General features: G+C 40.5%; 2 protein-coding genes and 1 pseudogene across 4 annotated transcripts; all 3 read left to right on the top strand.

The window, feature by feature from the left end:
• Positions 1-10012: 10012 nt before the first annotated feature.
• On the top strand, positions 10013-18591 carry LOC113953845 (ovalbumin-like). Its single transcript, XM_027657473.1, has 9 exons — positions 10013-10074; positions 11451-11576; positions 13242-13426; positions 14002-14052; positions 14635-14763; positions 15456-15573; positions 16225-16367; positions 16546-16701; positions 17779-18591. Exons 3-9 carry the CDS (start codon positions 13259-13261, stop codon positions 18172-18174), a joined length of 1161 nt encoding a protein of 386 aa, XP_027513274.1. The 5' UTR covers positions 10013-10074; positions 11451-11576; positions 13242-13258; the 3' UTR covers positions 18175-18591.
• A 9457-nt stretch (positions 18592-28048) lies between these two features.
• Positions 28049-46782, top strand: LOC113953851 (heterochromatin-associated protein MENT-like). Of its 3 annotated transcripts, XM_027657485.1 has the most exons (14): positions 28049-28157; positions 29256-29433; positions 30722-30835; positions 32467-32601; positions 32978-33095; positions 33460-33602; positions 34149-34304; positions 39807-39983; positions 40907-40993; positions 41346-41483; positions 42006-42123; positions 42826-42968; positions 44080-44247; positions 45304-46782. In XM_027657485.1, exons 2-14 carry the CDS (start codon positions 29266-29268, stop codon positions 45715-45717), a joined length of 2079 nt encoding a protein of 692 aa, XP_027513286.1. In that variant the 5' UTR covers positions 28049-28157; positions 29256-29265; the 3' UTR covers positions 45718-46782. The 3 variants fall into 3 exon arrangements, with proteins under 3 accessions (XP_027513286.1, XP_027513287.1, XP_027513288.1); XM_027657486.1 differs by lacking the exons at positions 39807-39983; positions 40907-40993; positions 41346-41483; ... (2 more) ...; positions 44080-44247; positions 45304-46782 and adding an exon at positions 35123-36548; XM_027657487.1 differs by lacking the exons at positions 28049-28157; positions 29256-29433; positions 30722-30835; ... (2 more) ...; positions 33460-33602; positions 34149-34304 and adding an exon at positions 38466-38520.
• A 4413-nt stretch (positions 46783-51195) lies between these two features.
• On the top strand, positions 51196-63749 carry LOC113953859 (annotated as a pseudogene).
• The last annotated feature ends 2577 nt before the right edge of the window (positions 63750-66326 follow it).

Below are 66326 nucleotides of genomic sequence, written 5' to 3' on the forward strand. Positions count from 1 at the left end.
TCTCAATATGACATGTCAAATAACTCAATTTTTTGAACCTGCTCTTGTATTTCCAGGGAGTTTTAAAATATTTCCTCTTATTCCCATCAGTAAATATATTGGGGTAATGCTTAAGAGATATATCTTCAAAACATGAGAAGAGTCTTTTTCTTAGAAGGTAGACAGCTTCAGCTGTCCAATACCCACGGGAACCACACAAGGAAAACTTTGTTACTGCCTTTTGATAAAATAGTCCCCTAAAGATATTACTTCCTATTTCACAGTCTTTAGAGGAAGATTCCTTAGGTTGCAGTTTATCCAATTGAAAGAATTATTAGTGGTAATTGCTGACTTAAGCAATCTTCCTTCTGCTGGGATACACATGCAAATCACAGTATCACTTCCTAAAAAGCACTTAAAGAAAGGAGACACGTGGAGCTGCCTCAGACATTTTCAAAGTCAGTATTAAATATAACTTAAAATGATGATGTTGACTGCAGGGAAACACATTTTCTTACCTGTTATGAAGTCTATGGGAAAACTGCAAATACTAGTCTTCCCAAGACAGTTATAAGAGATTAGATACCGTTAACACAAGTATTTAAGAGAAAAATTATTTTAATATATATGACATTTCAAGGTTTACTGTGCATATTATATTTTGCTTCCCTTATGGCCTAAGGTGTTAACAGAGTTTTGCTACAACTGAAAAAAAAGAAGAGGAAAAGGCAATATTTATAAAATACTGTTCTAAGGAGTAGAGTGCAAAATGTTATTAAACAATTATAAATCTGTTATCAAGCTGAAACAAGTATGTCTGTCACTCTACACTTTCTAGGTACAAAGGCAATAAAATGAATATTTATTATAGAAGTATTTATTACATAACATGAATATAAAACACCCACTATTCTGTTTAATTTTTTCTTTGCTTGATGATTATTTTAAAGAAAAGAAATTGAGAAAATCAAGGTTGAAATGGTAAATGGATTCCTAAAACTACATACGAGAGAGGTTTACAAGCCACAGGGTCCACCTAATGTCCTCACTGTGAAACAGAGCTATTCGACTAATTTTGAACAGGCCATTAGGTGTCACTAGGCATACAAAATGATGTCTCAGTCTTCAAAAACTGGGTTTGGTAGCTTAGTGTAGGTTCCAGTTTTGTTCTTAATTTTTATGCAAGTAGATGGTTATGATCAATATACTGAAAATGTAGACCTGTGGCACTGTGCTTGGAACCCAGTCATTTTTGAAGAAAAACCCAGAAATGTTGTTTGATGAAAGATCAGAGGCATTTTAAGAGGTCTGTGTCCTGGATGAAAAAATATCACAGTCAAACACTGTAGAAGGAGTAGAGCTGTTTGGTTTATGAAAGAGAAAACATCCTTCATAGAGGCTAAAATGAGAGGTAAAAGTGCAGATTCAGCAAAGTTGAATAATATCCATACCCCTGTATCAATGTCTGGGCCCAGTACTGCACCAGTGCATTGTTGGTCTGGGTCAGCAGGACCTGCTGTAAGGGCACTGCTGTGATCAGTGTGGCTGCTGCAGCCCCCATGGGAAGCAATTCTGAAAAGAGCAGCATGGATGGTGTTACAAAGGGATGAGGGAAGAGCAGCCATGAGGAGAGCAAACACTTCCTGCTGCTTCTGAACTCTCCTCTGAAGTCCAGCAAGGGTTTAAAAACATGGATCCCAGCTCCCACGAAGTCTAGGTATTGTCCTAAAGTCCTTTTCATTCCCTGACAGCATCACTGAAAAAGGTATGTCAATAAATTGCCATCTCTCCATTCACTACACTCTGTTTTCACTATGTGCAGTGTTGTTCTGGATACACAGTGCTGGCAGGGGTCTGTGGAATAAAAACAGACATACACATAAAGACAGCATTCAATATGCTCTGTGAACCAAGTGTGCCTTTCCTTCTCATGTCGTTTGGGGAAGGGTTAGAGATGGCATATCTTCTCTGCCCGTTGGGGAATATAATTGCCTGGGACCATTCTACATCCCTCTGCATATTTGACTTGCAAGATAGGCCTACCTTCTCCTAAGCAAACCAAATCCAAGGCTGAAAGCACAAGATTTGGCAGGCAGTATGCTGTAACAAAGTCCTCAGAGGAGATGCACTCAGAGAACCTCTTGGACTCCAGGGCAAAGCTGTCCTGGGACCCCAAATGGTATTTGACAAAACATAGCATGCTGAACAAAAACGGAAGCTACATGTATGTTGGGAAGGCTTTGACACAGAGCAGTGTTTCAGTTTTCTTCTGGCTGGTGAGATAAGATTTTTCAATCTGGAAAAGAGACAGCAGAGAGGGGATTGTCAAGGAGCAGCAGGGGTGAGGCTGCTTGGCAAAGGAAGCAGACCCAGGGCAGCAGATGACAGCAAGGTCAGTAGGGCAGTGGCATCCCCCATAAGGTATTCAGTGCTCAAGTTCCCTATACTTTTGCTACAGTCCACTAATTCTCGAACAAGTCTATAGTGATGAGGTAGGTCAAATACCAAGTCTAGAGGTTAAGTCCACATATCATGGTCTGTAACAGCCCTAACCAGAACCCTGTTATACATCAGGAATTAGTGACCCACATAAAAATGGACCTGATCAGGCTGACCAATGTGTGCTGTTTCATGCTAAGTTATGCTGTACATACTGCTTGGTGTCCTGGACTATACTGTGCTGAACACATCATGTGGCTGCGGGCTAAACTTTAGCTGCTAATGGTAATGGAGAGGTTTGTAGATGGTCCCAAACTGGCACCTGGTGATGATGCTGCCAGCACATCCTTGACCTCGTTGTAGTCTACAATGCAGGAAGAGAAGGGGCAGACACTGATCTCTTCTCTGTGGTGACCAGTGACAGGACCTGAGGGAATGACCCGAAGTTGTGTCAGGGGAGGTTTAGATTGGGTATTAGAAAAAGTGTCTTCACCCAGAGGGGTGGTTGGGTACTGACCAGGCTCCCCAGGGAAGTGGGGACCAAGCCTGGCAGAGTTCAAGAAGCATTTAGATGATAGTCTCAGGCACACAGTGTGTCTCTTGGGAATGGTCCTGTGAAGGGTTATGGGTTGGACTTGATGATCCCTGTGGGTCCCCTCAAACTCAGTATATTGTGTGATTCTGTGATTTTGTCATACTGTTATTCATCAGTAGAAATGATAAATGATAGAGAGTTATTTACTACTAAGAACATACCTATAAAAGTGTAAAGATCACACAACCAGAGAACCTCTGCATGCACAGGATATACAGTGTTCTATGCCCTGAATAAAGATTCAACCAGTGCTGCACTGCTTGGGGTTCCTAGCATTGGAAGGGAAATTATCTATGCTATCTCCTTTTTCCCTCCCATGTTATTTCCAATAAAATGGCCTTTAATAATTTTCTTCCTTGTGTCCAAAATAAATACTTGCAGTAGTACATCATGGGGTACATTTTGGTGAGGTTCATGGCCAGGCACAGGCATGAAAGCTAGCAAGGACCACAATCAAGAGACTCAGTTTAAATTCTTCTCTCAAGTGAGGGGGATGTAGGTAACCCCATGGAGGCATTTCACAGCTCTATCACAAACGGTGCTCTGATCCAAAGCTTGGTAGTTGTTTTAGATGTGCCTAAGCCCAGGCAGTCAAACTCCTAGGAGAGGAATGACGTTTTCAACAGCAGGTTTCTGAAGTCCTGAATTATATGAAGACAATGACAGAGACTGGCTATTCAGTATATCTTCTGACACATAATGGTATTAAAAAAAGTTAGTAGAAAGCAGTTAAAAAAACCGCAGAAGATAGAGGTAGATGAAAACAAACAGGTATTGGAATGATGGAACTCATGGTCAAAGAATGCTGGAGATGATAAAATTTTACATGACTTTAGAGAGAGACTGGACAAAACCATGGAAGAGAAATCCACTGAGAGATAATAAATATATAGAAAATACTACCACCTATTTAAGTTCCAGGACTGAATGGCCAATGTCAGAGCCCTGACAGTGTGACCAGCCCCAGCAGGAGATTTCCCCAATACCCTCTTCATGTGGGTATGGAGCCTATATTGGGCACTGGCACCATTTTGGTACTAGGTATGGTCTTTGTGAGAGGAGGACACAAACTGTCCTATGATGAATGAAAAGAACTCATTGTGTGCTGAATTTTCAGTAGAGGAGCATATGGCACCTCTGCTCAAGTCTATTTAAGAAAGGGTGGCAAGAGAAATGTGAGAAACATATTTAGAGAAACAAAACAAAAGACACATGGAAGGAGATGTTATTAAGAGCTCAAATAAAGACACACTCTTGGGAGGCACCTCTGAAGGACTGCAGCCACAGGTAACCTATGTCAGGGTAATGACACCCCTGAAAGGCTGAAACAAGGACATTCCTGTGGAACTGCAGCCTGTGGAGCAGACTATTTTACTCTTTTTTTTCACAGGATAAAAGTGAGCAGCAACAACTGGCAGATAGAAACAGTTATATACCAACCCAAATATCTTCCATTACCTGCTGCTACACCAGAGTGGGAAGCACTGAGAAGCTGAAACTAATTACCACAGATTTTTTTGTAGTGAAGTTGAGTGAGGGGAAGCAGGTTGAAAGGTTTGTTTGTTTCATAGGTTGTTTCACTGGTTTTGGTCAATACCCACATCAAGAACAAAAAAATTTGTGTTCATCAGCAAGAAATTATGTGAAACTTCTCAAGTCAAGGCTGTTGCCCACAAGAGAAGCCTATTTCAGCCTAGCCTTAGCACTTCAGTCCCTGCCTGAAATGCGCTGCAGATGACCATCTCTAGGCCTGCCTCCTTACAGACCTCAGACTTATAGCCTTGTCTCCAGCTCCATCTCTTTTGCTTATAAGTGGATGACAGAGCTCTGAATGCACTAAAGAGCTTTAATAGCCCTGATCAGCCATATCTGGAGGTTCTCTATAGGCCTAGGAGCTCTAAGCTATGCTCTGGACTTTCAGTTCCTCTCTGTGTTACATCAGCAGTATATCAGTCTCCAGTTCAAACACAGCTGTGCCCATTCCTGGCCAAGGACTCCTAGTGTGACCTTGGCGCTGCCTTGTGATCGCTGGACCTGGACCTATCTCTGATGTGTGAATCGACTTTGTGGTGTGTCTTAGGATCTCCTCATAGCCATGACATTGCCTTATGATCTGGACTGCCTGTGATCTCTGGGCCTGCTCTGCTCAGCTGTTGAGCCCTGGATGGTGAGGCTCCTGCACTGCCAGCTGGTTTGTCCCTGGTTTGTCCCTTTGCCTCCTGGTTTGTCCCTCCCTGGGGAGAAGCTAGTTCTTGCTGCTCCACTACAGTAAGCCTCAGGCTTACTGAGCACTCTGCCAAGCACTGAGGAGCCCGAGTCTCTGGTCACACAGGGCCTTCTCCTTACAAATCTTCTTGATCTTCCCATCGTGCTCACCTGTTACTCAGACCCAGGCTTCTAAGTGAACCCCCTTCCACCCAGTCAGACACTCCTTCACCTGGCTTGTTGCCAATCAGCTTCTGGAGCCATACCTCACTCAGCTCCCAACCTCTCATGCCATGTCTCTTTCCACTGTCCCCGCCTTGGCTCTATGTCCACTGAAACAACTGACCAATATCCCACAGCCATGGAGTCACTCTAAAGCAAGTCAAAGAATCACAGAATCACAGAATCACAAAATCATTTAGGTTGGAAAAGACCTCCAAGATCATAGAGTCCAACCTTTGACCAATAATCACCTTGTCAACTAGACCAGAGCACTAAGTGCCACATCTAATCCTTTCTTGAACACCTTCAGGGACAGTGACTCCACCACCTCTTGGCTGTTATAAACCAAAAACTATCTTTTAGAACCTTGAGCACCAGTCTATGATTTAAGTATATAAAGGGCAGGGACATATCAATTCACTCTAAAGCATGTCTCTCCTTAGCCCAGGAGCGAGGACACACCATCCTTGGAGGGGAGGCTGCAGGTCCGAGCCCTGAGGACACTAACAGCCCTCTGTGGTCCTAACCTCCCATGGGACATCCCCCACCTGCCCACAGCTCAGGATCTCATGTTACCTTCCTGGAGCCATCAGCTCCTGCACTACCAACACTACATCAGGGCTGTTCTCTTGCTCCCCACAGCCCTGCCCTGCCTGGCCATGGGCCCTCTTCGTCCCAACTTGTGGACTGATTTCCTCGTTCGCCTTTGAGCCTGCTCTGTCACTGTGGACCTGCCTGGTGGTAGTCACTAGATCTGATCCCAGCACTCACTTGTGGAAATGACTTCCCAGCTTGGTTTTGCACCTGCCCTCTTGCTATATTGCCTTATGATCTGCAGGCTTTGTTGGACCTGTCGCCATTTCAGAGTCTGTCCTATTTCCCTTCCTCAGATGCTCTGGGGCTGGGCCCTGGTCAGTGAGTCTCCCATCCCACAGGCAGCTCTCATTGCTCCCTAGCCCCAGCCTCTGTAAATGGGCCCTGTTCCTGATTCTTCTCTTGCTGTGCCCATGGCTGTTGATGGGTCCTGTTACTTGCACTTGGTTCTGCTTTCCTGCGGTCAGATATTGTGCTGTGGCACTGGCTGGTGAGGGCTCTGCCCACGCTGGTGGTGACCTTTGGCCTGGCTCACTGTCCTCATGGAACAACCCTGCTCTTGCTGCTCCTGGCAGTTAACTTTCCACCAAAAACATTGCCTGCATGCTCAGCCTATAGGTCTCCAATCTGATGACAAGGATATTATGGGAGATAATTTTGAAGGCCTTACTGAAGTCAGAGTATAGAACATCCTCTGATTTTCTCTTGTAGATAGAACAAGCCATCCCATCCTAGAAGTCAATGAGGCTGGTCAGGAGAAATTTGCCCTTGGAAAATCTGTGCCCTTTTTTCCCATCATCTTTTATTCCTTGTCTCATAATTCTCCCAGGAGGCTTTGCTTTGAAGCCTTCTGTAGGGATTTGAGCTTGAATACAATTGCCCATCAAGGTGCATCAAGGACCCACGTAACAGCTGACAGAAGAAAGCACAGGCCTATGCTTGCCAAGCATATAGGTTGTTCTCCGTTCTGTGCTGTGCTGCATGTGGCCCTGGGCTGAAGGATGAACTTTGCACGCAAGCCAGAAGGAAGGAACATGCAGGTTCCTCCCACTTGTCATGAGTGACTGCACTCCCTGTGTCCTTGTATTGATTGTAAAGTGAAGTGGCAAGTTTTCATGAACATCCTTTTGTTTCACAGTAGAAATTAATGGTTTTCTTCTTTAAAAATTCCTGGAAGAGCTCTAAAGACCAAAGTGTCAGTGAACACCTATCTCCATGGATGGTTCCTGCACTGCATTCCATTCCTTGACTGGTGGTCTGTCAAATATTGCACAACTTGGGGTTGAGGGAATGTAACCTATGTTATCCTTTATCCTTCTAATATTAGCTGCAATAAATGGTATTTTAAGCAATATCTTACAGAGTCTGAGTATCTTTCTTGATGCAAATAATAATGAATACTAACCCTTAATGCCTTGCAGTAGCATACTACACCTTTTCAGGTACTGCAGAGACCTGTAGTCTCCTCAATTCTCTTCTTTTATCTTTCTGAAAATTAGTCACTTTTTCAAATCATCAGGAACCTTCTCCAATCGTTCTGACTTTGCCTTAGTCTTTTTGCTGTTCTATCTAAAGAAGCTTTTCTTACTGCCCTTCACATCCCTTGTCAGTTTTCCCTCCAGTACAATTTTTGCTTTTCAAATTTCACTCCTTCATGCATGGGAAAAGCTCCCATACTCTTGCCTGGTGGATTCTCCTTGCTTTCAACTCTTGTACACTTTCTTTTAGCCTTTGAGCTCAGGTAGAATGAAGGCATCTTCATCATCAGAGACACTGTATATTGCTTCCACAGCATGATATGTGGCAAGTGAAAGTCTTTGCATGTATGTGGGGCTAAAACTCATTCAGCCATAGCAAGGATGACTTTCAGGATCTGAGACAAATACTGCCATCCAAACCATTGCTAGCCTGTGGGATGTGATCATTAAAAGTTACACCATGAAGGTCAAACTAATATATGTCAGATCAAATATCCATGGAGAGCATTAGGAAATCATCAGCTACACAGCGAAGTCTGAGCCCATGTCAGGTTAAAAGCAGTGTAAGATGTCATATGGGATATTGCAATGACAATTAAAATAAATGCCCCATCACAGCCACCTGTGAGAGACCAAGGCAGCACTGCAGGCAGCAATGTACATCTCCAGAATGGCAAAGAGCTGCTGCAGAAAGGTGCCATGTGGGCTATGAGCACCTGTCTGAAGGAGCTTGACCACACACCTCATATGCTTTGTACTGGGGAAAAAACAGTCCCACAGAACAACTGAGAAAGAAGTCATCATTGATAGCTACAGCACCTAGGTCTGCAATGATAAGCAGTTAGACAGGCAGCTACAATTGCTAGATGATTTATCCCTCTGTGAATGGTTGCCTCTGCCCCTGATTGAAACACAGCTTCCAGAGTGACAATGTGAAATGAAGACAAACACAAAACAATCAACATGCTCCTTCCTACTGGCAAAAGAGTAGGAACAAGGAGGAGAACAAAATCTTGAGTTCTGCATAGGTTTTTGTGATTGGATGAGAGGCTTTGGTCTGTGAGCTGACCTGGACTTCATATCCTTTTGAGTATGAATTGCCTTTTACACTCTCGGTTGTTCATGGCTCAGGTACTCAAGAGTCTGTTGGTTTAGGGACAGCTCCACAATTAAATGCCTGGTAGAGGAAAGGGCAAGAGAGCCTTAGCTGACCTCTTTCTTGGGACAAGCATTGTCAAATAAGGATGTGGGACTGAACTGTTTGTACTGCTTTGCACAGCTGTGTTGGACAGGGTAATCCATTGCCAGTTGTCCCAGGTAAACTTCAACTGCAGGAAGTTTTGCTTACTCTCTCTAGATCCCATGTCAAGCAAACTGTACAAGACCCCCGTGTGTTGATGCTACACTGATGGTCTGCTCTGATCCAGTTCTAAATTTGCTCCTGAGTATATTCAGTTGCTTAAAAACGGCTTGCAATTAATTATCAGTTTGAGCACAGAAAAACACGAGAGACCTCTTAGAAAGAGCACAGCATCCCTTTATCATATGCTATAAAAATGGAGCTTATTATCCTCCACGTATTTGCTTATTGTGGATGTGTTCTGAACCTGAAACTCCAATTCTTGGAGAGAAAATATGAATTTTGTATAACTCATGAAACAGAGCACTGTATCTAACACAAGCAAAGCTGTTCTGCAGGTCTGGAACCAAGATACTATACAGAAGTCAAGTTCACCAGGTATAAAAAAATCACCACTGGGTGATGATGATGTGAAAAAAATTATCATCAACAAAACTGCAGCTGCTTCCTGGACATGTTTGTAGGTACTAAAATACAAGCCATATGTTATGAGCTGGGATTGTGACACAGGTCTGGACACTTCTGTAATTCAGGCCAGATTAAGGGAAGGGTTGTTCAGCAGGGAGGCTTGAAGGACATTAGAAAGACAGATTTCACTGAGTTAAATATGCTAGCCAACTCTTACATGCAGCAATGGAAGACCAGAGTGGTAGAAGTAGAACTAAACCCCTGTGAACACAAAGTGGCCCTAAATAAAAAAGGGATAAAGACTGAAAAGAGTGGCACAAATCCAAGGCTCACTCCAAATAGTGTGAGAAAACAGCTTATTAGATTCAAAGAATCATAGAATATCTGAAGTTGAAACGGATCATCAAGTCCACCTCTGCAGGACTACCTGTATATAAACCATATGACTGCAGGCATTATCCAGACCCTGTAAAGTATCTGAAAGCAGCCTTTTAAGGCTAGATGTCTTCTCCAGCATCTAACTGTTTGGTAAACAGTTCCTTGCCTTGGTGAGAGGCAAAACCATCCTCCTTTTCCTTGTTATGCCACTAGGATATCACAGTGTGTCAGGATCATCTGGTCTACATTGATCTGTAAATTAACAAACAGATATGAAGAGCCAAGTAGAATGAATGTACACAACTCGTTACTGGTGTTTGATAGAACAGATGGTGAAGATTTTTGATTGACAACGCACCTGAAAGATTCATTCTCCATTCCTTTTATCCATTCACATACCAATATATATTTTATAGGTAAGGACAATGTTTTTTTGAGGAGCACTTCTATCATCACAAAAAGCAGACAAGCTTTTTAAGCCTTCTTAAAGGCTGAAACAGAAGCAGTAGGCCTGACTTAAAAAAAAGTAATAATTATTCTGCTTTTAAGTATAGATATGTGTCTGCCAGCCTACCTCTGGGAAAAAAAACAAACCCCAAACTAAACCAAAACACTTAGCAAAAGTGGTTTTGATCCCTATGGAGTAGAGATCTAATGAAAAATAACACTTCCACTACAATCTTGTCTTGTTTAAGCCCTCAGACTGCCTTGGTGATAACAACTCTGCTATCAAGTAGAATGTAGATTTCTACACCATGTTTATTTTTACTAAATAAATTAGAGACAAAGAACACTGCACTGCTTAAACTTTTGACAGCAGTACAGGAGCCTACCTCTTCTTAACAGGGATCACAGTCATGTCCCATATGTTGAAAAGACTTATGTCATACAGACTTCGGGATTTCCCCTCCTCCTTTTTTAAAAAATCACATAGTACTTTACAGAGGTCAAAATGGTTTCTTTACTGTTTGTCCCTTCTATTATTTCAATACACAACAATAGCTTTTATAACTTAAATGTTTTTATAATTGAAATATATTTTCTATTGTATATTATGATTGTCCCACAGAGCATGAACACTCCTCCAGCTGAATTTCACAGTTCCTCTGTCCTCTGTCAGGCCATTAAGTTACTCTTTGAAGATCTGAGAGAGACACTGTAAGTGTATACTGCAAATACATTTGGATATTTTTACTTTGTCAAAAGCTATATTTTGCTATTAAAGCCCTGAGAATAAACTAGTTTGCTATAAAACCACAATCACTAAAAGATTTTTTTTAAACATCCCAGCTTTTCAAAGAAAATGGGCCTGTTTTTAACTTTCATCTTAACTGGTTTTCTCACATGCACCCTTCTTTAGTTTCCCAGTTTTGTTAGCAGACTAATAGGCCAAGACCTGTTCTCCTTTTCTTCTGTTTGGCATGGCTTGGGTGCATTTTGTGCATTCAGAAAGGATTAACAGATAGAGAGTTCTCGTCTGTTACTACAATCAGAATAACAATTTGACTAATTATTGACAGGTTGACTAATAACTGCTAATTATGTGCTCCACCACTAAGCTGTTCACATTTTTTGTTTTTACTGCCATCCCAGTACCTGGTTGCAAATGAGGCTTTAAGGAACATGAGCATTATTTCCCAGTTTTTTCTTCAGCCTAATGGTACTGATGTACTGATGGAAAGCACTGTTGTATAGAATAAAAAACTAATATTTGCTCTCCCTTCAATCAAAAACAAACCCATTGAAACAAAAAACTGACCCAATACCATTAAATTATTTTTATGGTGTCAAGGATCAAACTTCTGAAAGGCAGAAGTGGGTGGCTCACAATTCAGACTGTATAAATTTCCAAGGGCTCAGCCAGTATGTCTACATACAGCTGGAAAGCTGTATTACTATTGGTGCTGAAACTCAAAAGGTAAGCATTTCTCTAGGAAAATTTACTTTCTTACTATATCATTTCAGGATTATGACTAAACCTAAAAAAGAGTAAATATCGTTCTGTGTTTCATATCTTTGCTCTAGAAAGCATTTTTCAGGACAAAATATTTACCTGATAGTCTCTACAAGTCTCACTTGTGTGCATGCATTCCACACTATTTTATTATGTGTAAAATCTGAGTATCTGGGATTTTTTTGGAGATTTTTTAAAAGTTATTCATTGTGCTTCAAATATTATTTTGTGCTTAAAATATGATTTTATTTCAGAGCATCCTATCCTACCATCTTTTAAGTCTTTTAAGTTTGATTTTGGCAGTCAAATAATAAGTTTGCTTGGTTGACCTCTGGTTTCAATAGAGTGCACTGAGAGCAAAACTGTGCCATACAGTGAATTTGATAAGTTTATTTTAGTGTGAAATTTCTCTAACAGTTGCATCCCTGGAAAATATAGCTAGTGAACGCTACACGAGATAAAAAGGTGTGTGGGTGTACAGATGTACAATTCTTAAATAACCTATAAATGGGAGCATGTATACAGAAAGGAAAGTGAGAAATATGTGTGTGAATGTATGTGTATATCCAAGAGTACAGTCACAAAAAAACCTTGGTGGAGCTTAAGACTACAAAGATAAACTTGAGATCCCAGCATTTAGCTCCTACATAAGAGGCTGGATTTTGAAAAACAACAAACTTTCGAAATTCCTATAAATCACAAGATGGAAACTAAATCCATGCTGACCTCAGAAGCTGTGCTTTATATAAGCACAGTGGCTAGACAGGACTTATACCATCCAGCACTTTAGAGCAGCCTCAGACAGAAACAAACATAAAGCTTTTACTGGTCTATGTCACAAACAAATATTCATTTAATTGTGCTGAATGACTGTACACATAGCTATTTTGTCATATCTGCCTTTCTCTTCTACCTGAATGCCACTAACACAATTTAATTTCTCATGAAGGTTATAGTGTAGTATATTTAAGCAAAGCAAGCTGTATCTGAAAGCACAATAGGATGAAACACAAATTTTGAGCTTCTGTCTTGCTCCTAGACTATGTACCTTAGACAAATTATATCACCTATCCATATTTCCATTACTAAAACAAAGGTAAAGCTACAGGCCTTTGAAGATCTACTGACAGTAAGTACTGTGCAACAAATAGATATTTTACTGTACTTATTTTTAAAAAACAAAAATAGACAGCCAGCCTCTGATTTTACTTATATATCTGTCCAAAATTAGAGCAAGTCTAACATAATTTGCACTTAAATTTCCAGCTTTGCAAGTATATCAGAGGTAATATTTTCTTGTTATCATCAAAGCTACTACAAAGTACTAAGGAATTCTAGCCTTCAGTGAATTAAATAAGTACCGGCAACTCTTCTTCGACTGCTTTGAAAAGGTAAACAGACTTAAGACCTCTGAGGAACTGTTACAAAAAGGCAATGATACAATGCAGAAAGAAACAGATTTATGAACTCTGAGTTTCTAACATTCATGAGAGGTGAGAATAACAGTAGGCATGTAACCACAGAATGATTTCAAAACCATTTGTTTATATTTCATTGCCCAAAAACTGCTATTAAACCTGCTGTGTTTGTATGCTATGCCATTACATTGTTATTGTACTTCTGCTCTAGACAATACTGGTTTCACAATGGGCTCCATCGGTCCACTAAGCGTGGAGTTTTGTTGTGATGTATTCAAGGAGCTAAGAATCCAGCATGCCCGGGAGAACATCTTCTACTCCCCTGTGACCATCATTTCAGCTCTGTCCATGGTCTACCTAGGTGCAAGAGATAACACCAAGGCTCAGATAGAAAAGGTGAGGCTACAGTTAAGGATTTAAACCCTCCTGCTGCTCAACAGCACTTAATGATATAGCATCCCTTGCATAAATCAGAGGCTAAAAAATGTACATCCAGAGTTATCAAAAGCTATGGCCACCTCAAACTCACAGATTTAAATTTTAACATTGTTAGCAATAGGATTCTCAAAGACAACAACACGTTGTAGTGGTCCTTTATTTGGAGCAAGGAAAGGAGACAAAATCTCTAGGGAAAGAGCCAAAATATCTCCAGACTGAGAAGTGTTTCATGTGCTTCCTACAACTCTCACTATTTCCATAGAGAGTGGCTGGCTTGTTACCTAGAAGAAATTGGTATTATTGATAGCACACACTGGAGCTGATTCCTAGCTGTTCAATACAAAAAAAGATCATCCACACAGGCAACAGCAGGCATGGCTATTCACAGATGGTACAGATGGATTGCACTTTTTGAGTCATCCCGCTTCTCAGTTAGCCAATACGTTTGCTTCAAATCTTATGTGTTAATCTCAGTTGCATAACCTTTTTCTTGTCATACCTGTTATTTCAACTACTGTTATTCTCAATTACAGGCTGTTCACTTCGATAAAATCCCAGGATTTGGAGAGAGTATTGAATCTCAGGTACAGAAAAAATTCATCTCCTTCTCTGTGTCACTTTCTCCTGTGAGGAAAAACTGTCAGATAAAACAGTCTCTCAGCAGTTCAAACCCTTCTCCAGTGAGCAGTTAGTGCTCTGCATCCAGCATTTGGGGGAACACTGCATTCATAAGAACAGACAGAGAAGGCAGGTAACTGAGGATTCAGAACAAGCATAAAATTAAACCCATTACCATAATATTGGGCAAAATTACAGATATTTGTATGATTAGGCAAGGTAGCCGGATGTTACTGGATTAATGGGACTGGTTGGGAATGGAGGAAAGCTCACCTGATCTGCTGGAGCTACACTACTGTAGCAGGTAATTAAGAGTCCCCCTGAGAAAGCTATGAGGAAATTACAGTCAGAAAACCAGCACGGAATTGTACATATTACAAAAACACTATATCATCATAGTTATAGCAATCAGGCTCAGGATAAACAGTTTTACAAGCAGAAATGTCTGAACTATTCTACTCCTTTCATATAGCATATAAAACCTACTAATTATTAAAACTAGGATAACATCGTCTGTCTTTTTATTTGTGTTCCTGTCAACGATGCAGTGCGGCACATCTCTGAGCATCCACACTTCACTTAAAGACATATTCACCCAAATCACCAAACCAAGTGACAATTATACAGTTGGCATTGCCAGTAGACTTTATGCTGAAGAGAAGTACCCAATCCTGCCGGTGAGTTGCTCTAAGATCTGACCTGAATATATTTCCATGTCAAAGCTGTACCTTTCTGTAATGTAAAAAGCACTGTCAGAAGCCTAGGTTCTGCAAAAGAAATTTTCTTCCATATAGAAGAAAGGATTCATGACTTCTCTCTATCACAGCCATAACCCTTGACAGTCTTGAGAAAAAAATGTGGCTAGTCAAAAAGATGTTTGTACATTTTTTTGTGCAAAGTATCATAACAATCCAATCAAGTATAATTAATAAAGGTAATTTTTGTTGGCAAAAGTTAACTCCAACTGTTTTCTCAACTGAAAAAAACTCTGACAAATAACTTCAGATTCTCAAAAATATTGCAGTATTTTCCATTGAAAGGAACATTTACTTTGAAATTAGAGGGAAATACCATTGAAAAATAAAAATTTTAAAAGTGGGAAAAATGGAAAAAAATCCATACTTAACTGAAATGAATGCCATTTTCTAACCAAACTAAATTCCAGAAAATATTTTTTTTAAAATGTGGGCAGATACTCTTGCTTGAAACAATGAATGTAAAATCTTAAGATGCTTATGAACTAGAATAATGGCTTACTGATTAGCCTTAACAAGCAGATTATTAATATCTGCTAATTTCATTCTTGCATTTTACATTTGCAAAATGCTTTGACGTTCTGCTCTGAAAATGGCATATTCTTCCTTTGCAGGAATACTTACAATGTATTAAGGAACTGTATAAGGGAGGCTTGGAACCTATCAGCTTTCAAACAGCTGCAGAACAAGCCAGAGAGCTCATAAATTCCTGGGTTGAAAGTCAGACAAATGGTAAGAGGAAGCCAACTATCAGCATAGGTAGTTGTCACTATGTTTGAATAGCATATGAGAAGGAGAAAAAAACTCTAAAACCTCTCCCTCTGCTCCTTCTCCTGGATAATAGATCAGTTCCCAATATAGAACTATCACTTAATGAATATCTTTTCCTCAGACATGCCATTTTAGAAGGCTCTCTTTATCAGTAGGTGCTTTGTGGATATGTAATACTTCCAGTCCTGATAAAAGGGACAGCACTAAAATATGCTTTGTACACATTGACAAGTGGTTTGACACTAATGTTTCAACTTTGGTTTGAAGCAAAAAGTATTAAATGTTTGATTTGGAAACCATCCTGGGATTAAAGGTTCCAATGGTTCCTCCCATTGTCACAAAATATACTCATTTTGTAACAAGTAGATCTCTGGGTCTTATACCCCTCACTATAACTCTTTATAGCGAAGAAAAATACAGCCATTGCCAACAGCAGTGAGCAAATCGACCATAAAAGTACAAGATAACAGCTATAAAACCAAAACAATGTCCCTGCCCTACACTCTTATCCCCACAAAATCTTTACCCTTCATTTAATGTTGTGATTGCCAAGTAAGGTGTGTTATACACAGGTATGTTACACATGTTCTCTTTTCCTATGTATTCTTACAGGAATGATCAAAAATATCCTTCAACCAAGCGCTGTGAATCCAGAGACTGATATGGTCCTTGTCAATGCCATTTACTTCAAAGGACTGTGGGAGAAAGCATTTAAGGATGAAGGCACCCAGACAGTGCCATTCAGAATTACTGAGGTATGTGTGCATAGATCACCTTAAAGGTGTCATCTTCTAGAATTTATGAAGGGAGTAGACAAGCTGTTATATCTCCTTCCTGAACAGGAGCAATTAGCATTTTAAACCATAAGTAGACATTTCTACACTTTAGGAATGATCTTTTGTGAAAACTCTATTATCTTATTTGGTTTTGCAGCAAGAAAGCAAACCCGTGCAGATGATGTTCCAGATTGGTTCATTTAGAGTAGCAGAGATTACTTCTGAGAAAATTAGGATCCTGGAGCTTCCATATGCCAGTGGGCAGCTGAGCCTGTGGGTGCTGTTGCCTGATGACATCTCCGGTCTGGAGCAGGTATGACCCTGGCAGTTGGGTTTCAGAAAACCATAAAAATGGTGAAATTTAGGTGCTGAAAAGCTCTTCATGATAAAGTTGTCTTAAAGCACAGGTCTGAATATTGGCAACATGGGATTGTTGCATAGAAGCATGCAGCTGTCTCAGTGGTCCTCCAGTAGTTTGTGATGAGCATGGATTGCTTAAGGAACTGCTATAGTGGGTTAACTATTTGTCACTGCAGAACACATTCTTCTCAGATAAGCAGCTGTTATGCTAGCAGCTTGAACTCCAAAGGTTTTATATCTCCATTCCTGCACACTGACGAGCTTCCCGCAAAATTCATGTTAGCTTGACTATTCATAATTATTACTTGGTTTGACAGCATTCAACATGCTTCCTTCATACCTTCAAAAAATAAAGTATCTAAAAACTGAATATGAGGAGTACTGGAATGGTTAAAGCAGTTTCAGAAAGCAAAATGTGTATGACATACTATTGTTGATATGAACAGAATACAGTCATGGGATATTGCCATTAGGAGGACTGCAGTTTGAATAGAAAAAGTGATGTAATGTATCAGAGTTCATTGAAATGACTTTACACTAACTCAAAGAATTTAAATTATAAGAAAAGAGGCATTTGAACACAGCTAAATTTCTTCAGTAATAACTGATCGTTCAGGTATTAGTAATAAGCTACCATCAAAACCTTGTTACTTTGCAGTCTTAAATGTAGATAGAGCTTATAACTCATAAGTACAGAATGATTTTTGGAATATATTTCTAAAGAAAAGACGATAAATAAGCAAGACCTTTGGTGAAATTTGCTGAGTAGCCATTTCATTAAGAAAATTAATTGGCAGTGAGCCTATTGAAGAAATAGAAACAGGACAGAAAAGCGAGGTTTGCTTTTCTCTTCTAGACATATTAATTTGCATACACCTAGACAAGAGCATACACTATGACAAGAGCATACTCTTTGCATACACTATGACAAGAGCAGTTAGTTTAAGAGAAAAAAAACCATAAACAGTTCTACATTGCCACAAAAGTTGTCCTGTCATCCCAGAGGTCTAATTTGCTTGTCTTCTTGCAGCTTGAGACTGCAATCACCTTTGAAAATCTCAAGGAGTGGACCAGTTCTACTAAGATGGAAGAAAGGAAAATTAAAGTTTATCTCCCTCGCATGAAGATTGAGGAAAAATACAACCTTACATCTGTATTAACGTCCTTGGGTATCACTGACCTTTTCAGCTCATCAGCCAATCTCTCTGGTATCTCTTCAGCAGAGAGACTGAAGGTGTCTTCAGCCTTCCATGAGGCGTCTATGGAAATCTATGAAGCAGGTAGTAAGGTGGTAGGCTCAACAGGAGCTGGGGTGGATGATACAAGTGTCTCTGAAGAGTTTAGGGTTGACCGCCCTTTCCTTTTCTTGATCAAGCACAACCCAAGCAACAGCATCTTCTTCTTTGGCAGATGCTTTTCACCTTAAAAATAGGGAAGCTGAAAGAGTTTCTGTCTCTCATAGCAAGACCCAAAATGCTGCATTATCAAGGGTAAAAAGAAACACATACTCTCTCTTTCATCCATATTTTCTAAAACCAGAAGGCTTTAATAAAAAAAAAAAAGAAAAAAAAAGAAAAAAAAGACGTTAGGGCAGAGAAATTATGCCATGAAAACAAAGGCCCTTTGCCTTTCCTTCCTGCAGAGGAAGGATTACTTACTTACGCATGAAGAATTAATGGAATGAAAAATGGACCCAAAGAAAGAATTAGCATGAACAGAGATGTTTCTGGTGCAAGTTAACAATAATAGTGCCAAATCATCACACTGAGAAAACACAACCCACTTTATCAGCTGAAGTTTTATGGGGAAAAAAAAATTGCATCCTTCTAATTAAGCCAGGTTTCTCTATGAACAAATTTTGTGGTGACTTTTCTGGAATAGTCACTGGAAAGTTCCCAGATTAAACTCTAAACTATCATATCCTGATCCTACAAGGCTCTTCCTCACTTTCTGAAGATCCATTATAGGAATCTTATAATTCATATTTCTCCTTAAATCTTTTTGGCTTAATCATCATGACCAAATATGGCAGGGTGCTGTTCAAATTTTCTCCATGCATCCATATATAATGGGTCTTGCAGATGTACTCTTTTGCTCCTTTTATCATAATAAAAACATGTTTAAGCAAACGCATTTCATTTGGAGTATTTCAAGTGCACCTGGGATAGGATAATCCTTATTATGCTTACAAGTTGGGGGACAAGAGGCTGGAGAACAGCTCTGTAGGAAGACATCTGGGGGTTTGGTTTGATGGCAAGTAGAATATGAGTCAGCAGTGCCCTGGAAGCCAAAAGGGCCAACCATGTCCTGGGGTGCATCAGGGAAAGCATCATGGGCCAGTCGAGGGAGGTGATTGTTCTGTTCTATGTTGAGCTGGTTGTGGCCACAGCTCAAGTACTGTGTGCAGTTTTGGGTGCCTCAATGTAAGAACATCACACTAACAGAGTGTGTACAGGGGAGGGTGACCAAGATGGTGAAATCTCTTGAGGGCAAGAGTTACAAGGAGCGGCTGAGGTCACTTGGCTTGTTCAGCTTGGAGAAGAGAAGGCTGAGAGGTGACCTCATCACAGACTACGAGTTCCTCAATGGGGGCAGGAAGAGGTGTTGATCTCTCTCTGGTGACCAGTGAGGGTATGAAGATATGGAATGAAGCTGCATCAGGGGAAGTTTAGATTGGACATCAGGAAATGTTTCTTCACCCAGAGGATGGCTGGTCACTGTAACAGTCTTTCCCAGAAGTGGTCATGGTACCATGCCTCTAAGAGTTCAAGAAGCGTCTGGACAATGCTCTTAGTCATATGGTTTATTTATAGGTAGTCCTGCTAGGAACAGGGCGTTGGTCCCTTCCAACTTGAGATATTCTATGTTTCTATGATTCTTTTATCAGAATTTGTTCACTGATTTCAGAGAAGTGAGGAATGAGAGGCTGTCCTAACTCTGGGCTACAATATTGATACAATATTGATAAGCAGTGTGGAAGGTAGCTGGATACGTGCAGAATCTACATGCCACTGAGACCACAGCACTGCCTCAGAGAGTCCAGGGGAATGTGAAATGAAAAGGAGTTTTTCAGTTATCTTTGTGGCTGGTTTGTAAAACTTTACAGGCTTTTATTTAGTAACTGAAGAGAATAATCGTGCTAAGAGACATGACATTTATGGCAAGTTAGTTTTTCTGCAGAATGAATTATTCTTCTCTTTGTCACTGAAGGAAGAAGGGAAACAGAACTGTGAGGAACTGTCAAAGAGAAGTACCAGAAGAGTGAAAGAGAAAGGTTTTGGAGAGTGCAGTTACTGCAAGAAGGCTATGCTCTTTCCTGATCCCAGTATGTACAGCATAGCATCAGTGCTGGGTGGTCTGTGGTGGAATGTTTTTTCACTTCCACCAGACAGTATTTTGCTTCTTCTACTTGTTTTAGCTTTCCCCCTTCATCCTCCAAGAAAACACATACTTTGGCAGGACCTAGGGGACATGACTTGCTGGGAGCAAACATGGTCTTGCAAAAGAAGGAAGATAACATGACACCACCTTCACTAGTGCGTAAATAGTTTAAATATTTTCCTTCACTTTCCTTTATCTTAGTTGATTGCTTGCCAAGAGATAAAAAATGGGGAAATTTATTGCAAAAGAGCTAACAATGTGTTTACTATTGACCTGGAGTTTCTGTTGATCTCCACATAGAAATAGGGCACCTAAATTCCTTAGGACACTTACTTTCAGTAGATTTGTTCTAAAACTGCATTATTTTCAGGCTGTTGTAGTTCTTATCAATTAAAACATACTTCTTCACAAACAGAAGACACAAAGAAGTACATTTACTCCTCTATGTAGACAAATAGTTTCAGTGCTGTCTCCTGATTTCTGTTGAAACAGAACAGCAACAAGCAGCCATATTCTTGTCCTCCATAGTCACTTCCTTAACCAGCTGTGCAGTCTGTCCATCCCTAATACACAAAAATAAAATAAATAAATATCTCCCTCCAAAAAAAACAACCCAAAAACAAAACCAAAAAAAGGAAATATGCATTCCCAGTCCTATATTTTCAGAGACTGAAAACTTTGAAACCATTTTGGGACTTGGCAAATCACACTCTTATTAAGGAATGGATGCTGGAGTTCTCAGATCTTAAAGAAATATCTGTCTAACCACTAAAATTTTCAACAGCCTTTCACACCTGAGGTACTGTAGCTTCTGTATTAAGAAGTACCTAAAGTACAGGACTATAAAGGAACAAGCCTGGACCTAATCCCAAGTTGTATGCCAGATATCAGGCCCCCATTGTCCACCATGGAACAAATCCTCTCCTTTGTGCCAACAGATGAGGCTATAGCTTCTTCTCTCCATCCTCAAAGAAGCAAAAAGTAGGACAATGTCACAAAGACTTCAGCCTTCTGCTGTGTCATGAAGTACAGGTAGATTGCCCTCTCATTTACCCCCAGTATTTCTTTCAGCTCAAGTATGGAAGAAGGCTCATACTCACAGCTTTAGGCTCCATCTTTAGAGGCTTTTACTGCTCTACCACTATACCCCATATATATTTGCAATTTCACACATGCAAAGACACAAAATTAATTCAAAGGATTAGTGAGTTGTGCAGATATAAGACCACGCTTGCTTTCCTATGGTCTTACAATGGGAAGATAATTCCATAGAGATGACAGAAAGTGATCTTGGAGCCTTACTCTTTATTCCAGTACTAATTCTTCTAATACGTAAGAACGAAAGTAATATTACTCAGCTGAACAAAGTCAGTTATTTGCAAAAACTGGTGTCCTGAAGTTCATAGAGTTAGAGAACAACTTGGGTTGGAATAGGAGGCTAACAGTCATCTGGTCTTAACTTCAAAGACACACCAGGTTGCTCAGGGCCCTTCCCAGCAAAATTTTGCATATCTTTAAGTCTGGAGATTCCACAATGTTCTGACTAATTTAATTTTAAACATAAACATAAATATCACTATTGTATAAGAGGTGTCAACTATCTAGCCAGTTTAGCTTTCTATCACCAAATCAGAGCTGGACATGTGTGTGAATAAGTCCCACCAGTTCCTTCATTTTGATTCTCCCCTGCTCAGTCCAAAAAGCTCTCATTGTTTTCCCTCACTTTTACCCTCTTGTAGCCAATACAGAATACCTCTGAAAATCCCTATGAGTGTTTAGTCACTCTGTGAACAGCAAATTCCTAGCATGGTTAACAGTGCTTAGGAGCAAAAGTGAGATAATAGACAGCTTTGTGCTGCACATTTTTAGTCCCAGTAGCATAATTTATACTCTATCTTCATTTTATTCTACGTGGATTATCAGTGGGATATCATTTGCGCCTGGCCTCTCTTTCCTCACTGTTACAGTATTAAACATCACAAGATACAGAGTTTAATACCATATAGTTCAACTGTCTTGAGACAGGAACAAATGCTCTCACTTGCATTCTACTCCCAGGAAAAAAAATTATTCCAAATTAATTTTGTGTTTTTATTTCTTCAATTTATTAATAATTTTCCTACTTTTTCTAAATGTTAGAAATAGCATGCCTCACTCTACAATCATTGCAGGCAAACAATGAAATTCTATTAGTGGCACCTTCAGAGAACAGGAACAGTTTCCCGGAGGTGAGCAAATCCTTACAGTGGAAGGCTGACTTCTTAGCCACACAGGTAAAATTCCAGTGTTGTGAGTCTGACAAGAGGCCAAGATGGAGTGGGAGAATAGTGTGATGCCAGTGTTTTTGTAAGGTAGGGAATTAAAGGTCAACAAAGGAGGCAGAGGAGGAATCACTAAACTTCACAGAGCTGGGTGTAGTAGTTCCTCTTTCCTCTTCCCTCTTTTCTCTTTCATTCTGCCTCATTTCCCTTGGATGCAGTTCATCAACCACTTTCCCCAAGGCGCTGACTATCCCCACCCTCACCATGACCTCCTTTTTCCTCCTTGCCCTTCTGCAATCTTCTTTGGGCAGTGAGGGAAGAAGGCAGGGCTGGGGTCAAGACTTGTTTCTAAGACAAGAAATGTCAGGGAGAGGAAGAAAGTGGGAGGAGAGTGTTGCTGCTCCTGCTGCCTTGAGGGATTATCTGCCATGGAATTATGCTGTGTCAGCTACAGAGTCCAAGCTGCTTCTCAGCTGCATCTGCAGGAGGTGGGTGAGGGCCCATTCCTCCAGCCACAAGCAGAGAGAAATTGCTCTGCTTACATGTCCTCTGCTAACTTTCCATTTCTCCTGCTGACTTTCCTTAGCCTGATGTTGCCTCAGTACGATTGAATTCAAATTATTCTTCACCTATGTCTTGGTCAGCCTATGTTCCCAGAGAGCAACCACATAAGCAAGGGATACTAAGGAAGATAAAGAATATTAAGGAAGATAAGGCCCAAGGTCTAAAAAAGGAACAGAGATAGATCAAGAAGAAAATAAAGTCTAAAGCAGATGGAAGGGACAACTGCACTAGTTTTAAACTATGCAGAGAGAGTTCTGCTTTCGGCTTTGAAAGATCTAAAAAAGCCACAAATACCAGTCCAAAAGATAATGGAGCCATGAAGATCTGCATGCAGCTGAATCACAAATGGAAAGGACCGCTCCAAAGAGTTTGGAAATGCTTTGGTAAAGAAGTGCAGATAATCATCAGGATAGTTTAAAAGAAGGTCTTCAGTGCAATACCCTGCAAGTTCACACTTTTGCAAGCCTCAAGAAAGGTTGAGGAACAAAATGAAAACCTTCCATCTTATTTTACCAGAGAGCAGAAACGAACATGAGATCATCTTGTCTTACTTGTCATGTATCATGTCATTAATTGCCCCTTGGTCACTATTTCTAAAAGCTTGCTAACTTGAACCACATAAAAGGATGTCAGGTCTCAAGAGTCTGAGATCCTTTGCACAACAGGCAGTGAATGAGAGAGATAGAAAGATGGAAGAATCTTGCAATGGCAAAGGCATTGATAAGACATGTTCAAGTGATGCTAATGACACTCCAGCTCACTCAAGGTCCTTGTCAGTCTGAGGGGAAAATCCCATTCCAAGCCCCTCTTTTTGGGGTTACTCTCTTCCACGACAAAGCATTACTGCCTTTGTATGTGCACTTAACCAGATAGTTCAGATCAGTTCCAAGATTAACTCAAAAGGCATGAAACTGAAGGGCCAGCAAGTGCCAAACAGGTCAGTGAATAGCTGAGATTTCCTCTACACTTCCTTAAGTGAGTATTGGGAAAATTCTCCTGATAAAAATTCCTAAAAATACCAACTGCCTTGGGAAAATCCTGGTCATTTTGCCAAGCAAGAATATTTACAGTTGAGCTGTATGAAAAAAAAGCAAATGTTTAAATGGGTTTCTTAAAAGAGAGTCCTTCCTCTATACTGTGTTCTTGCACATCAGCATAAGGTTCCGGTTTAGAAATGTGTTTTGAAGATAAATCAACTTGATATTCACATTCTTCATCCCATAACTTGGCATATCTTGCACTATTGAACTGGAACAGGAAGCAGGGATCAGCTTTCTGATTCAGTAGTTGTGCAGCTGACATACAGTTACACCCTTTGAGAGATTTCTTCGGAAAAATGACAAGTTTCAGCTAAAGTGCATACAAGCCACATATACATCATTACTCATAATGCAGCACTGTGCATCATGATTGAGAAATTCAGGCCACTCTTTCTACTTTTGATGTCACTGCTACCTGGGATACTTTTAAAATGCTCACCATCTGAGTCACTCAAAGGAAAACTGCACCCTTGCACATGTGAAAACAGCGTGCCTATTCATTAACAGATAAACTCTCTCCAGATATAGAGATCAGTCCTTCCTCAGAAGTGTTGTGCTTCTTAACAGAGCAGAATTTCTCAGGACAAACACTACCTTTATTAATTACAGTGTCTAAGCTAAAGCATGGAGAAGTAATACTGAAGTATGGTGAATTGTGCCAAATTCCACCACACCTTTGCTTTTGGCAGACGTGGAGCAAAATGCCTCAATAATATCTATACAAGAACCTCACCACACCCTTTGGAAACTCATATGGTTTTAAATAGTGTTAGAGTATGTCAGCAAGGATTGTTTGGCAAGGGAAGGCTTGCAAATTTACTAGTAGGAGGCACACAAAAGATCACTATCTACTCTCTTTCAAAATAAAGACACGTGTATTATCAAACAAAGCTTTAAAGAGAGAAAAGATACTCAAAGAATTAATCTTTTTTAAACTTTAGAACTGTTTGAAATTTCAGGTTGATACAAACTTATTATCCTACATATAATTCCGTTAGAGTACAACTCAAAATCTGTTAAAATCAGCCTAGGTGGTACATATAGGGTTTTTTTTCAGTTGACAGTATTAGGAAAAGCTCGTACCATGCTCTCAATAACATCACAACTGAGGCATCACACAAAAAAGAGTCCTTCTTAGCACTGAAAAGTTTATGTTTCTAGTCACAGAATCATAGAATATACTGAGTTGGAAAGGACACATCAGGAACATCGAGTCCAGCTCCTGGTCCTGCACAGAACACCTCAAGAATCATACTATGTGCCTGAGAGCATTGTCTAAACACTTCTTGAACTCAGACAGGCTTGGGGCTCTGACCACTTCCCTGGGGACTCTGTCGCCTCATGAGGGGAAGAGGAGGGGCAGGCACCAATCTCTTCATCTGATTCTATGATTCTATGATTGGTACCTGCCCCTCTGCTTCTCCTCACGAGGAAATTGTAACTGCAGTGAGGTCTTCCCTCGGTCTCCTCTTCTCCAGACCCTTCACCATTCTCATAGCCCTACTTTGAATGCTCTCTAATAGCTTAATGTCTTTTTTGTACTATGGTGGCCAAAGCTGCATACAGTACTCCAGGTAAGGCCACATCAGTGCAGAATAGAGCACTTAGCACTCTTACTATTTCCTCATTTTCTGTGCCCCTCCTCATAGTTTTTAACTTTAAATCACACAGAGATTTTTTTTTTTAAAAATTACATCAGACCTCCAAAGATATTCAAATCTTCTCAGATTTCAAAATCCTTTTCCTCCTCATGCTTCTTGTATCTCCTAAAGTCCTTTTAAAGGTTTGGGGACATTTAAAATCCTTTCATATTTAAAATCTATTGGCGTGCTCTGACTCAGTCAAAAACTTGGAGTGCTCAGCTGGCTGAATTAGAAATTCTTCCCTCCCAAGTAAATAAACAGTGCTTATACTGGTAAAAAACACTTGAGGATGTCAGGAAAACTGAATAGCTTTCCTTCAAACACCACTTTTTCTTTTGATCTTCCCTGAAATTTAGAACATGTTAATTTTGAATTAAAAGAGATTTCCAAGAGCTGTACAGAGTTGATAGCTAAAATAAGCTACCAATGAGTATGAAAACCAGTCATGGAAAGTTGTATCCTAAAAATCCTGTGGGAGAGGAGAAGCTATTATTTTTCTGCAACAGCAAGTCTTTCTCTCAAGACCCTCAAGAACCTTCACAGAATCACAGAATAATGTTCTGTTCAGACATCAAACATATCACCTACTCCTGAACCCAGACGCTAATGAACAGAGCAACACACTGTGCAGGAGAGTCAAAATGACGTGTGCAAAGTTACACTGAAACTGGAGGAAAACAAAATGCCTTTAAAAGGCTGAGATCTGGCCAGGGCACTGATACCCTGCCAATATTTGTTCTAACCAAATGGAAACACGAATGACTGCAGTGAAAGGGCCCACAGGTTTACTTCCCACAGGAAGGGCACTATTAACACAAATATAAGTCCTCTAGTGTACTGCTGTGTTGACTTAGTAAAGAGTGGGAGTGAGAGTACCGCTGCTACTGAGTCAGCAGTAGCACCATTCAAAGAGTCGTGTCCTCTGGTGATACTAACTTAAAAGGATATTAGAAAACATTATCAACCCATCACATGGGTTTAGCATATTTTGTCCTTTGAGATGAGTATAATTCTAGTTATTCAGTATGCTATTTTTATTTTTATTTCTTAACTACCAGCTCAAGAAGCGTTCTAAAAAGGTAGCTTTAAAACCTTGTGCAAAGGCACAAGCCTCTCATTCAGTCTAACGGTGCATTTCTGTGTAAATAGAACACCTCAGTCACTTCTTGTAAGGCAGCAAGCAGTATCACAGTGTAGAAAATTAAATTACTCTGTTTTAAAACCAGAAAATCCACAGTATTGGATTGCTTTAAGAGATGAAGTCTTTTCAGGCTATCTATAACTTGTTCAACAACATGGCTAAATTTGCAAACATTATTCAAATCATTTAAGCCTTGGAAATCACTGAAGGCCAATATAAACAGATTACAGCTTTCCCAGGTGTAATGGAAGCAATTAATTATGCAGTGAGCATCTCTCCTACACTATGCTGCTGTCTAGAAAACCTAACAGATGCATCTAATTACAACTCACACTGAAACATGCTCCTTATGTGTTGCTACAATTTTAAAAGACCCAAGGGGTAGGAAAACATCCAATTTAAGTAATGTGGCATCTCACAGGTAGGAAAGCAACTTTAACAAAGCTTTCCTTTCCCAATTATATTGATGCAGAAGGTTCATCATTGGCAGAGAATTGGGAGCTGCACACCCATATATCGTACACCAAATTTTGCCAGTATTTCCATAGTTCACAGGAAGGACAACGGAGGAAGGGACAGCATGATTCCAAGGAAAATCAGGAAAGGAGGTATTTTTGTAGCCAAGGAAAGACGAAATGGAATGAAAAATAAGGAATAGATCTCTGTTGTGCTACATGAGTCAAACAGCTTTCAGATTAGGTGGGGAAACAGAAATGAAGTCTAATTTAAGACCCACATTAGATTCTAGTGATGTTGCCACTGACAATACAAGCAAGGGTCTCATGACTGTCTCTTAACCTTGCCTATCTCACAGTGGCAGCATTTCCCTGGTTGTACAGTCTTAAAATCCTTCAAGATTAGCAAAACCCATTTTTCCAAAACTGAAACCCACCAGGAATGAGCAATTCTTTCTGAGAAGGAAAAGGATAACAGAAAAACTCACACATAAGAAGTCACTCTTTTTTTTGTCTGTCTGTTTCTCAGAGATAAATTCTTTAGACAAATCATAAAAAAAGTAGGTCAGCAACAGCCTTTTTTTAAACTCTCCAAACCACAAAAGAAAGGCTCTTCAAAGTAGTGTGGGTTCAAGTTGTTACTAGCCTGTTGCCACAGAAGTGTTTATAGAAATACTTATGTAGTCAGTTTTGTAAAGTTCTTGTGTGGTATCATTCTTACCATCACTTCACATCCTACTCTGAGATGATTCAGCTCTTCCACAGGGATGTGGGCTACAGTGCAGAACACATTGCCCAGTCATGAGTCATAAGAACCTTTGCAGAACTGGCCAGGCACACTATAAATTCACCCTACCCTTCATGTGAACTGCAGAAACCTTGGAGACACCTGGAGCAGCAGTGTTTCTTCCTGTACAGAACAAGGTACTGTAATGATTTCTAGATACCATTTTTTTCACACATTCTTGGATGATGTTGCTTTGTTGACAAATGCATGGCAAAAAAGGAAGCAGGGATCTGAATTGGAAACCATCTAATACTGGAGAAAGTAATTAACTAAGATTGCACAGGCACAGTCTAGAAGGTGGAAGTCTTAAAAATATACTGGAAGAACAATTTACTGTTCAGAGTTCTATAATTTCTAGGGCTCATTGACTAGCATATATATCATAGCAGAGGAAGAACCACAATGTTTGCTTAAGTCAGCTAATTTGTTTTTGTGCTCTTTAGTGCTTAGAATTATCAGATCAGCTCCTGGTATGCAAGCTACTTGGGGGACAAACTGTCTTTATTCTAAGGCCATCCTATACCAACCAGAAAATCTCCTAGTCCCTGTCTAGAGCTCTCAACTAAACCTGAAAGACAAATGACAAATAGCAGCATTCGTGGGCTACTGAATACAGAAACTTTGTCCTGCAGAAGTACTGGGAAGCTAGGATTTGGGCTGCCACTCTAAGACAGAGCTCAAGACACTTTTTAAAGTCAAAAAGTTAATTCAGGAGGCTTAGCATGCAACAGCTGGGGCGGTGCTTCCTCAAGCATAGGAAGGAATCTTTTGTCCTCACCTAAATGAATAATTTGACTCTATTGTTACCAGAGTATTTGTTCACTACAGCAATGAGCATCAAAACGCTCTTGCACAAACTGAAGCACAAAATTTGTCATAAGGGAGAGCTTCTCCATATTTTCTAGTCCAGGCACTGGTGAGTAACGTTATCAACTGTTACTCCAAGATACTGTAAAGGACAGTGCAGCAAATGGTTACCAAATAGGAAACAAGATTGGAGGCTGGTTTATCCCTAAAAATGATGGTTAGTGACATCAGTGAAATATGGACATGGACAGGACATGCTAAACTTTATATGACTTTATTATAGTTAATCTTCCTCATTTGTCATATAGATAATTTTAGAAAGCCTTTAAATCACAAAAGGAAGTTCAAAAAGTGAAGAGAAACTTGCAGACAAAGAGTAGTCATAATTAGTCGTTTGTTAACAGCATATTTTCTCCCTTTCTTTGCAGCTTCAGAACAATGGATGCTTTAAATAAAGCAAACACAAGCTTTGCTCTTGACTTTTTCAAACAGCAGTGTCAGGAAGATGGTGACAAGAATATTTTGTTCTCCCCTTCAAGTATTTCATCTGCCCTGGCTACGGTTTATTTGGGAGCCAAAGGTAACACTGCAGATCAAATGGCAAAGGTGAGTGTGGGCTTCAAAAAGTAGATGTCTGAAAGGGTAGGTCTCTTGGAATAATGTCCTCCATGACAGAATTTTACTGTGATGGAACAGAGGAAAGCCATATATGTGTAGAGTTTTGATTAGAGTGATTTTTCTGCTTATGCTAGCTCCCATTTTACCCTTGATGTGCTTTGCAATGAATAGATCAGTTCTCCACTTGTGCAGATCAACTCCACTCTAGCCTCTGCAAATAGGACCCTAAGAAATGACAGAAGTGGCACTGGTGACATTGTCATCTTTTAAATTTCACCAGCAGAAACAAGGGATTTTTATCCCAAAGCTCAGTAACCTTAGCACTCACCAGGGAGTAGGAGATTTGGATTCTTCTACTCTGCCACAGAAAATTCTCATCTCATATCTCATCTCACTGGAAATGACCGCACAGAAAAGGATTCTCCCTTATAGTTATTATAAGTTTTATACTTTGCTAAACATAAATCCACATCTCCAAGATTAGAGAAGAAACAAGTTGAGACTACAACCCTTTCTTTAGGATGTATATTTTATTGGCGAAATCACTGACTGAATTCATTAAGTTGCACTTGTTCAAAGCTCATGGTTTCAGCACATGACAGCAATGACAGCCCCAATGCACGGTTACCTAACACCTAATGCAGTCACCTACCTCCTGTCGTAGGAGGTGATCCTTATGAATTTGCATCTGCCAAGGCAGAAGTTGTCCCACCTGCTAGGGTAGTGATGTAACTCCTGATATATAGCAAAAAAGAGAGCCAGTAGGGTAAAAAAGAAAGGAGTGATCTTCTGTTAGAATGAAGGGAAAACAAAACAAAAGGCACAGTTCTTCTCAAAAATGTTCCAAGGTTGATCGTGCCCCTTTGTAGCCTGGGTAAGGTGAACAAGACCAGAGAAAGGGATTTAAGGCATGAAACTGCTTGCACAATTTTCAGGCTTTTTAACACATTAGCACGCTCCATTTAGACTTCTGTTTTGATAGGCTCCATCTGGATATAATTGGCTCTTCCTAAGGCATAACTCCAAGCAGGTAGATTTCTCTATAAAGACTAGGTATGTAAGAGTTTTGCACTGCAGCCCTCAGCTTAGTGTACACAAGCCATTTTGTACACATGAGCCTCAAGACTTAACCAAAGATTTTATATTCAGAAAGGCTGAAATAATAAAATCTGAGCTTGACTCTCTTCATTACCAGTTCCCATGACATCACTGAAAAATTTTAACAGAAACGGCAAATTTTCTATTGATCCATTTATTATTGCTTTTTCCACTACAGGTACTTCACTTTAACAAAGTTGAAGGAGCCAAAAACGTCACCACAATGATAAGAATGCAAGTCTATTCTAGAACAGAAGACAGCCTATCAAATCGATGTGCATGTTTCCAGAAGGTACCTCACCCAAGATAGTGATCAAGCTATGGGCATGGTCACATCTTTTCTTGCTCGTATTTTCCTTCCACATTTGCATTTGCTTACGTTTGCTTTCCTCAGATTTAGTGTACACAATTAACTGGTACAACATCCTGTGATACCTTCACCTAATGCAACATTTATTACATGCTTCCCCTTTTTAGGCAGAATTGCAAAAACTAATCTCAAATTTGCAAAATTTAACATTTGATGTTATCATTGTATATCAATAGATCTCTTGTTCTTTCTCTCTTAGCTTTGAGGGCATATTTCTTTCCCAAATAATTATTGTTCGAAAGCTAGCACACTTCCTACCTCAGAGAGCTAATCCCAAGGATTAGCTGCCCTTCCACACATTTGATTGCATCATTAAGACAATAAAGCCAAAAAATTAACTACCTAAGCTTGATATGTTTCAGAAATTAGTCTCCATTTCAATTGAGCAGTTAACAAAATAAATTTACCTATTGGGATTTCCCGAAGTAGACCAGTTGCCTGCAATAAATCTTAGAGAGATGGGAATAATTATATTCCTGAAATAGTTCTTTGCCATATTGGCAGGCATCTTGTCCCAAAGTATATGTAATTGAACATAGCAAAGAAATACAGAAAAGCAAATGTAATCCCTCTGAGGGAAAAAAGCTCTTTTTCCTCACTGACAATTCAACCAGAGTGGTGTCAAGCTCTTCTCCTTGGTCTCTCCCATCATCCTTATTTGTTGTGGGAGTGAGCCATTTCCCTGCAGTCTGCCCACAAAACCCCAACTCCTATGAGTTTTGATGAGTGGCCACTTGGTTCTCCATCCCATGGCCAAATCCTGTGGTGGGAAGATTTATTTTAGGAGTTATGTCAACATCTCATTGGCACTGCATGAAAAGGAGAGGGGTTGTTGCTCATAAGTAATGCTTGTCCTAATTGTAAGAATCACAGAATGCTATGGGTAGCACTATGTATAGTTCTACGGGTTCGAACAGTTTAGAGATTTAAGTGTCTAGTCATGCCTCTGATTCTGAAACAATAACGAGGTGAATACAGCACAGGTGCAGACTTTTAGGTTACTAATTCACAGTTTATCTTCCTTGAGCTCATTTGAGAGTCTGAGCCATCATTCATTTCATACTGTTGTTACTTTAACATAATTAACCTACTGCAATTACTGAAACATTAAGAAAACCCAATAAAACAAAATAAAAAACCCCAAACAAACCACAAAATTTTAAGAGAGAGATAAAGAAATTAAGGGCAAACCTTCCATGTAACACCCTTGACTTTCATAAATGAAAGGAGTGACAGAGTCAAATCTTTATGCATTGTTTAACAATTACTCTCTCTCATTTTCTGGATATCCTAAGTTTTATAATCTTCACTTATAAATCCTTAAATATTTAACATAGGTCAGGTTCCTAAGACTTATGTTGTGTACCATATCTGTCTGCAACTTTAAAATTATTCTTTTAATACTGACAAGTTTAGAGTACCTCTTCTGTTGTGATACAGGTAACAGATCATCTGAAGAGAAATACTTTACTTGGAGCTGTATGAAAGAAAAAATTGTGAATTTTTAACTATTTTACACAACAGATAAATAACATTTTTTTTCTTTATTCAAGAAAGAAATTGGCAAATCAGATAATATCCATACTGAATTTAAAGCACTAAACTTTGAAATCAATCAACCTGCTGAAAATTACCTGCTTAAAAGTGTCAACCAGTTATATGGAGAAAAATCGTTGCCTTTCAGTAAGGTAAGTCTTTTATTCAGATTATGCAGTGCCAGTTAACCTTCATAATCTCTCTATGACAACATAAACCACATACTTTTAAATATTTTCACTACATTTGCAAATCATGTTATTATCCTTGACATAAGTGTTTTCTATGAGACTTTTCCTGAGACTTTGGACACTAAAATTTTAGTTTTATGGGATGTGTATCTAATCTAAGAATCATTTGCAGATGTAGTTAGACAAGAACATTTAAATTGAGCATTTCCACTAAAAAAATACATTGCTCCTTTGAGAAAACACCATGCTTTTGTCCGTGCAATTTTTATCTCTGGCTGTAGTAGCACTCATATTGTAAAAGAACAAGCCTAATACCAGTGTCTCTCTTGCACTGCAGGAATACTTACACTTAGCCAAGAAATATTACAATGCAGAGCCACAATCAGTTGACTTTGTGGGAGCAGCAGATGAAATCAGAAGAGAGATAAATTCCAATGTTGAACAACAGACTGAAGGTAAGTTCCAGCCTCTCCTCTCCAAATCAAAAAGAAGCCATTTTGCTTTCTCTGTAGCCAAGGGGCCAATGGCAGGTAAACCATTAACCTCAGAAAGGTAAATCAGATCACTTTTCCTAAAGTACTCATCTAGTTACAAGGCCTTACTAAAACTAGTGTCCTCCATCTGAATGTGGGAGAAATATGGCTTGTTCTTCTTTGTAATTCAAGATTAGCCCAATATATTTGTGAATAATCTCAAAATAGATGGGTGCTATGGCAGCACTTACAATTTCCCTGGCTTATAACCACAGAAACTGTGCCAACACTTGCACTGAAACAGTAAAAGTACACAGATGTGTGAATGTCCTTCTATTTTCTCCAGGTAAAATCCAAAATCTTCTGCCTTCTGGATCCATAGATTCACTCACCAGGCTAGTACTGATAAATGCACTCTACTTCAAAGGAAATTGGGCAACAAAGTTTGAAGCTGAAGCTACCAGGCAAAGGCCTTTCAGAATAAACATGGTATGGGAATATGCTGCTCTATATGCTACACTGCAGAGGGAGAAAACTGAAAGAGAAATTCCTGTCACACTTTAAATCCACACAGCATAATAGTTACTTCATTTAAAGCATACAGTATATTTTCTTCACCACACCTTCAGCACTAAGGCTGCACACACATAGTAGGCCCTGAGCCACAAGTAAAATTGTCAGAAGCTGACTTGAAAAAAGCTTCCATCCTCTGATAGCAGGAAAAACAAAGAGGTGAACAAAACTGTATGGGTTAGTTCTTTACATATTTATTTTTAGCCATACAACAAATCAGAGTGAAATACAGCTTTCCATAATGGGAGTCATCTGAGACAGCTCAGATAGCTTGTCATGCCTTTAAGTGCCTTTCCAGAAGACCAGGGGTCCTCTGAAGATCCTGTGTCCTAGCCATAAGGATATCTCAGACACACTGGGTAGCTTGTAGAGTAAATACAATAATCATCCACTGTGCTGTTTTAACTCAGTCCTTTAGTGTTCAGAGTACAAATGGAAACCATTTAATTTGATTTGTTGCAGCATACAACTAAACCAGTGCCGATGATGCACCTGAGTGACAAATTTAACTTAAGCTATGTAGAATCAGTCCAGGCTGATGTTCTCGAGCTTCCATACGTCAATAATGACCTCAGCATGTTTATCCTGCTACCAAGTGACCTCACCGGCTTACAAAAGGTAAAACAACTGAGAACATAAATCATCTGAGAAAATAAGAGTTTCATTAACTTACTTACTTTATGCATGTGTGAGGTAAAAGACCAGGCTGCAGTCATGTTTCTAGGAAGGAGGGCACTGATCAGGCTCAAGGTAAAGCAAATCTCAAATTTGGTCTAGTACTGTGAACCTAAACCTCTTGAAGCTCAGACTAGATTTCTTACTCTTGGAAGCTAGCACATCTGTGCTTTCCAGTGTTGATCAGTCCTGGAAACAAGTAACCCAAACCCATAAGATTGCTCCTCTTCCTGCCCAACAAAAACGAGGACAGCCAGCCAGCCCTGCTCAGATCCACTGTCTGTACTGATTTAGACAGATATGATTTCATTCTAAAAAAAAACCCACCAAAAATTGGGCAGCCTCTGCTACTTTTCAGGATGTCCAGAACTGGTATGTATGGACACTGCCACCTTCTGTAAAAAGACTGATTATGCCTTTGGATAACAAACTCTTAAAAAATTCTCATTGATAGGGTGTTCTGTGAGAGGGAAAAAAAAAAAAAAAGCTCTTTTCAATAAATTCTAAAATGCAGGGAAGACAGAACTGGGAACAGAAAATCAACCTATTGTAACCCTGCTATATTCCCTGACAATTATAGAAAACAGTTCAAATACTGCGTTGACCAACCATAAGCAACATTGTTGTTTAGTCAAAAAGATTTCCAAACTGGCATTTCCCTACTGTTTTTCTTGTACACTTACAACAGCTTGAAAAGCCCTCCATTTAAGAAAAGAGAAGAACATTCTGTAATTTTCTAATTCTCTTTTTACTAACTGCAGCTGGAAAGAGAATTGACTTTTGAAAACTTGTCTTCATGGACCAACCCAGAACTGATGGAGAAAATGAAAATGGAGGTTTATCTACCAAGGTTTACATTGGAAGAGAAATACGACCTCAAATCTACTTTGAGCAGGATGGGGATACAAGATGCCTTCATAGAAGGCCAAGCTGATTTCACAGGAATGTCAAAGGACGGTGATTTGTTTTTGTCACAAGTTTTTCACAAGTGTTACCTGGAAGTCAATGAAGAAGGCACAGAGGCAGCAGCTGCCAGTTCAGCAGCACTGGCATCACGAAGTCTTGGTGCTACTGTTATTTTTGTGGCAGATCACCCTTTCCTCTTCTTTATCAGGCACAACAAGACCAAGACTATCCTCTTCTTGGGAAGATTCTCTTCCCCCTAGAAACTCAACAATTACTAAACAGGTTATTGCAACAACAATAATGAACAAAATATACACCACAAAGAGCATCTCAATAGTCTGTGCACTTCTTAACTTTCCTTTACTGTTGACAAATCTCTCAATGTTAGAAGAGAGCATATATTAAAAATAACCATGAATTCATGCCTCTGGCTCATTTTCCTGTCCAAAGAACCTGAATATGCTAGCTTTACCCTGTAAGTACCAGACTGTGCATGGGACAATATTTCTGTGTCTTTTCAGTACTTTCTGAACCAGAACTGCCACCATTCAGAACAGGTTGAGTTGATCTAAACAAGTAATTTTCAATATATGTGTTTCGGTACCTAAGAAGAAAAGAAAATCTTCCTCCAGAATGCTGCTCCATCTCCATTAGTTTCAGCTCACTATGCTGATCCCTGCAGGAGGGCTACCTCACCCACATTCTTGTCAGTTTTTTTACCAACTTTGTGGCCTGGCAGAGCTGATAATGAAATAAACCTACAAAATCCTCTGTGTTCCTGGTACTGATGCTTCTCTTTTTTTTGCATGAAAAGAGACTAACGCAAGTACTTTCTAATCTCTGGCCCACAGTAACTGGAAAATATTGAATAACACTATAGAACTGGAGGAAAATAAAACCTTGAAACCTTCTCCTTTGTAACCTTCCATCCATACAATACTGTTTCCAGCCTAGCACTGCACTGCTTTGCTTTCACTTTGCTTTGTCACTTATTCCGCTGGTTTGAGGCAAGATCAAATGGGAGAATTAAGTCTAATTTAATACAAGTAATACGTACTCCCTAAGTGCTTTCAGGAAGATGACATGCGAAATCCCCCAGGTCGTATTTACTCCTGTCACAGCTCTTTCTCCTAAGAAAGTGTTCTAATCAGTCTTGCATGTTTGCTGCGAGTGGTCCTGACTACCTGAATTCACAACAGAGAACAAAGGACTGGTGTTCTTAATGGACTTGCACACACCAACAACATCTTACTAGAAACACATCTTCTTGGGACAGCAAGACTCCCTTTTCCTGGCAGAGAAGAGACTGTTGACTGTCACTGAGTCCTTTCTCTTTTCTTTCAAGTGCTCAGCTGCTTCCAGGGTTCCTTCTGGTTCTGATTTCCAAAGGGGAAGGAGCATAGAAAAAGTGTCATGAAGCAAGTACTTTGCATTACCCCTATACAGCCCCAGCAGCACTGCCTTCTGTCTGTCTCAGTTGTGAAACATGACACAGGATCCCCATGAATTCAGGTCTAATTCTGCCTCGCTTCACTAGTACAAGAGCTTCATGTCCCCATGGATAAGCATCTTAAGCACTTCCTGATGTATCTTGGGAATAAAGACAGGAAAGCCACACCTGGGAGGCCAATGAAAAACAAAATCATGACAACATGCAAACAAACTCACAGGTCTTTAAAGTCAATGGAAATGTGAGTCACCTTTTCTCTCTCCTTCAAATATTTGAAGCACGATTGCAAAAATGACAGTCTTAATGTCCTCTTCGCAGTGCCAGGTTATTACCGAGTGGCAATAGCCACAACACTTGAAGGGTGAGTTGTATATTAGGGAACAACCTTTTTCCAAGGTGAGCAGCTGTGAACCGGAGAAGGTTACTCAGAAACATTATGTAATCTCCATCCTTGGAAGGGCTTCGGCTAACCTTATCTACAGGTGGCCCTGCTCCCAGCAGGAGATTGACTTCTGGATGCCTTTTTCAATTAATACGTGATTTTTTTCTCTCCTGTCAAAAGCCACTCTGCCTTGCCATCTCTCTTTCTCATCCTGCCTGGCATCCTTGCATGTTGACTAGCAAAGGCAGCTAGCTTGCTCACATTCAGCATACTTCTTTGGGACTTGGAAGTCTCCTGGCTTGGGCTTTCCTACCACCTAACCATTCAGCTTACCTTCCAGCTATCCAGATTTCTTGAGGACTTATTCATCATGCTAAAACTAACACTTGTTTAATATCTGGCATTTCTCTGCTGCCTTGCACAACATTGATTTCTGCCGTTTTTTAGAATTCTTAACCCACTCTGTTCCTGTAATCAGGCTTGCAGCAAAATGCTTAGCACACAATTTCCTTCCCTTCCTTCACCTTCCCCTGTCCTCCAGTTGGTCTCACAGTAGTTGCCACCACCTTCTTCTTTCACCACTGTCTCTCTTCTGGGACTGCAGAGTGACAACTACAGTGCCATGTTTCCCTCCACTGTCTGTTTTCACTCCAACCTTGCTCAAGCCCTCCCAGTGTGGTTGTTTCAATTCTTGTCCTCCTTTACTACGTGTTACTAAGTACTGTGCAGTAACTCAGTGTTTTGCAGTGTTTCTCTCAAATGATTCCCATGCATGGTTGCAATGAGATTTCTTCACCAACACAACCAGTGGGGTGTCCATCCTTTACCCTCTGCATGGTCCTTCATGGCTTTGGGTCTGTCTATGTTATTAATGATCTTCAACTTGAAGCTGGACAACCAGCACCTAATTTAATCACTAAGCTTGGTGTTTTATGCTGATGTACTGAATTGGAAACACACGAGTCACAGCTGCACAAAAACAGAGAGAAGAATCAGGCCTTCAATATCTGCTTAAATCCAGAAAAAAAAAAAAGTATTGTGTAACCTTTTTGCTAGTCACTTATTTTAAACAACAGACTTGTTTTCTCCACAACACCAGAAAACCTTTGGAATGGGTGACCTGCTCTGCTATCCTGTCAGTAGACTACTGTGGTGTAACAACACAGCTGAGACTTTAACTCCATTGTCCTTTTGAAATGTCTAAAACTGAAAAGTGACAAGGTTAACAAAGAGGCCAAAATTATGCAAGATATTTTGGGGATAGAAAAGAGATTTGGGTAGAAGGAAACAACACTGATGTAGGGGAGAAGGAAAGGGAGGTGCAAGTAGTACTATATTTCTTAATTCAAAAATTGCTTAACACACAAACGCAGAACCTGACTGCAGATAAGACCTAAGTCTTCTCTCTCACAGGATCAGAGGTAAATATTTAAACTAAAATATTTAAACTTTGAGTAGTAACTTCTACAATGCTTTTAAAAAGCAATCTGTGCTGTGCATGACTGTATAGATAAAGTATAGTATACTAGTGTTATAGTGCATAGTTCTTGCCTCGTGTTTTCTTAAATGTCGACCATTAGACAAAATAAATCTTGAGGCTAAAGAAAACTGCTAATTTGGGGCAGAATTGATTACAAGAAGGAAAGTTTTCTTAGGGCAGTGACTGCCTTTCAATTAAAATCTTCAGTTCAATAAAGGAGTTCCATATTTAAGGTGAAGTCACATTAAGGAGGAGACATTAGCAGACAACAGAGAAATTTCCATCCTGATGCTCTCTTGGTTGTGTTCTCCAGGGGGAGAAAATCACTCAGTGGTCCAGATGTGGTACTGACAGGATACTGGCTGCCAGAAGAACTGTAGTGGTTTGGCAACCAAACACTTGATAAATATCTGTAGACTTCAGAGATTGTTCCACTGTTTCTGATGCTCCGTTCCATAGATACAAATATTAATAACAACAACAACAAAATCAACATTTTTGGTCTCCTGAGTGGAAAATGACATGAAGCAGGTACTACTGGGCAGATATCCTAAAGTCTGGAGTACTTATAACCTCCACTCATCTGCCAGTTTCTGGGGAAAATAAAACTGCTGGAACATACAGAAGGGGTAGTAGGTACACATAATGAATAAAACTCCATCAATCTAAATGGAAATACCAGCTTTGCTGTTCATGATACTATTCAGAATAGGTAGCTGGCCAGGAAAAGAAAATGAGCCTAAGAATTACACCTAAATTCTTTCACAGTATCAGCTTTCAATTCTATACAGATCCAAAATGAAGCAGTGGGAAACTCAGACATGTTGTGAATCAATGAATTAAAGGTGTATTTACAGTCCCCTGTGAACAATAATTTGATAAATCATTAGTTAAGGATAAAAAGGAAGAAAAATACACAATTTACAAATTGCATATTTTTGAAAAGCAAAGGCAGAAAGAAACAAGGAGAAAACTGTAGTTCTGTAAAAGAGAACATATTCATAGTTAGAGGAAAATATTATTTGGCTAACAAAAAAACTAGAAGAAATTACTGTTCCTAATAGGTGGCAAACAGTATCTGTGTGGAAGATAAATACACAACTATGCTCTTAGTTTTTGTTGATGTCAATGCATTGTGTTGCACATGTAACATTTCTCACTAATATGTTTTGTGTACAAAATTTTAAACATTCAAACAGTACAATTCTGTCTGTTGCCTCTTTCCAGGCTGTAGCAATGGAAGAGGTCTCAACCTCAGTTGGCAAGTTTACAGTTGATCTTTTCAACAAGCTGAATGAGACCAACAAGGGAAAAAACATCTTCTTTTCCCCTTGGAGCATATCAGCTGCTCTGGCTCTGACATACCTGGGTGCAAAAGGGAATACAGCAACTGAGATGGCAGAGGTAGGTAGCTCTATAAAACATACACCCCATACAATACCTAGCTCCTGTACTAGCTACAAATCTTAGTGTTAGAAAAACTTGCCACCATAATGACAAGGAACCAAGGCACATAACAAGTGAATGGCAAATTTTATTAATGTCATAGCACGTCACTTTCTTCTCCACTAAGAGCAAGGGTCCTGCTGGTATCACATGCTGAGCACAGAGGTTCTCTGAGCCTGACTTCTTCTAAATTATTTTACATCTTCTAATTTATCTTATGATTCCATGACTTGGTCACAGATGGGACATTGCCTCTGTGAAGCAAAAAGTTGATGCCAATAGCTCCTAACTAATTGGTAGAAGGCTTGCAGATCCCTGCATTCTCCCTCTCTATCTTGGCCAGGGTGCATCCTTCTATCTTGATTTATGCTTTCCTAAACAACTGCCTTACAATCCAACAGGAAAACATGAAGGGTTTTGGTATATCCACAGCCGCAAACCCAATCCTACTTAATGTCACATGGGCACATTGCTGGCTCAGAGGGAGCTGCAATGCTCAGCACCGCCCAGCACTCTCCTCTGCATCACTGCACTCCTATTCAGAGGCCTTTGTACCATTATCATGCGGAGAACAATTTGGGCTTGCACAAACACATTCCTGTTGCTGGAAGCAACAGCTGTGGAAGGGAGATCTGCCTTGCAGTGTGCAGACAGAAGCATTGTGTTGATGCTCTGGCAGAGGGACAGAGCTAATAATTGTTATTCTGTGGGGTTTATGTATACTACAGCTTCAGCATCCCTTTGATTAGTCACCTAAGCAGCAGACAGCACAGTGAGTTATCACAAGGAGTGAAACAAGACAACCATTTGATCCCCATTTGTCTTTAAGTCACACCAGTTCCTCCATGCCTGTTTCTTATCTTTTGAAACTCTGCTTGCAGGTTCTTCATTTTACTCAAGCAGCAGGAGCTGAAGCCTCTTCTTCTGTGGCCAGGCCTTCTCGGGGGAGACCGAAGAGAAGAAAAATGGTATCTATTAGAACTGAAATTCCAAGACAAAGAACCTCCAAATCTAAATGTTCAGATACAACTTTAGGAGTCCAGTATTTATTGTCTGCACTCCCCTTTAAAGTACAAATGCCCACCATACTTCACAACAGGTTGAAATTCAATTCCTTTCACTCATTCAGAGTCTGAGAAGTGTGAAAGGACAAGTCATTGGGATAGTACGGAAGGTTTGCTATATGGTTTGATGGTAAACTTGAAAAAATAATGAGTAAGAAAGGGGAACCCAAATTCCTGTCCCACATACATCACTAAGCATATTTTGAAAGCTTCATGCAAAAATGCAATTGCTGAATGTTTGGTTTCTTTTTCCAAGGATCCTGAGAACAAGCAAGCTGCAGATGTCCATTCTGGCTTCAAAAAGCTCCTAACTGCCATCAACAAACCCAGAAGCACCTACTCGCTGAGAAGTGCCAACCGCATTTACGTGGAAAAAAGCTTCCTATTATTACCTGTAAGTTAAATCTCAGAGAGGAGTAAGAAAAGGTGTAAAAAATATTTCTCATTTTAATTATTTGCCATTAATAGAACAGGTTTGAAGCTGACCCTGAATACTGCAAATGAGAGCTCTGGACTCCAGTGATAAACTTAACTGAAAAATACCAGTTGGTCTGCTCACAGAATTTAAGGATGCATTGCCCTTTGACTGTACTGTAGGGATTCCTTTTCATGCAACATGCCTTTAGTATTGGAAACCCCAATAGACAAAATTGTAAAAATTAAGCACATCCATGGGAGGCGTGCATCCTTCCTCACTTCTCCAGATAAAACTTGGAACAAATACAGGAAATTTCTGTTCTTCAGTTACTTCTTAATTGTTAACCCACAGTCCAAGAGAGTGCAATAAGGAGAATCCCGCAGTCCTCAAGGCCCAAGAATATATCAAGTAGAAGAGCTAACAACTTCCCTTTGGGACTGAAAAATAGCGTAGTTCTCTAGCACAGAACATTTTTGTTGCTTTTTTGTTATTTTTCAGACATATATACAGCTCAGTAAGAACTACTACAAAGCAGAACCACAGAAGGTTAACTTTAAGACAGCACCAGAACAGTCTGGAAAGGAAATCAACGCTTGGGTTGAAAAACAAACTGAGGGTAAGCTGAGCTTAACCCCAACATCTTTCCTCTCCCATTAAGTCAGCCTGCCATTTCCTTTGGGCAGGTGTCCTTGCTTCCCCAGGTGCTACACTGCAGCAGCCAGGTCATGCCATCCAATGTGGATGTGGACAGTGAGCAGAGATGTGGTGGGAGGACAGAGGAAGAGCAGCACATTTAAACAGCTTCAAATACCTGATCCAGATGCCAGCGAGCTCCTTGGGGAGACTCCCATCGACTCTGCTGTGCTCTGCATCAGCTGATCCTCCAGTACAACCACTGTCCTGGCACTGCACCCATCCATCACTGGCAGAGCAGACACAGGGGAAAGACAGCTCTGCCTACCAGTGTGCTCCAGGGTGGGTGGGGATGCCTGCCCAGCTGTGCCATCCTGCACTGGCCAGAGGTGCTGTTCTCCTTCTACCTGGTGCAACCAGCTGGTGAGGCAATATATGGCTTTCTGCTTCTAGCTGCTTGTCACGAAGATGTGACATTCTTGGGGGAAGGAGTAAATCCCTGTCAGTTAGCCAGGAGGACAGCAAATTGCTTTGGAAATGGTAAAGAAATTCATTGATTTACGTCAGGGAGCATTTTAGGGAGCAGGGCACTGAGGACTTTTTACTAAGAAGTTGAACTGAGGGAAAAAAATGATCAAAATGTTCACACTGCTGGAATGAAATTTGACTCTTCTGATTTCAAAAGGCAAAATCAAGAATTTGTTGACTCCACGAGATGTGTCAAACGCCACCGTGCTGATCCTGGTAAATGCAATTTACTTCAAGGCAGAATGGGAAGTGAAATTTCAGGAAGGACATACAGATCTGCAAGCCTTCCGACTGAGCAAGGTAAGTTCCTCCTGTGTCCTTCTTACTGTAAACAACCTGGTGACAACAGCAACTGCTGAAATCATAAGTTTTTTAGGTATCCATGTGGTAACCCTCTGTGAAAAGCTGGTTACAGCAAAATCTGTCAGTGCTCAGCTCACTGAAATATTAAGATGGTCAGGTAAATGTTAATGAGCTCCAGATAACAGCTACTGTTTCCAAAAGTACTACAGTCAGGCTCTTCTTGCAAAAGAGTGCTAAGAATGACTAGATCATAAAAACATGGTTTTGAGAGCCCAGGCTTCATGCACAAGAACTACATGGCATGTCATGGCTGAGTAGGGTACCCAGACCTCTGAGGTGTGCAACCTAGCTAGGCACAAACATACCTGACCAAATACAGCTGCAACGGTGTACCCTGAAGTTTTGCATGGTTGGAAGGGACTAGGAGAAATGATAATGGCATGTATCCAGAAGAGATGTTAATGAATTCACATTAAAAGACAAGAACTCTGCGCATTTTCCACAAACTCTACCTTCTGCCTTCTGATTAACCTGCATACATTGTCTGGTTCCCTGAATGAAGGGACGTAGATGTTAAGGGAGGTTACGTACTCCTGACAAGGCGACTGCTTGCCAGGAACTCCCTTCATCATGAGCCCTTTTGCTCTGACACTGCTGTTATCTTTGCTTAAGGGCTGTGACATAAGGAACAATCAGCTGGACACTTTTTATCAACAAAGAGAGGAGACCACTGAAAAACTGCACAACATTTTTCCTCTTAAACCATAGCTGTTTCTCTGCCACAGTGTTGTAAGGCCATATCCCATGCCTCCTCCATCCCCCTAGTCCTTGCAGACATTTCTAACTCTCTTCCTCCCTCCTCTGTTGGCTGCTGTGCATGTTTTGAGGGGGGAAGAGAAAAATCTGTCAGTTCAGCCCCCAATGAAAGCTTTTGAGACAAATATCAAGATGAACAATATAGTCCAGTCAAGAAAAGCTTTGGAAAATGAATGATAAATTGCTGTTTTAAAAGCTGTTTATAAAAGTTTCTGCTCCCTGCGCTGTACTGAGACATCATCATCCTTCCATTCAAGGAATGATTTCTTACTTTTAAATAAACACTTTACAGAACAAGACCAAGCCAGTAAAGATGATGTACATGAGAAATACATTTCCAGTTCTCATCATGGAAAGAATGAACTTCAAAATGATTGAGTTGCCATATGTGAAACATGAACTCAGCATGTTCATCCTCCTTCCTGATGACATCAAAGACAACAGTACAGGTCTTGAACAGGTAAAAAAACATGATACATCCATTTTGTATTAACATACAGTCATTTAAAAAAAAAAAAAAAAAGCAGGCTGGCAACCATATCTCCCTTTCTGAGAACATGCTGTCATACTGTTTGACCCCTCCACTAGCTGAGTTAATTTCCTTTGATACTTATCTAATCCCAAGAAAGTTCCTCCACGCTGAGCACCCTTAATTTGGTAAGAACTGAAGAGAGTAAACACTGTGCATAATCAGATGCTTAGCTCTTCAACAGCCCCATGACTGACACCCAATCTTACACATTCTTAAAGGGTTAAATATCACTGCACATTCAGGAGGGTCAGTACTGCACAAGTAGTAACAGCTTCTTCCTAAAATAACAGACCCCTCTGCCCCATGGCCTGGAAGTTTGTTTACCATCTTGTTCTCATTCTGTTTGCCCCCCTTCCCCCCACCACTTGTCTGCTGTCTGAAAAACCAAGATTTTGGTGAGACTGCATTTGCTATAATAATGAGATCTACCACTGTAGTTAAATTCTTGGAGTCTATACCACTCATTGCTTTCCTCCATTTGATCTGAGCTGAACTGTCATGGTGTAGTGCCCAGCACACAGAATGGCAGTGAAAGACCTTGCTGGAAGACGTTTGTTTCAAAGCTGTCATGGTAATACGTGCAATAATGTTAACACCTGTTTTTATAGAACTGGACCAAACTACATGCCATGCAGCTGTCAATCGCACAGCAATTTTCTTCACAGCAAGACTGAATTAAAAGAGAGGAAAGAACTTCCTCAGGGAATGGCAGCTGTTCAGTGCCCTCTCTGTCTTCTTTTGCTATGAATTTGGCAGGGTTGGTGCTCAAAACTTTGCAGTATTTAGACTCAAATATTTGTTGCATACGCTGTCTCTGATAATCAGTAAAACCAGTTTCTATTTCATGCTTTCAGATAAATGTTAAATTTCCTATTTAAAAAAATGTTTAATTCATTACATTGCCATAAAGTTGATTAATTCATAGTTAATTAATTGCTTTTCCCTTGCAAACGTCAAATTCCTTCTCTTTCTTTTAAATGATAGCTGGAAAGAGAACTGACCTATGAGAAGCTGTCCGAATGGACTGATTCCAAGAAGATGACTGAAACTCTTGTGGATCTATACCTACCTAAGTTCAAAATGGAAGAGAGATATGACCTCAGTGATAATTTGGTCAGGATGGGAATGCACAGTGCCTTTAGCCACAATGCTGATTTCAGTGGAATGACTGAGAAGGGTGTTCTGCAGATCTCCAAAGTTTTTCACAAGTCTTTTGTCGCAGTTGATGAAAAGGGCACTGAGGCAGCTGCTGCTACTGCTGTCGTTATACAGCTAGCAAGTGCACCTGTCGGCCATGTTCTGAAATTTAAGGTTGATCACCCTTTCTTCTTCTTCATCAGACACAACAAATCCAAGAGCATCCTCTTTTTTGGTAGATTCTGCTCTCCCCTAGAATGAATTATTACTTGCTCTCAGACAGCAACCAAGGTTCACTGTTCAATGGAAAAATGTGAACTGCAGTGCTAAAATCTCAACCTTAAGCCATATAGCCACCTGTACTGAAAATGTATGTTCTTTTCTTCCCACCCCAATCCCCCTCAAAGAAGGCAGCACCCAGAAACCATCCTGTGCCATCAAAGAACTCCCTTCTACTGCTCCTTTCCATTGTCCTAATGAGACAGCCCTCCACAGAAAACAGAGTGTGGAATTTTGCTCCCTTGTATCAAACCTGCTCTTCTGGCTTTGTTGTTTCAGAGTAAGGTGGAGTCATAAAATCCCACTGCACCTAGCTAGATGGTATCATCTAGCCTATGTCAAATGTTGACTTCAAGAGAAGTGCAGTTCATTCTCTTGGCTCTCCCAGAGAGAAAAAAAATCCCTAAAAATTAAAAAAACCAAACAAACCTTCTAGAAATCTGTTTGACCTCTTTTCCTCACTGAGAAGTGAGGAATTTGCATTTCCTCATGTTAATTTCCAATTTAGGACTGTTGGGGATTAACAAAATTTAATACAAATCCAGAATAATCTTAAAAAGCTCCTTACCATCTCCTGTCTCACCACACTTATATAGACACATCACACTTCTTCTCTCCCGCTCCTTCAGCTACTTGAAAAAATTAGGCTTTGAGGAAAAATTGTCCAGCCCTTAACATTTAATTGCTGACTTCTAATCATCTTGCATTTTTTCCTCATTTTTCTAAACTTTGTAGTTTAAAGTTGCTGAGAGTTCCAACCATCAAAAATGCTAAGAAAACTATGAGCAACATGCCTTCTTGCTACCTTTTACTGATAAGTAATCTAAATACTTTAGAATTTAAATCTGCTTCCTCTTTTTAATTTTACTTAATTATACCTGTTTCCTGTCTAATATCTGCACAGCTTCCTTGCTACCTGTGTTATTGACCATGTTTGATTTGTACCTTATGAGTGCATCTCAGCCTATGCTGAGATGGTATTGACAGAAACACCAGTGAAATTTTGATTGATGCTTTACTTGATAATTTTACCATGACCTGCATTTAATAAAGTAAATTAACTAGGAGTTGTGTTGTTATTCAAGACAATTAACTACTTTGTTCTCTTAGAATATCCTGTAATGTGCATGGCTGGAGCATGTTTCCACTCTTGCCATTCCAAATCAACCACACACCATCCCAATATGCCAGTGGGCTTCAAATATGCCCCAAAATACTGTTATTCCACATGTTGTCCTAGGCATTCACTAAACATATCTGTCACAACACACTAGAAATAAGAAGTCTGACTAGAGGCTATGGCCCAGAAGATTACCTTCCAAACAGCCCATTCGCCCATGTTCAACACCAAACAAGCAACAAGAAAAAAGTGAATCTTCCACATATCCCTTTTGCCCATGTACAGTGGCAAACAAGCAATGCTTGTTGGCTTGGGAGGGCAGCAGTTGTGCTATCCTGTGGCCAAAAGGAATAGCATAAAATTTTGTAGCCATCGTGGTACTCTGACTACGTGTCAGAAAGCATTGTCTAAGAAAACAACATTTGAATGCAGGCCACTGTAAAAGCATTTGCTCTCAGCAAAATTCCACCTATAATTACAACTCACTCCACCTCACCAAAAGGTATTCTATGTGGAACTATATCTCCACTCAACAAAGCATACCTGCATCTTGTTCACTGTATGGAAACAGAGAAGTTATTGTTAGGATGGAATAGTCAACATAGCAAGGCTTCAGGAGGAGAAGCACTTGCATGAGGAGGTATAAAATATAATTTTTTTAAAAAAATGAAAATTTGGAAGGTGACCATTATCAACACGAAGGCTGAGACTCTTCTGAGGAGCAACAAAGACCATTCCTCCTCCACTTAAGTGATGCCTGGCCATCAAAGACCCATCAGGGTGGGTAAACATGTTAATTCTTTGCCTTGTAGCATTGTAATCCTATCTCTCTGCTGTGTGTATTCCACAATAAGTAACAACTGGGAATTCCTAAACAGTACATACCCAGCCTGAAGGGTCACTACATGTAAGAGCAGAAGTTTACCCAAAAGGTGGTAAGAGTTCCATACCAAACCCAATGAAAGGTCTTCCCACTTCAATTTTTGTGCATCTCCTCAGTCATAGCATGCTGCAGGGTTCTGCAAAGCAATACCTCTAAGGCTCTCTGAGGAACTACAGCACAGTGACTGCCATTTGATGAGAGGTGCAAAGGGTCAAACAGACCGGTTTTGGTACCAAACTACTCCCAGTCTCAGCTTTTCTTAAAGAGTATACCTTCCAGTATAAGACTTGGAATACAGATGAAAAATGTGAAAGAGAAGGAAAGAAACCCATTCATGGGTGTAACACTCTTCAGAGCTCATCTACTGAAAGCAACACACGGAGCTGTTTTTTTTTGTGCCTCCCTGCACTATTTTCATGATAACCAGCACCTGGCTCTCAAGTCAGGCTAACCCTTACAGAATCAGAGAACGTTCAGGCTACAGGTAACCACTTGAGATCATCTGGTCCCATTCCCTATGCAAAGAGAGTAAGCTAGTGCAGGTTGCACAAGACCATATCCAGTTGGATTTTGAATATCTGTCTCCACCAATGGAGACTACACAAACTCTCCAGGCAACCTGTGCCAGTGTTTGATCATCCTCACAGTAAAAAAAGTGTTTATTTATGTTCAGATTGAATTTCATGTTTTCAGTCTGCGCCCATTGCCTCTTGTCCTCTCACTTGGCACCTCTGAGGAGGGCCTGGTTCCTTCTTCTTTTGTTGCCTCCTGTAAGTTATTGCCCAAGTAATAGGTGTTCCATGACTGCATTTCCCAATAACTATTTACAAGAAGACTTGGATTTGTTCTGCATCATCAAGATTTGTAACTTCAGGTCCACAAACTCCTCCTTGAAAAGTCACGGTACTTTGAAAACTGAAGAAAGAAGTACCTACATGAAACTGATAAAACCAGCCTCAATATATAGATGTTGTGAGCATGGACTGCTTGTCACTTAGTGATTCCATGCCTGTCAAAACATGCTTTCAGTTTATCCTTCAATGAAAGATGGAGCTTTTGTATCCCAGTGCAAATCAGCCTCATAAAATAATCCCTGGCACCTCTGTGATAGATGAACTTCATGACAAGCAGAAATGGTAGACACAGTACACAAAAATAAAACCAAGAAAATTTACAATGGTTGGTGTACTGTTAGTATTCAAGACAAGGACATATAAAACTCTACTGCTTTCAAACTTCAAAGCAAATACACTCATACCTTTAAAGGTTTTATTTTGTCATCAATAACAGGCACAAGAAACCCCCTTTTTACATGTTAGTTATTGTCCAGTCCTTTACAGTTCTATTGCAGCAGATGTGATACTTAGTTTCATTTCTCTTCCCAGAGGACATAATGGAATAGGATCTTCTGCAGAGTAAAAATCCATCCTTGGACTTAGTCTAACACTGATTTTAAATTCTGCTGCTTTTTACTAGGTGTACCTGTAAAAGAACTGATCTTCAACAGATGCCCCAAAGGCTACTCAGAGTGGACCATTTACAGAGTACAGGTACGGGAATATGGCAAATCAAACAGGCAGAAAGATACAACCTCACTGCTGAGCAAGATGGGGATGAAAGACAGCTTCAAAACAGACCAAAATTACTTCACCATATGCCAGAGGAAAACGACCAGTTTTATCAAAAGACTTTTTTATGACCGTTTGTAAGAGGTCAATCCACTTGAGGTCAACAGGTCAGGTGTTGTGATGCTGTGAAACCTTGTTTCTATCATTCTGGCTGTATCAATTAACTAATTTATCTCACTGTTTTAATCTGGCACAGCAAAACCAAGAGCAGTTCTTCTTCAGCTAATGTGCTCCCCTTTGTAACTCCAATTACTAAAAAGGATCTTGCAGCAACCGGTACATACCACAAAGAGTGTCTACACAATTTGGGTACCCTTTCTTCATTTTCCTGTATTTTTGGCCAATCCTTCCAGCTTATAGTACCACTAACTGCTTGGGTTTTTTTTCTTCTCCTATTACTCTATCTAAAAAATAAATGACAGCAGCTTAAGATACATAGCAGAACATTTCTTAGGCTCATAACTAAATATACTAGTGTCTAATATATTTCTGAAGCAAGAAATTAAGAGGATATTCCTGGCATGAAAGCTGCACACACTTAAAACCAAAATATAGGAAGAAAAAGAGGCATATATATCCCTCTTGAAACCTTGTGCAGTATATGTACCAGTCAGATTTCAAGTGAATAGAAGCACTAACATATAATTCTTATTCAAAATATGGACTTGTACACTTTACATAGATGCTTTTTCCATATAGCTTGACTGCATAGTAATTGGTTTACTTTGCATTTATCATACTAGTGGGCAGAGGCCATTACTAACCCTAAATGTAGCAGAAAAGACATATAATGATCACAAATGAAATTTATCAACACAACTTAGCGTAAGTCACACAACCTAGTATCAGAATTACACCAATTTAAAGTAAAACATTTGTGCACATGTAAGTCTTTTATATTTCACCTTTGCTGATATCCAGTTTTACACATCCTCCTGTTTTTGCTCTCTACTCCTAGACATCAGTTTCTGTAAAAGTCATTACAAGCAGCACTTTCAAGCAGTTTTGCAGTTTTTTGTGGATGATTCAAAATCCCTCAATCCATCAGACAGGAATAATGAGGTCAGTACAGTGTAGGGCCTGTAGGTATCTAAAGCACCTTCACCTCCTTTGTGAGGAGCAGCGGTCTCTTAAAGCAACATCCACCATTTCAAATGAGCCCAGTGTTCACTCTCATTTCATCACTTATTTTAGGTGATTGTGTAAATATCTTCCAAGCTTCCTTTGTGATCCGCTTTCTGTAACAGAAGAGCAAAAATACAAAATATCCCTGTACCAAGTAAGGGCTTTATTTGACCTGAGTGCCACAAGAATTCAAATGCTTTCCCTGTCAAATCTAACCACAGGATGAATGAGACCAACAGTCTATTTCAATATTCCCTTTTAGCCATAGCTTTGAGACCAGTTTCTATTTATTTCCCCAGTTTGTTGAGTAAAAAGAAAAGGAAGCCCTAAAGTTATTTCAACATATCTTGTGCCAACACAGGGTGGTTGATCTACTTTCTGCAATTCCTACACTTTTTGCAGGCCAAACACCAAGGTTGTGGAGGACATCTGTGGGGAAAAGGCATACTGGCCTTCACGTTCCAGGATATACATCCACAAACAGTGGCCTTGAATTCAGGAGGTCTCCCCCTCTTTCTGAGTTCTGAAAGCAGATGATAGAGAGGAGAACTAGGAATAAGTGAGGTAACGTGCACATTAATGCAAGAAGAGGATGTAGATAAGAAAATGGAGGTGCAAACATTTCTTCATTTCCAAAAGTACTCGTTGCCCCACAGACTGTCATGGATCCTGACTGAAGACAGATCTTAACCCTTCTCTCTCTCAGGATTTCAGGTAGTGTAAATATTTATATCAAAATAACTAGCTCTTATTTGGAAGTCTTAAAAATTCATGTCAAATTCTTTGGAATGGAGCAGTTAAAAGATGGCATAGAAGTTATGCAGAGGAAGGGAGTGCTTATTATTTAGTACAAAGTGTAGCCCTTAGGAAAACCTTGTGCCAAGGCACAATGGACAGAATGCAAATTGAGGATGGGCAAAACCTACATAGCCTGGGAGGACAGAAAGTTTCCTCACCTGTAGAAAGGGTGCTTTAATCACCAGGCTACTGGTCAGTTATGATCAGAGGACTGAGAACAAACTCCAGAAGAGAACACCCTCCTACTGATGATGGAATTGAACACACAAGACAACATGACTCTCTAGAACAGTGTTTTGGATGCCCAGCACTGGGTATATTAGTTCAAGCCTCTAATTTATTACTTTCAAACAACTACTGGATCAAGCATCCAGACCTTTCCTTTGCCAGAAGACCAAAGTTAGGAGACTTTGGAGACCAGTTAGGAGACCAGGGAACCTCACAGAAATACACACATGTTCGCTCTCTCAAGCCTGAGAAATACTTGATTGCTTCCCAGACACTCTCTGGGAACAGGAGAAGGAGATGTCAGTTTGAAATCCTTCATGTAAAAATATTCAGCTCAGCCCTGTCCCCTGGATATGCTCTGAGAGTATCAGCATCTCCAGGAACAGCAGTAAGATATCACATTTGAAGATCCTAAAAATACTTAAGCATGAGACAGGCTGCGTGGCATTCACCTCTGAAGAATGCTTCAAAGCTGTTGCAGATTCTAGGAAGCTTTGAAAACAAAACTTGAGGACCCCAGAGGTTCCAGGCATCTCTGACACTTTGTGGCAGTTCTCTTTAAGGACTGCAGTTTTTGATTTAATCACACAAATTGTGGGTAAAGATAGATTTAAATGTCCGGTTACCGTCGTTGATCCAATGCTTAACCTTTCACCTGATGCCATCTTGCACTGACTTCACTGTATGTTTCTAGTCATTATGCTGGTGAAGACAGTGGAAATTTCTGAGTTTATCCTAACATTTATCAAAGTATTAGACTGATCTAAAATATGCTAATAAGAAGCACAGGTTCGTTCTGGATCCATTAGTTTAATGGATTAAAATTAGTTTAATCCTGGGGTTGTGGTTATGTGTTTGCTTTGGTTTTCTCCTGTAAAAACATACTTAGAAAAGAAGCAGAACAAGGATGGGAAACCTGCAGATTCAGATCAATCACCAGGAAACCAGAGAAAATTTGTTGTTGGTTACAACAGTAACTATTTGGGGTTCTATGTAAGCTGTAAGACTTGAAAAACAGCAATTAACAAATCCAGCTACAGATTCCAAATGTGGGTTTACCTACACCAAGAATGTATAAAACCCTACATATCTCTAGTAGCCATCAGGATACATATAGTGAGTCACATTAATTCACCATGCTTTTTTCAGCGGAAAATAATAGCACACGAAGTTTAAATAAACAGAAAAAAGCCCAAAGCAGCACAGCGAGAAATTATTTTGTTTCACTCTCTCAGAATCGAAGAATAACTCTACGAAAATTAAGCAGAGTGAATGGGGTTTTGAAACAAGTCTGGACTGTGAAAACATTTCTCACTAAAACTGTACTCAACTGACAAAGAATAAATAAAAAAGCTGAGGACACTGAAAGTGATGTGGAAGGAAGAAATAATGCAGGTCTTAAAAAGAGACCTATTAGCTGACTGTACTTGGCATCTGTGCAGTATTTTACCCATTACAGGGACACCCTCAGACTGTATTTGAGAGGGAGCAGGCAATGCCCCAATAACAGCTTTGTATTCTTTGACAGATATGAAGAAGTAGTCATCACCTCTCTCTGACACTCATTTGTCTCAGGTATATCAATGGAGTCTCTCTCAGTGTCAACCAACAGCTTCACTCTGGACCTTTACAAAAAGCTGAACGAAAATTCCAAAGGACAAAACATTTTCTTTTCTCCTTGGAGTATTGCAACTGCTCTTGCTATGGTCCATCTGGGTGCAAAAGGTGACACCGCAACCCAGACAGCTGAGGTAAGTTCTGAAATTACCAATGTGATTCCTACATAAATTGCATTGTTATTCTACCTATGAGGAACAGAAAGGAACAATATGGGAGAACAGTGACCTGCCATAATGTGGTACAGGAAATAGCCCCAGTTACATGGTCAGCACTGGAAATCACTATTCTTTTTGCTGATATCCAATCTAAACCTCCCCTGACTCAGCTTGATGCTGTTACCTCGAGTCCTGTCACTGGTCACTAGAACGAAGAGGTCAGTACCTGCCCCTCTGGTTCCCCTTGTGAGGATGCTGAAGACCACAATGAGGTCTCCCCTCAGTCTCCTCTTCTCCAGGCTGAACAGACCAAGTGACCTCAGCCACTCCTTATACTACTTCCCCTCCAGACCCTTCACCATCTTTGTTGCCCTCCTCCAGACACTCTCTAATAGCTTTATGTCTTTCTTATATTGTGGTGCCCAAAACTGCACACAATATTCAAGGTGAGGCCACAACAGTGCAGAGCAAAGCAGGACAATCCCCTCCCTCAACTGGCTGGTGATGCTTTGCCTGATGCCCCCCAGGGCATGTTGTGCCCTCCTGGCTGATGGGGCACTGCTGACTCACATTTGATTTGCTATCAACCAGGACCTCCAGGTCCCTTTCCACAGGGCTTCTCTCCAGACTCTCATTCCTTCGTCTATACACACAAACAGGGTTGCCCTGTCCCAGGTGCAGAATCTGGCACTTGCCCTCATTAAACTTCATATCACTGGTGATTGTCCATCTCTCTTATTGTCAAGGTCTCTCTGCAAGGCCTCTCTGCCCTAGAGGGAGTTGATGGCTCCTCCCAATTTGTCATCAGCAAATTTACTTAGTATTCCTTCAAGTTCTGCATCCAAGCCGTTAATGAAGATGTTGAAGAGAACTGGGCTGATGATGAAGCCCTGCAGAATCCCACTAGTGACTGGATGCCAGCCTGATGTTACCCCATTCACTATAACTCTTTGTAACTGACCTGTGTGCCAATAGCTCATCCATTATGTAACATGTTTATCCAGTGTATGCTGGACGTTTTGTCCAGAAGGATCCTGTGAGAGACAGTGGGCCCTCTTTTGCAGAATTTTTCAATATTTGTACTCTTTTAGGTTATACTCATTTACTTAAAAACATTAAATGCAGAGTTTTACATTTGTGTCACATTAGTAAGACTCTGAAGTGTGCTTTGCTTTTTGTTGTGTTTTGCTATGATCTGGAAATAGATTCCATGCAGCTAAGCACAAACTAACCACTTATCTAAACAAAACCATATTTGAGTCACAATATTGATCTATTATTAAGCAGTCAATGGGGCTAAAATCTATATAGTAATGATACAGTTACAGAAATTTATTGGAGAGTCCTCAATAACTTGTCCTCAATAACTTTATTAGACTAACTATCATTACATGTGGCTGGTGAATTACCATAGAAAACTAAAATATTTACAACCCTTGAGCATATTTATCTCCAGCAAACAAGCTGTCTTTATGAACATTTATCATCATCACAGGTTCTTCACTTTAACCAGACTGCAAGAGAAGGAGATTCATCTGAGACAAGGCCTTCTCCAGGGAGACCAAAGAAAAGAAAGATGGTATTTATTACAAAAAAAGACTTTAAGATAAAAATCTCTGAGAATGGAATAGTCCAATGCAGCTACTGCTTTTGCCTTCTAACATCTGCTTGTTTTCAGTCTCTTATCTACTGTCTCACTTCATTAAGAACTTTATATAGAAAAAGTGAACAAGTAGATAATATTACTGTAAAACTCATAAACTCAGGCCTTCAAAATCAGAACTCAGACACTAACAGCATTTTGATTAGCCCTAAAACTGTCTTACTTGGTTTTAGCTGGGCTGTTGAAATACCAAGAAAACAACTGTCCTAATATGCTTTGGACAATTCTATCTCTTATCAGCTTCAGGTTGGTTTTTTTCTCTCTGTAGTGTTAGCAAAAAACAACTACTGCAGTCACACCTCACTCCAGCCCTACCCAGTAAAGACTCTTCCACCTTTCTTACGCATGGACACATCAGGTCGACAAAATTTCCCTTTAAGGTAATGCATGTTAACTCACCCTTGCTCATCAGCTCCGCAAAGACTTGCCACCAGGACAAACTGCCCAGATCTTTTTCATCAAAGGAACTCCCTAAACACGAAAAACTTGTAAACTTGAACAAGCCATTTTTTTTTCAGCATAGAAACTAAAAGAAAGCTTAAAGAAATTAAATTAGACAAACTGGAAACAAAAGGGGGTAGGAGGTTATATCATTCTCTCCCTAGATGGTGCAGGGTGATTCTCCAAGATGAATCATTACATTCACATTCATTTTAGCAACTCACTGACTTCCTAAGTTGTGGCAAAGTCTGTCTAATCTTGTCTTTCAGATATTTCACTCTATTACCTCTTCATTCTGTTCCCATCCCACGGCAAAACTCAGCCTCTGCTATCCTGTGTCCTCTGGATACCAAATTCTTTCCTAGGTGTCGTTCCTAGCAGCCCATGTCTCAGCATGAGTGAGAAAAGATCAGAGCAAGGAATGTCACCTCACCAATCTTATGACAAGTCACCATGAGTCAGTGGCAGAGACTCTCAGCGTCTCGTGTCCAGGGCATGGTATATGACACGGGGGAGGAGACCCAGGCAGCTCATGGGGAACAGCTGACTGGTAGCAACTTATTCCTCCATTAGCAAAGCAACAGCTGGCATCAGCTGGCAAGAAAGCTCATGCTCCCTAAAACCATCAACAATGACATCCAGGACAAGCTATCTCCAAAATCCAAACAGCAACAGCAGAAATCATGTGAAACAGGGATAATTTGAATAGTTGGTAAGTCCATGGTCTGACACCAGTGTCTATCACAATAGAACACCTCCTCAAAAACTGCAGCCTGCATTGATGGGTCCTTGCGAATCTAAAAGGTCTTGTGAAACTAAAAATTAGGTCTGACCATGACAAAAATGAGGAGATTCAACTTCCTGGAAGCACAGCCAGCTGATGTCCCCAAAGGCCTACACTGCACTGCAGAAACAGATCATTGCCCTACAGACAGAAAACAATGTATCCAGTTATATGCAGTGCTGCTAACATACAACATACACAAAAAAGTGATTGATTCCCTGAAACTCATTTTTAATCAAAAAAACCCGAACAATTTAAATAAACCTAGCAAGTGCAACAGCAAAAAAAAATACTTCATACTAACTGGTATCTCTTTCCAAGGATCTTGAGCATGAGTGAGCTGAAAACATCCACTCTGGCTTCAAAAAGCTCCTGTCATCAACAAAAGGAGAAGCACCTACTTGCTGAATGAAGAGTGCTAACCGGCTGTATAAGGAAAAGACCTACCCATTACTACCTGTGAGTTGAATATCTTTACTTGAGAATATGTTGACATTAAGAGGGATTATCAATAGAGATGATAAAAAAAATCCAAATGATAGCACTGAAGTTTTAGTGAGAATATGAAGACAGCCATACATGGCTATCCTTGGACGCGCAAGAGGTCCATTTTTTTTCCAGCAGTGGGCAACAGTTTAGGAAGTGTGTGAGAAAAGGGCATGTTGGGTAATGATGCTTTTCCAGAATCTGTTGTGGTCACCAAGTGATCTGCAGCTCAGGGACTTTGTGAACCAGAAGGCACATCTACTTAATAGACTTTGACGAGCTGTTGTTTCGAGACTTTGCAGACTTGTCTTTTGAATGTACTTCAGCCCTCAGCACCAGGATTTCCACAGCTGAACTACACATTGTAGGAAGTGCCTGTGCCTTTTGAGCTTGCTGCCTGTTGGCATCGTTACTGGTTAGTTTATCTTCTAAAGGATGCTTCTCCACATCTCTGGGCACCCTCATCCCCTGTCTCTGTGTCTTTTATACTCTAGCATTCCTGAGATTGGGGAAGTCACACCAGCATTGAGAACTCAAACAGGGCGGGGCACACCAGAGTGCTACATGGTGTCATCCTAGAAGCCTCTCTTTTGTTGCCTACTCCTTTCATTCTAACTCTAAAATTTTTATTTGCCTTTTTGTCACTATTAGGCAGATTTTTTTTCATGCAACTGTCCATTATAGCTTCAAGACCTCATTCCTAAAGAGTAATAATCCCTTTCTATACTTTACACTTCACTGGATCAATTTTGAATATGTTAATATATATATATTTTAATGTAATAATTTAGCTTTTGATTTTATAGAAAAATACTTTAGCACAGACCCCAGCACATATACCCCTGTGGTACTCCAGTAGTAACAACCCTTCACTGTGAACATTATTTCCTCCTACGCTTGTTTTCCAGTCTTTCAAACATGACCTATCTCTGCAGTCCCACAGATGCTCACCCTTTGGTGAGAAGTCTTACAAAATGCCTTTTGGTAATCCAAAAGACTGTAATGGCTCAATCTTATTACCCATGTGCTTCCTGACACCTCCAGAAAAGTCCAACAGATTTAGATTTAGGATTTCCTATTACAAAATGCTGTTGACACTCCTCTGATAAGTCACGTTAATTCATACACCCACTACACCTATTCTTATTCATTTGCCCCATACTGACTCATGAGCTTGTAATTACCTGTGTCTTTGGAATCTTTTTAAAACTGACATTGTATTAATCATCTTCCAGTTCCTTGGAAGGTGGTTTTAAATGAGATTACTGTTCTTTGATCTTGGAGTGTGTTTGGTTTCCTGAGTAATTAGCAATTTGTCCTTCTGAATGTGTATTGTACATTTTCTCCATAATCTCATGTACTAAGGCTTTACAGAGAATCTAGGGGATTTCCTACTGGGAATCTCCACTAACTGTTTCACACCAGACAGCAATGCAAACATTAATTCTGCTTTTCTGCCTTGACTTTATTCAACCAGAACTTCCCCTTTATACCTGATCCCCTATTGTCCTCACAAGCTTTTGGCAGGTTCCTCACCTCTGAAGCAAACTAAAAGCCTTTTTCAACTTTATATGAGACTATTCTTCCACCTAGTACTGAACACTATGTCACAAAGCTGGGAAAAAAGTATTTAAATGATGTAAAAATGTCATTTTGAGAAATTTAAAAAAAAGGATTAAGAATGTTTGTTTCATGGATATTTCAAAATTACAAATGTGCACCTTTGATTTCAAACACAAAAAATTTGAAGTAACAGTTTCCTTGAGACTGAAGTTTGATCAGTCCATACTTAATATTTAGTATAGAATGTATCAGACTTTAAGATAAGGGTTATCTCATCTAGAACAAATTTTATTTTCTTAAATTATGTATTAGCTGATTGTCTAATTTGTCAAAGTTATTATTTCTAGCATTTTTATAAGTCAAATTTAACTAAATAAGCATACATTTTCAAATCCTATCTTTCAGAAGTTCTTACAGCTCATTACAAGCTATTACAATGCCAAGCCACAAGTTGTAAACTTTAAGACAGCTGCAGAACAAGTCAGAGCACAGATCAATTCATGGGTTGAAAATAAAACTGAGAGTAAGTATCACTCTGATGGCTTTTTTTCTTGACTCATTTTCAAATTATTTGTATTTCCAGATTTATTGCTCTTGCAGTCAAGGCTCCACAAAAGATGGAAACTCAGAGGAGGGAGGTGATGAGCAAAGTATGGTTAAATAGCTTGAAGAATGCCTATCTCCAAACCTAACTTCTGCTCCTTACAACGTCCTTCCTTTGATTTTTTTATGTTGTAGCCTCTTTGAATTATTGCTGTTCAGAGGGATGCATGGCAGATACTGTCTAGTCCTCAGTTAGGGAGGGTTTTACTTCTGTGTTCTTCAGCTGCTTGCAACCAATTTCAGAGAACATTCAAGCTATACCACTTGACCCACTTTCCAATGCTGTTTACTACCAAAGCTCCAATATTAAAAAAATTAATCACAGAATCATAGATTGGTTTAGCTTGGAAGGGACCATAAAGACCATCTAATTCCAATCCCTCTGCCATGGGTAGGGACACCTCCCACTAGACCACTAGTTGTTCAAAGCCCCATCCAACCTGGCTTTGAATACTTCCAGGGATGGTCTTGTTTTAACATAACTTCTCCACGTAAAAGATACAGAGATACTTAAACCCCCATTTTTACCATATGTACATCATAGAAATGTACAACTAAAAAAAACCCCTCTCAAATGCAAACATTTTTGCAACAGTGTTAGGCACAGAGAAGTCACAATTAAACTGGTAAGTTACACAGTCACACTCAAATAACAGTCCTGTTTGTCTGATTTTGAAGGGAAAATACAGAGTCTGCTGCCTCCAGGATCTCTCCATTCTCACGCTGTGTTTGTCTTAGTAAATGCCATTTATTTTCAAAGGGAAAAGAAATTTCTGGAGAAAAATACTTCTGAGATGCCCTTCAGATTAAACAAGGTAAATTCCTTGTCTATATGCCTGTTGTCATATGTCAGTATGACTATTATTGAAGACTAAATATTTAACCTGTATTTCATATGCCACTGCAACGCTTCTTACAGCTGAGCACGTGGTATAAACTCAGTGAGAACAGCAACTCTGAAAATAAGTCAGCATTATCTTATTTACATATATCCATGAGAACAGGATTTTTAATCAATATGTCCTCAGTATCAAAACACTTGAGAACAGTTAAAGTTAAGAAAAGCAAGTTAAGTAGTTTAAGGACATGATGAAATATCTCTAAGTACCATGTTTGCATTTTCAAATGGGACCAAGTTACTTTTCACAAGTTGTAAGCATTGCTTACACACTCTCTTCTGCTCTTGGGACCCTGAGCTCAAGGGATCTGATCCAGCTGCTCTCTCCACACACATCCTGGGTGTTGCATCAAACTTCACAGGGAATTTTCACAGGAGTTTGTCATTTTAGCTGAGTATGGGAGTATGACCTATTCAGTTTTAACTGAGGGGACATTATTGAGCTAACGGTATTTAAACTATCATACGCTGACAATTCCCAGTAGCTGACTGCATGCATTTTTTGGACTGTGTCAAAAGCAAGCAAAATTATTTGTCAATGGAAGCAAGCATTTCTTTGACATGGATTAAGAGTGCAAATACCTTTTTTATGCCAGGCAAAGTGAAGCAATTGTGTTGATGATGTGACTGTGTACCCGAAACCCACTGCACTACATGTGCAGTTTTAGGATCCATCATGGTAGATGGCTGCTGTGGGTCAACTTGGCTGGCCACCAGGTGTCCATCAAGACCCTCTATCACTCCCCCTATTCAACAAGGCAGGGGGAGAAAAATAGGATGAAAAGATCATGGGTCAGGAAAAGGAGAGGGAGATCACTTACCAATTACCCTTATGGTCAAAACAGGCTCAATTCAGATAAATGAATTTAATTTATTGCCAATTAATCAGAGTAGGTTAATGAGAAATAAAGTCAAATATATAGCACCTTCCCCCAACTCCTCCCTTCCTAACAGGATCAACTTCACTCCTGATTCTTCCAGCTGTGCCCCAGAGCAGTGCAGGCAGACTGGGAATGGGGATTACAGTTAGCTCATCACGTGTTGTCTCTGCCGCTCCCTCCTCCTCACACGTTTTCCTTGCCCAAGTGTGGAGTCCCACTCATGGGGTACAGTCCTTCACATCCAATGTGGGTCCTTCCCATAGTCTTCAGTTTTTCAAGAACTGCTCCAGTATGGGTCCTTTCCCTGGGGTGCAGTCCTTAGGAATGGGCTGCTCCAGCATGGGTCCACTGCAGGGTCACAGGTGATGCCAGAAAACCTGCTCCTGCATGGGCTCCTCTCCACAGTGCCACAGGTCCTGTCAGGAGCCTGCTCTAGCATGGCTTCTCCATGGGTTGCAGTTTTCTTCAGGGCACATCCATCTGTTCCAGCATGGGGTCATCTACAGGCTGCAGGGTGGATATTAGTACCACCACAGTCTTCACCATGGGCTGCAGGGGAATCTGAGCTCCAGCACCTGGAGTGCCTCCTCCCCCTCCTTCCTCACTGACCCTGGTGTCTGCAGAGTTGTTCCTCTCACATTTTCTCACTTGGTTCTCCCAGTTGCTTTTGTCCAGAAGTTTTTGCCCATTCTTAAATGTGTTACCCTAGAGGCACTACCAACATCCCTGACTGGTTCAGATTTGGACAGTAGCAGGTCTGCCTTGGAGTCAGCTAGAACTGTCTCTGCCTGGCACAAAGGCAGCTTCTGATGACTTCAGAAGTCATCTCTGCAGCTTTCCTGCTACCAAAACCTTACCACACAAACCTAATACATTGGTGCCCAGAGAGGGTTTAATTCACAGGGAGAATAGCGAGGCCTGCAAACAGATAAAACTTTAGCACTTAGTAACAGCTCTGTGAACATAACATAGCACAGGAATTCAGAAGTTTATTGAGCAGTTGAATTCCATTTAGTAATCCAGTCCTATACAGTTTGGGGAAGAGGAAAAGCCAGCACAGGTCACAGAAAATATGGTGGAGTGTGACAATCAGTATCACCTGGAAGGAAGGAAGTCAACACTTTTTTCCCCTCCGTCAAGGCTCTCACTTCAAATAACATAACCTTTCGGAGAAAACATGAAACCCTTAACAGTAGTTACTTACTTATCAAAGCTAACTCCTTTACTTTAAATTAGAAAATATATTACATGGAATTCAGCTGGTAGGTAGTTAGCACATGTGCCTATGCTGACTTTTTATAAAGATCCCAAAGACTTTGAGAAGGGGGTGTATGCAATACTGTCCAAAGGAAAGGGTCCTGGGTATCCAAATGCTGCTGAGTCTCATACTTGTTTTCAAATTTTTGCTTTCACTCTAATGAAGCAAATAAATTTTATCATTCATTAATGTATAAAGGATTTTTTTAATGCTGAATTTTTTCACAGACCAAGACTAAACCTGTACAGATGATGTTTCTGAGAGATAATTTTTTTGTACTCCATGAAACAACCATGAAATTCAGAATCATTGAACTGTCATATGTGGAAAATGAACTCAGCATGTTTGTCCTCCTACCAGATGACATCAATGATAACACTACAGGTCTAGAGCTGGTAAAGTTGGCCTATTGTTGCACCACATACACTATGAAAGAGTATCAGAATCAGATTAAAAGAGTGAAGAAGAACAAGCTTCAAAACTACAATAGAATAGCTCTGATGTTTGTTTCAGAAACTGTGATATCATAGGGCATTTGATAACAGTTGATAACTTCTAAAACCTATGTCCACACAACTATCTCAGCCTATTTTGTGTCCTCTTTACTATTGCCAGACTAGCAAAAGGAAAGCAAGGACCACATCTGAATCACCATGCCCTAGAGTTATCTTCTCCTGAAGGCTGCATAAATTCATTTTTATGTCCTTTGCAGTCTGGATTTGCACCTAATAGTTTGTGGTGAGCTTTCTAAAACTAAGTGATGACTACCCTGACCCAGAAGGTGCCAACAGCCACTCAAGACCATGCCAGGATCAGTTTCAGATTCTAAACAGATCAGGGCAAACATATTTTTATTTGTAATCAGTTCCCATGCATTCTATTTATTTATTACTACTAAGAGAAAAGTTATAACACACAGCAAGTGCCTATTATTATGAGTCACACATTGCAAAAAAGCAATATTTTTCACACCAGAGAAAAAATAATAATAAACTACTCTCAGGGTTCAGGCCTACACCTCACCACCCTTAAGAAAATAAACAGGAGTATAAGTCACTCGGCACTTTGCAGGATCATGCCCTGTGAATATGGTGCACATTCCATCGGTACTCACTGCTGGTAGCTCGGTTTTGTTTTACATGTTCTTGATAAGCATTAAGACACTGGTCTGTGCATGTCTTGTCTCTGTCCTTCGCATTCCAACTATTTTCTTCCCCAGCTCACTGCAGGTGGAAAGAGAGCTGACCTATGAGAAACTGGCTAAATGGACCAAATCAGCCAATATGATGAAAGCTGAAGTGGATTTGTACCTGCCCAAGTTGAAGCTGGAAGAGAATTATGACCTTAAATCCCCTTTGAGCAGCATGGGGATACAAAATGCTTTTGACCCAGTTCAGGCTGATTTCACAGGGATGTCAGTGAAGAAGGATCTTTTCATCTCACAAGTAATTCACAAAGCTTTTGTGGAGGTCAATGAAGAAGGTACTGAGGCAGCAGCTGCCACAGGTGTCTTGGTGATGAGATCAAAAGCACCAACAATGACTTTTAAAGCTGACCACCCTTTTATCTTCTTCATCGGACACACCAAATCCCAAACCATGCTCTTCTTCCGCAGACTCTGCTCACCCTAGTCAGTTACTCTTTGCCCTGCAGAGCAGGTAGTGCTTGCTAGCATAGAAGCAAATACCAAACCTTGAACTCTTTCTGCAACCTGGAGGGAGCAGAACTTGAACTCTCTCCATCAGGCCAAACACTCTGGGGCCTGAGGCACAGCTCCTCTTCCCTCCTACCCTAAAGAGGCAATCAGTGCAGTGCCAAGGGGAGTGCAGATGCTTTGCATCCAGCAAGCAATCCTGATTCTCATTCAGATCAGGCCATCATGGGTAGCTCTGTCCTCACCACTATTAGCTATGGCATTTCTATCCCTCCCCCTCTCAGCAGTGTGTACAGACGTATCTTAGCAAAGTCCATCCCTTCACCCTAATGACAGGGCCCCTGATCCCTGGTCCTAGCCTGCAGCAATTAGACCCAACCAGTTTTCTAACACTTAACCCTTCTAGCCCTTTAGGTTCTTGTGTTACAGCTAGAGGTAAACCCTGCCAACTCTCACCCTTGCTTTCCTTCCACGTCCCAACTCTAAGTCTTCATCAGCTCCCAGTTAGCCTAACGTCACTCCACAGATTCCTTTTAATAAAATAAAATAAAATAAAACCTCCTACACCTCTATAAGGGTTATTTGCCTCACTCAGACCTCAGAAATGCGAGGAAGGGTTAAGCCTGTACGGTCTCCGGCTACAGCAATAGCTGACTTTTGCTCAGAACCACCCCTGCTTCACAAATAAATAACAATAATAATAATTAACCATTCACAGACTAGGGGTGTTTTCTGTACGCTCTGCCACGAGAGGGAGGCAGAGATGGAAAATCACTGGCCGCAAAGGCTCGGAGCGGGGCGGCTCTCAGGGCACGCAGACGCGTGGTACGGCCGCCATTTTGTCGGGAGGGGCTGCGGCACTCGCAGTTCGCCAAGGGCGGAGTGTCGCTGCCGCCGGCTGAATCCCGGGAGGGGCCGCGCTCCGCTCCCTCTGCTGTGCTCTGCTTCCGGGAAAAGGGAGCGCGGAGGCCGGCGGGGTGAGTGCGGGGGCTCCGTTGTCCTGAAGGTTTTCTGCGGGAAGCTTGCGCTTGTGTTTGTTGGTTTTAGGTTTTTTGTTTTTCTTTTTTTTTTTTTCTTCACCTTCCCCCTCCTCCTTTTTTTCCGTAAAAAAAAAAAAAAAAAAAAAAAAGTAGCGCTGTATGGTATTGCTTTCCTTGTGGTTTTCTTTTTTCTTTTTCGGGACGTTCCCTACACACCGCTGCTTCTTGCCAGCTGGAGCCGCGGCGGAGCGCCGGGAGCGCTTCTTGGGTGTGGGAGCGACGAGGGCACCGCGGCGATGCCGCTGAAACGTCCGCCCTGCGGTGCCGAGCCCGGGGCGGGGGAGGAGAAGGGACTCTTCGCCCTAGGGAGTGCCAAACCCTAGGCTTCTTGTGCCTCAGCTTGCTAGATCAGTGTCAGGCTCCTCCCTGCCCCTCTCCACTCCCGCTGAGGCACGGGGGCCAAGAGCTGGCGGGGTTGGGCTGTGTCTTCCTACGCATCCCACCGCCTGCCCCTGGACAGGTGTGTTGGGAAGAGCCGTTACGAGGAAGTGTCAGCGGTCTTACCCTGCAGATGTTTTAACATCGCTCCCAACTCTCCAAATCCTAAAATGAAGCCCTGTTTCTCAAGGAAGCTTGCTTTGGTTCAGAGGGTGGGAAAAAGGGACGTCCGTACCGCAGACGCAGTTTTCTCTGTGTTTGAAATAGTCGGCTTGTGGCTCCTCTGACGCAGCTGACAGAAGGTGGGGAAGGTCCTTGTAGACTGGACGGTGATCGACGTCACAGTCTTCGTGGGAAATATCTCTTGGGCTGCAGACTGGAGAAGAGCTGCACGCTGCTCCGACTGGGTTCCCCCATGGCCCCGCATTACAGCGTGTGCTGTCTAACCTAGATACAGCTTTTTGGTCCATAAAGACTGTTCTAAAGCATAGGTGTTGATTGCTGAGACAAATGCTTCAAATTCATACTGCTAGGAACACACAGGGGCCAGGAATGCAGAAACGAGCATCAGCACGAGTGCCTTACTGCTGACCTGCAGAGCCCACAGGGAGACCAGAGTGAGGAATGAGTTGCTGTCAGCAAACCTGATCACCGAGGGTTTTGCCGCAAACAGTTTACAAGTGATTCACAAATACGTACTTATATCATAAGTTCCTTAAAGTGCAGTCACTGTATGTTGTCTCCAAAACTACTCTGATAGGAGGGATGTCAGTAGTTGCGTTGGTATTCCTGAGCTGCAGAGAAAGCATAGTTAACTGCACAGATATAAATCCTAGTGGTGTGTCCCAGCTATTGCAATATTACTTATAATTTGGTTAAATGCGCTGGTTTTGAAGCAGGCAAATAGTGTGAGTTGCATCCTTTTGTCTGTAAATTCTTGCTTGTCATGCAAGCCCTGCAGAAACTTTCTAGGAAATAACTGCTTGCTGCTGTCACTATTCCTGTGTGCTTTGACCTGGAGGTGAGAAAACTTTATTGCTAGCAATCTGCAGGTATTGGGATATTAGGAACATTCCGGTTTTCACTGTAACTAACATGAACACTATGTGTCTCCTACTTAGGCTATAAAGTACTTAAGTTACATGTTTCAGACACAATTGGAGGATTCTTTCCATCTAAGCTTGCTTGGTTTTTTTGTTTGGTTAACGTTTTTTTTCAGTTACGGGAGAAGAGAAACAGGAGAAAATTGTTACTGCTTATAGTGAGGCTCCTAGCAAGAAATTTTCTTGGGTGGAAAACGGTGTATGCAGAAACTTGCACTTTTCACCTAGTTATCTGAGATAATGAATCAGTAGTATGAATAAGGTGTTGGTTTTGTATTTTTT

This window comes from Corapipo altera, unplaced genomic scaffold (assembly GCF_003945725.1).
Source record: "Corapipo altera isolate COAL_440 unplaced genomic scaffold, ASM394572v1 66, whole genome shotgun sequence".
NCBI classification, from domain to species: Eukaryota; Metazoa; Chordata; class Aves; order Passeriformes; family Pipridae; genus Corapipo; species Corapipo altera.

Bases quoted from the DNA above. Each gene is read 5' to 3' on its own strand.
- LOC113953845 (XM_027657473.1), top strand. From the start codon at position 13,259: ATGGGCTCCATCGGTCCACTAAGCGTGGAGTTTTGTTGTGATGTATTC. The intron at 16,368-16,545 runs GTATGTGTGCAT...TTGGTTTTGCAG, and splicing joins TGCCATTCAGAATTACTGAG to CAAGAAAGCAAACCCGTGCA. The intron at 16,702-17,778 runs GTATGACCCTGG...GTCTTCTTGCAG, and splicing joins ACATCTCCGGTCTGGAGCAG to CTTGAGACTGCAATCACCTT.
- LOC113953851 (XM_027657485.1), top strand. From the start codon at position 29,266: ATGGATGCTTTAAATAAAGCAAACACAAGCTTTGCTCTTGACTTTTTC. The intron at 32,602-32,977 runs GTAAGTCTTTTA...CTTGCACTGCAG, and splicing joins AATCGTTGCCTTTCAGTAAG to GAATACTTACACTTAGCCAA. The intron at 33,096-33,459 runs GTAAGTTCCAGC...TATTTTCTCCAG, and splicing joins TGTTGAACAACAGACTGAAG to GTAAAATCCAAAATCTTCTG.